The sequence below is a fragment of the Manihot esculenta genome, chromosome 11, assembly GCF_001659605.2.
Source record: "Manihot esculenta cultivar AM560-2 chromosome 11, M.esculenta_v8, whole genome shotgun sequence".
NCBI lineage: Eukaryota > Viridiplantae > Streptophyta > Magnoliopsida > Malpighiales > Euphorbiaceae > Manihot > Manihot esculenta.
This window is the reverse complement of record NC_035171.2, coordinates 29,250,012-29,322,100: the sequence shown is the minus strand read 5'-3', so window position 1 is coordinate 29,322,100 and position 72,089 is coordinate 29,250,012. Positions and strand designations below refer to the sequence as shown.

The following is a 72,089-nucleotide window of genomic DNA, read 5'->3' as shown; positions in this document are numbered from 1 at the left end:
ACTTGTCAGGATTCCGTTGGTCTGCTTCCGACTTCATAGGTTTGGGCCACTGGAGAAACTCCTTATCCTGGACAGCCATGAGCACCTCGGCTCTGGACGCATTTAGTGGAGTCGACTTCTCAGGGACCCAAGGGGGAGGCAACCTTGGCTCAAGGACCCGTGGAGGGGGAGGCCTTGGATCCCTTCTCTCCCAGGCCTGCTTGTATGGCTCGGGCCTCTTGCCGTGTTTCTTTTCATGTTTCTCCGGCCTCCTTTCTTCTGAGGCTTTTTCTTTTCCTGTCATCCTTTTGGCAAATCGGCTTGTTACTAAGGCGTCATCCTGCCTTATATACTTCTCCGCTCTCTGCATCAGCTCGGCCAGGGAGGTCGGAGGCTTCCTGCTTAAGGAACCGAAGAACTCGGCAGAGGTCGTTCCCTTTTGCATTGCCTCTACCGCCCTTCCTTCATCGAGATCAGGAATCTGCAGGGCCTCCGTATTGAAACGAGCGACATACTCTCTGAGTGATTCACCCTCTCTCTGTCTTACTGTTTCCAAGTAGCTCGTCTTCCTCTCTGCTGGCACCCCGGCTATGAATCGACTGATGAAGCGAATGGCTAGGTCTCCGAAACTTTTGATACTTCCGGCCTCAAGGCTGTTGAACCACGCCCGCGCTGGTCCCGAGAGCGTCGTTGGAAATACTTTACACATTAAGGCATCTGACAGAGTTTGCAACTCCATGAAGGTCTTATAGTTCATGACGTGCTCCCTCGGGTTACCAGTCCCATCATAGGCCGCCATTGATGGCATCATAAACTTCTTAGGGACAGTCTCTTGCTGCACCCACTTTGAGAAAGGGGAAGAAGTAGGCAAAGAGGTTTGGCTCTGGTCTTTCTTACCTAGCTCGGCTAGGAGCTGTTCTCTTAATTTCTTCAACTTTTGGTCCACCTTCTCGTCTTCTGGGCTGGATTTTTTCTCCAGGTGGTATTCCTCCTCCTCTGCTTCAGTTCCCGTCCACCCGGTTATTTCGGCGGAATAGTTATCCACCTCCTCGTTTTCTATCATCTCTCTCGCCCTCCTCGCATGGATTCGGGCCTCCGGTCCTTCCTCTTCGCCGGCTTTTCTTCCTCTTTCTTCAGTATCGCGGCTGCTGGTTTGAAGACGGTCAGGTGCAGGTCGGGGGTCATTGGTCTGAGGTTCCTCTACAACCGGGAGTGTATTTACTGGGGTGTTGAGGCCTCTCTGTTGCATTATCTGCCCCAACCAGTGGGCGGTATTCTGTAACTGGAAAGCCATGTTTTGAAGATCTTGGTTAGACAAGGTAACAGCGGGAGTATTCTCTGCCAAACTTGGCGAGGGATTAAGAGGAACAAGTGTTTGGTTGTTTAATGTCGTAGGACTAGAAAAGGAGAATTGTTGCCCCTCTTGGGCAGAGCCTAGGTCATTTGGGACGTTGAGGTTACTTTCTTGGTGATTAGCCATCGTGGATCTCAGTGGGACGGCGCCAATTGATGATCTGAGATCCAGTAGAATAGGGTTTTACAAGGGTTTTTTGTATTGAAGAATAAAGCCTTTTTTTCTCTCTAGAGGGGTATCCCTTTTATCATTTCTTTCTGCTTGCTGGTGACGTACAACGGCTCTCTTCTGATTGGGCCACGCGTTTCTGCCATACAGATATGGGCGTACGAGGATATCAGGCGCCTGCTCCATGCGTAACAACCTCTGATTCTCCCCCGTGCGTACGCTCGAGCGGATCTGCCAGGCTGTATGATGAGCCTCATTCTGGATTCTGGACTGGGCCGAGAGCTGGGCTGGACGCTGAACCCAGGAGGAGAAGGAATCCATGGGGAGATTATACGGGCTGGGCCGATCTCGATTAGGAAGAATCTGGTGGAGTCCGGCCTCAGGGGTCTGATGATCCGGGCCTGTTTTACTTGAGAGAGCATGCGGGCCTTCCTTTCATGAGCCATGGCTGTAATCTAGGTCCAGGATTGGGGGTAGGGAAATCCAGCGGTCATCAATATATATGTTAAATTTTTTTAAAAATAATTCCATTAAAAACTATGTATTACATTAAATTTAATTCATTATATATATAATGGCTGATTTAATTTAAATTAATTTAAAAAATAGATATTGCTTAATAATGGTATTTGAATTTTAAAGGATGACATTAATCTAATCAATTCAAAATTCAAAATTTTCAAATTTTTATTTTATTTTTAGCTAATAAAAATAAATATCAAAATATTAAATTATTTATCTAATAAAAAATAATAAGGATATTTGTATATATTTAGATGTTTTTCCTCCTTTATACATTTATATATTATATATATTATGGATAAAAATTAAATGATATATATAATTAAATTATATAAAGTAAATAATATAAATATTTAAAACAATTTAATAAATTTTTTGACTGAAAGAATAAAAAAATATTTTGTAAAATATAAAAATATTTTAATTAAATAAATTTCAAGTGAGGATAAATTAATGAAGTTTTTAAAAATTTAATGATTTAATGGTAACATTCCTTTTATTTATTTAAAGTTGATGAAATTATCTAAATATTCCTATATAATTTTAACCTTACAAAAATTTTATGAAATATAGTATAATTAATCGATTTATTTATTTATTTTTAAAATTTAATATATAAAATTGAATTAAAATTTTAAATTAATTTAATTTAAGCGATTATTTCAATTTAAATTGAATATTGTTTATCCTTCCACATGAAAAAATGCCTCTAAAAAATTGTCAAAAACACAAGCGAAGAGAGAATAAGGAGAGAGAGCCAAAGCGAGAGCGAGAGGGGCAGCCAGAAATCGAAACAGATGATTTGTATTTATTCAGCTATCGGGCTCTTCTCTCTTTTGGTGAACGAGTTTAATGGATTTAGTTTTATTTGATTTTCTTTATTTTTATTATTTTTTTATTTTGATTTGAGATTCTGCGGTAACTATCATCATCGATAATTTTAAACACGAGACACTAAAATTTAATTAATTGTTCATTATAACGGTCCTATAATTATTTTTTTCTGTCGACAGTTTCTCGGTGTTTCTACTTTGAATATTGATGCGCAAAGGTTCCACAGAGTTTCCATTTTGAATAATGATGTGTAAAGGTTGTTTTCAGTGTGTTGGTGTCGGCGTCGGTTGTGTAGAACATCTGTTTGATGTTCGGTGTTAAGGGTATTGGGTTTCATTGATTTGTTGGACCTTTTTCGTTTGTGAAATATGGACTTTATTTTAAATCATCTGTCTTTTCTTTATAAACTATATTACTCTGAATTTATTAGATTTTTAATATAATCTCTTTTATATGATAAAAAAAATATTATTTTTATTTCGATTACTTTTAAAGTTCATTCACTGCTTGAATTTAAAAAAAAAAAAATTCTATATCATAATTTTTTTAACAATAAAATCAGAACTTCAAAATTTATAATAATTTTAACTAATTAAGTTAAAAAAATTAATAATATATTATAATATAATTTTTAAATTTAATATATTATAATACAATTTTTCTATAAATATTTTTAATAGCATTTAAAAATTATTATTATTTACTAACACTATAATATTATAGTCTAATATTATAAATATTAATTTAATATATTATTATTTACTAACGCCATAATATTACCGATATTAATTTGATATAAATTAAAAATTATAAAAGAAAAAATTGATAAAACTGGGAGAGTATTCCAAGCACACCACCGTGCCGAATCTCTTCTACCTTTGCCATGATTCCAAGAAGTTGATCAGAATCTCCCATGAATAAGCATATGTAGCTGAAGTCATACCAGGAAGACACTAGGTGATGACAACTATAGGATAGAAGTCATCACAAGGAAATCATAAAATGCAAAGGAAAGCAAAAAGAAATAGTTTACTAATACATCTCGGAAAAATTTACGTTGACGAGTCGCACTGACTAAAACAAGCCATGAATGACTTGCCTTCTCACCCTCAAAGGCTTCAATACCCCAGCATAATCGAAGTTTCTGTTGATTATGCTGGTAATTGAATCATGTGATTAAATCACATGGTTTTGATGGGGAACATCCCCATCATCAGGAAGAACACCACTACCGCGGCGGTAATGCCTATTGCTCCAGTGATCTTCTTCGCAGCAAATGGCTTTTCGCCTCTAAGCAAGAAGCTAGTAAGAGGAAAAGAAAAGCCGTAGCATTAGCAGCCACTATGATATACAGTGGATGATGCGTGAGTGAGACAGATGAAGAAGACGCCTTGGAAGAGTAAGCAATGAAAGAAACAGCAGACTGACCACTGAGACTCATGAAAATATCTCGTAGCTTTGAAATGTTTGAGGTTTGAATATTAATAGGAGCAATATTTTGTTCAGATGCTTCATGTCTATAACAATATGAACCTCCTTAGGTATCACCCAGTTGAGTGAGTTTACTTCCATTTCTTCATCGCTAAGATCCAAGTCTTGGAGAACACTTTCTGAGATATTGATCTTGCTATCTTCTTTAATGGGCAGGAACCGGAACCGTTTACTCTCGCCATCAGAGCAGCTGCTCAAGGATCTGATAAGCTCTGCAGAGGGGAGAGTTTCATTGCAGTCTTCACGGAATTGTTTGAAAACCCTCTTGGTCGCATCCCTCTTCCTTTCGATTTCAAACGTTGAGTTTGGGGTTCGTATCTTGGAGGGCTGAGGGTACAGGAGAGCTTGTTATGCTCTTATTTGGAAAAATATATAAATATTGATGAATACAAAAAATTGTGGAATCCATAATTCTACAGGATACCATTGGAAATGCCTTAATGTAATAGTATTCGGTGTTTGCAAGGATAGAACTAACCAAATTATGTGTTATTATAAATTAAAGAAGAAAGGACCAAGTAAGAGAACAAAGAAGACAAGAGAATTAGTTTCGATTAATCCAAGACTCACGGCATGATAAGTTTTACCAAGAGAGATATCTTGATGATTGATTAATCCAAGCTAACAGAGAAAGCCCGAATCAAACTTATTCATATTTTTAATACAACAAAATTAGGTGAAGAGTTTTGTGTTAAAAAGCGGGTACATGTACATATGAACATGACAGGGCCTGTGAGGAACCTGTTTAGAATTTCACTGAGAATCACTTCTTCAGTATGAAGGCTCACTAAGGCTGTCTTCTTCAGTAAGATATTCTTCAATTTCTTTCTCAATGCGTGGGATATGTGCTGTCTTGGACCACTCGTCACTTTCCTCTATGTGCAGTTGCTTAATTAATTCAGGGCACCTTCCAATCACTAGCTTTTCAAGCCTGCTTAGGTAACGGATGCTATCTGGCAATGATTTCAACATTGGACACCCATCAATGGTCAACTCCTTGAGAGAAGACAGCTTGTCCATAACATCTGGGACTTCAACCAATTCTCTACATTCTGCTATCTCTAACTTCTGGAGGGAAGTGAGATATCTAAGGCCTGTTGGTAGAGATTTCAATGCATCACAGTACAGAATTCTCAAGTGCTCTAGAGAAGACAAAGGTTTCATGTCATCAACCAACTGAGCAAGCAGATCATCACAGTCGTATATTGTCATCTTCCGCAAGGATGTTAAGTTTCCTGCAGGTATAGATAGTGGCTTTCGAAATTCATTGATCACGAGTGTGGACAGTGATGCTAGTTGGTCCAGTGACAGCAACAGCTCTTCATTGCAGTTCCATAATGCCAGATTTTTCAGGTTTGGAAGTTCTGGCAGTCTGCTCAAATTACTGCATCCCTTGATTGTTAGATATTCGAGGCAGGTGAATTCTTCTATTTGTTTGCAGGATGATGATTCTTCTGTTTCGATCATACTTGACTGCTCATCTGATTTGAGATTCCACCACTCCTTTAAGTATGGCATATCATAAAGCTCAAGTTGTCTCAAAGATGGAAATGCTTTGATGGTTCCATCTCCATAAAACTCATTATCTATTTTCTCCACTTTCAGCATTCCTTTTATGTAGAGGTACTTGAGGTTGGGTAGCTGCCCAAATGGAGGAAGTTTCTTACAGCTGCAGTTGACTAAAGAAACTTCTGCAACATTTTGGAGGAGTGAATTAATCAACCATGATGGATATGATGTGCCTTTGTAATCTATTATATGCAGAACTTTCAGCTCCTGGGGTGGCATTAGCTTTTCCAATACTTGGAAAGACATTTCAGCACTTGCAACAGCATCATGACTCCATGATAACTTCAAAGTGCGAAGATTTTGCTTATTAAGTAATTTTGCGTTTTCAGCATCAGTCGGGTTGTCCACGAACTCAAGATTCTTAATCTCCAATTTGCCTCTGAGATCTAGCTCGCTGAGCTCACTTATAGAACCACAACCATCAATATCGCTCAAAATGAACAATGGCAATTTTTGAAGAAGCCTTAATTTCCCAATCCTTGCTGGCATATGGGACAATGAACAACATGACTGAATGTCCAAATGTCTGAGTTTAATTAACTCAGATATGGAATTTGGTAACTCCTGGAGATTGTAGCATTCAATGAGCTCCAGTGTATTCAAGCTCTGAAGTTTGCTGATGGAGTTGGGTAACGTTTCAATACGAGTGCATGAGAGGTTGAGGTAGCGCAAATGTGTGAGGTTTCCAACGGATCTAGACAACTTCTGAATTTGACTTCCACTCAAGTCTAGGGCTCGTAAGGACCTTAACTTCAAGAAGAGTCCAGGTATCTTCTCAAGATTGTTAGAGAACAAAAGCAATGTTCGGAGTTTCTTGGCCTTTTGCAATGATTCCAAAGTTGTTGGTAGCTGATAAGAATCATAAACCAAAGATGAATGACGAACTTCTTCAGGGACATTCTGCAACGTGTTACCTTCCATAATCGAACACCCAATACTTGCAACAAATCGTGCAAGATCATGAATCAGATAATGCATCTGGCACTTCACTATCTCCCCATATTCATCTCTCCATATTTCCACAAAGAAAGACCGACGAAACAGTTCCATGAAGTAATCATTTCCAATGTCCTCCAGGCTTCTACTTCCTTCAATTGATTGAATGAAGCCTTCAGCAACCCATAATTGGATCAGTTGCTCCTTGCCAATTGTAACACCTTGGGGAAATATTGAACAGTATGCAAAACATTGCTTCAAATGCGATGGTAGATGATTATAGCTCAGTCTCAAGGCTGGTAAAACTGAAGATTCAAATTCCCGCAAATTCCATATATCATCATCCTTGATCTGTAACCATTCACTTTCTTCTCCTTTAAATCGCATCAAACCAGCAAGAGTCTTAATAGCAAGAGGCAATCCTTTGCATCTGGCAACAAGCCTCTTGCCAATTTCGACAAGCCTGCTATTGATGTTCTCTTCACCTTTGGAGCTAAAGGCCACGTTCTTGAAAAGTAACCAGACATCATCATCCGACAGAAGTTTCAGGCGGTAGGGGTCGACAGTTCCCATTAAAGCCGCAACATTTGCACTTCTTGTAGTCACTAAAACAGCGGATCCACGAGCTCCCACGCTGAACCACCTTTGCAACACATTCCACTTCTCTTGATCTTCATTCCAAACATCATCTAAAACAATAAAAAATCTTCTGCCATTCAATTCCTCTCTAACAATGGAATCTACAGTTTCCTCTGTATTCATAAGGAAACGTGATGCTTCTGTTTTTGTTTCTACAAGAGCTTTCCCAATCATTCTCACGTCAAAATTCTGGCTAACACAGACCCAATACCTTCTCTCAAACAAATAATGGATCCTTTCATCATTGAATATCAACTGAGCAAGAGTCGTCTTTCCTAGACCGCCCATACCCACTATGGGAATAATCTTAAATTCTACATCAGAGTCACCCAGTAATAGATCCAGCAAAATCTGTTTGTCCTCCTTTCTACCAAAAATTTCTGATTCAGATATAAATGAGCGAGTTTCTCGATGGGGTACCTTGATACTGGCACTGCTCTCGAATGATTGGAAACCATCCCAGTTAACTAGAGGGACAGCCTTCTGAAACTGGATCCTTCTCTTCAATAGTGCATCAAGTCGTCCTTCAATTTCCTTCATCTTGCGTTGACAATTGAAACGGAGAAGCCACTGGAAGGGAGAAAAGAGGCTATGAATTTTGGAGCTTGAAAGACTGTTGATGAATTCATCGAGAACATCGTCGGCTTCATAGGCAGCATCTTTGACCTCAGTGAGCCAGCGTCGAAGGGCTGCATCGTCCTCCGATCTATTCTCTGCATCGAGAACCAAAGTTTGGATTTCTGCTAAAGTCAAATGCAAATTTTTGACGAGCGAGCTGTTGTCGATAAGAGAAATTAGCCTGTCAGAGAGCATCCACAAGAGAGGAGAGGCGACCATGTCCGCCATAAGAAAGCTTGTTGAATTTTTTCCTCTCTGCGGGGTCAAGGCTTCCAAGGTGCGGATACAGTCTTCAACCAACCTCGTAACCCATCTTTAAGAAGTACATGGAAATCGGAAAATGAAATGGAAAATTCTGTCCGAAGCTATGCATTGTTCAATAATAATTTTATTATTAATATTTTAAGTAAAAATTTACTATTTAATTTTTATATAATGAAAAGCTTATTTTAATCGAATAATTAATTTTAAAAAATATATTAAATATTTTTAATATTTTAAAATATTTATTAATTACTTTTTTATTAAAATTTTTAATAAAAGATTAGAGTACATGATTCAAACATGAGTCTTTTAATTCAAGATTTTTTTAAAAAAAATTAAAAGGTAAAACACTTGATATTTAAAATTAATAAAAATATTAATCAATAAAATTTTTAAAATATTAAAAAATTTTAATATAATTTTCAAAATAAAAGAATAACCAATAAATTTTCAATAAATGAAAACTAAATAATAAATTTTATTTATTTTAATTCTCAATCAATGCATTTATTAGGGAAAAAAATCAATTTATTTACATTTGAATTATAAAAATCTGAAACACATTATAGTATACTTTTTTTATTTAATTAATAAATTATAGTTATTAATATAAATTTTAAAATTAAAATCAAATATGTTTTATATAAAAAGAGTAAAACAAATAAATAAATATTTAAAATTTTTATAGTTATTAACTTTTTTTATTAATATTTAAAATTAAGTTCATTCTTGAATTTAATTATGAAATAATTAAATCAAACATTATAAAATCATCAAATTTTCATTCTTAAAATTAAATAAAGTTAATAAGTTTATATATAATAGATAAATTTCATTATTCATTATGCATAATTAAAATTTAATTATTTCATAATCTTTAAATATAAATAATTTCAATAATCTCAAATTTAATAAATTTTCTACAGCAATGTAATCCTTTTTAATTATCTAGTATTTTAATACATTATTTTACCAAATATTTTTTAAAGTTTTAACTTTGTGTTATATATATATATATATATATATATGTTGAATTTTTTAAAAAATAATTCCATTAAAAACTATGTATTACATTAAATTTAATTCATTATATATATATTGGCTGATTTAATTTAAATTAATTTAAAAAATAGATATTGCTTAATAATGGTATTTGAATTTTAAAGGATGACATTAATCTAATCAATTCAAAATTTTCAAATTTTTATTTTATTTTTAGCTAATAAAAATAAATATCAAAATATTAAATTATTTATCTAATAAAAAATAATAAGGATATTTGTATATATTTAGATGTTTTTCCTCCTTTATACATTTATATATTATATATATTATGGATAAAAATTAAATGATATATATAATTAAATTATATAGAGTAAATAATATAAATATTTAAAACAATTTAATAAATTTTTTGACTGAAAGAATAAAACAATATTTTGTAAAATATAAAAATATTTTAATTAAATAAATTTCAAGTGAGGATAAATTAATGAAGTTTTTAAAAATTTAATGATTTAAAGGTAACATTCTTTTTGAAATTACCTAAATATTTCTATATAATTTTAACCTCACAAAAATTTTATAAGATATAGTATAATTAGTCGATTTATTTATTTATTTTTAAAATTTAATATATAAAATTGATTTAAATTTTTAAATTAATTTAGTTTAAACGATTATTTCAATTTAAATTGAATATTGTTTATCCTTCCACATGAAAAAATGCCTCCAAAAAATTATCAAAAACACAAGCGAAGAGAGAATAAGGAGAGAGAGCCAAAGCGAGAGCGAGAGGGGCAGCTAAATCGAAACAGATGATTTGTATTTATTCAGCTATCGGGCACTTCTCTTTTTGGGTGAACGAGTTTAATGGATTTAGTTTTATTTGATTTTCTTTATTTTTATTATTTTTTTATTTTGATTTGAGATGCTGCTGTAACTATCATCATCGATAATTTTAAACACGAGACACTAAAATTTAATTAATTGTTCATTATAACGGTCCTATAATTATATTTTCTCTGTCGATTGTTTTTGTGGGTCTGATCTTATTTTCATTTTTGCATGCAAGGGTTGATAGTGCAAGATTGACTTCATCGTGCTTGTTTTCCGGTTATTGCGCAGTTTCTCGGTGTTTCTACTTTGAATATTGATGCGCAAAGGTTCCACAGAGTTTCCATTTTGAATATTGATGTGTAAAGGTTGTTTTCAGTGTGTTGGTGTCGGCGTCGGTTGTGTAGAACATCTATTTGATGTTCGGTGTTAAGGGTATTGGGTTTTATTGATTTGTTGGACCTTTTTCGTTTGTGAAATGTGGACTTTATTTTAAACCATCTGTTAAACTATATTACTCTGAATTTATTAGATTTTTTAATGCAATCTCTTTTATATGATAAAAAAAAATATTATTTTTATTTCGATTACTTTTAAAGTTCATTCACTGCTTGAATTTAAAAAAAAAAAAAATTCTATATCATAATTTTTTTAACAATAAAATCAGAACTTCAAAATTTATAATAATTTTAACTAATTAAGTTAAAAAAATTAATAATATATTATAATATAATTTTTAAATTTAATATATTATAATACAATTTTTCTATAAATATTTTTAATAGCATTTAAAAATTATTATTATTTACTAACACTATAATATTATAGTCTAATATTATAAATATTAATTTAATATATTATTATTTACTAACGCCATAATATTACCGATATTAATTTGATATAAATTAAAAATTATAAAAGAAAAAATTGATAAAACTGGGAGAGTATTCCAAGCCCACCACCGTGCCGAATCTCTTCTACCTTTGCCATGATTCCAAGGGAAGACACTAGGTGGTGACAACTATAGGATAGAAGTCATCACAAGGAAATCATAAAAGGAATGGCTTTCTTGAATTGGCGAATAGTACCCCCAAGCTTGGAAGAAAGGAGCAGGAACATGAGGAAAGCTAGAGAGGAGAAAGAAAGCTGAAGAGAAAAGAAAGGGGAGGGGGAGAGATATGTAGGCATCAAAAAATGTGAACAAATATTATACAGGATAATAAGCAATATATTCATAGCTTACTCCCTTAGGTTTCATTGAAGATACTTTGACTGTCTAGTGCATATGCTGATAGCTTTGACATGTCTACATTGGAAGCTTGGCTGATGAGAAAAGGGCCCTGTTTGAATAGAGTTTTAACATGGAGGCTTTGGGTGATTGTCCATGCAATTTCATTGAAGCCTTCTTCCCCACGACACTGAAAATGTACTCGTGCAAAACAGACGCACAGGTCTGTCTCCATGCTATCAACCTGAGAATGGAGAGCCTAGTCTCTATGGCTTTAGAGAATTACAGTGCCTCCAAATTTCATAATTAATTCATTACATTAATCTCCCTTATATATAATCAACTTCAACCCACTTGATGGAATAGCTGCATTGTATCCTTTGTTAGAAGGGGAAAATTTTATTCCTCAATAACAGCTGCATAAAAGAAGTGGGTCTTTCATATATTGTAAAACCCATCCGAGCCCAGTCCCAACAAATTCTTTTGTTTTTTTTTTTCGGGCTCCGACAGCAGTTCAAATGAGAGGTTATGATTCCAATACCATGGCCCAAAGCCCATTGACAATCCCAGCAGAATTTTGAGTATGAGACTTCCTGATAAACATTTATTTGAATAAAAAAAACAAAAAACATGAACAGACCACAGCTGAGCACATTATGAGATATTAATACTGTTTTGCTGAAGACAAGGACGTTATACAATAGAAAGTTTCTATGGATGTTGTTTCAGCGGCGTTTAAGCCATAATGCCTCTCTATTAGTGGAAGGATGAGACATCCGAGATCTCTATAATGAACAAGCCATTGAAAAATTTTACATTTTACTCAACAGTTATACCAAATATGCGATTGTCAACTTCAAGATCAAGGGGGAGGCATGTAGAACAATATCTTCCCTTCAATGGGAATGCTTTAAAATGTGTATTATAAGAAGCTATCATAGACCAGAAAATAAGCTCACACCCTTTCAAATGGAAAGGGTTATAAGCCCTTAAACTAATTTTGTAAATCTCGCAAACAATTTCCACACCAAGCAATAAACACCAATAATAAGTTGTGTTCTACTTCTATATTAAGATGGCAGCATCTGCCCGCGCAAACATCTGAAAATGAAGTTCTCTTGGCAACAAGAGACTCTTAGCACGCTCAATTCCCACTTGGTAGCATTTTCTACCAACGAAGCACCGCCTACCTCCAAAATCAGCACTAGTTTTAGATCACTTCAAAGGTCAGAGAATCACAAGTTCAGCCTTAGGCGGTAAACTTGTTTCTAGATGCTTAGCTCGAGCTCTTGCTGCTAACATTTTCTCCAGATTTTTACATTCTACTTCATATTTCATTGAAGCTACACGAGGGTCAATAATCAATTTCTCAAGCGACACAGCCCTTTTAAGTAAATGCTCTGCAAGTTTCCAATTAATTGCTGAACCAAGAAAACCACCCAGTTCAATCATCTTCAGGTAGTGGTGTGGCTTCGCTTTCTGCACCTTCATCTTTCTTCCTATGCCCAAACCCGTTAGCCAACGGGTTAATACTACAATCTGTCCAAGAAAAGTCTTAATATCAGCAATGACCACCAACAAAAGGCTACTTCTAAAAGAGTTCAGAGTTTTTTTTTTTTTTCCCAAGTTTTCTATGAAAACTTTGCTTCAACCACCAAAAAATGACATCATAGGAAACCAAACAAAATTATTTTCACGCAACATTTATTCATCAATTATAACTCAGCAAAATCAATATTCAGTATAAAACAATGGGTATTACCACTTTAAAAATAAAGAAGAAAGAAGGCATACTAACAAATCGAGAATGAAAGTTGTGCTTTTCAGTTTCTTTTCGTATGAAGGCCAATGTGAGAACTGAACAATGCAAAGCTATCATCATGATTCTACTGGTAGTATTGAAGTTAGAATAGACGGGATGCAGAACTTAGGATTCCTTACAATAGCTTTTTGATTAATCCGAATTGGGAACTACATTAGCATTTAACTAGTCACCAGGAGTTTGTTGATTGAACCCAAATCATATATAGAAACATAAATACATAAATAAAGAACTAGAAAATGCAATTACACAAGACTCGGCTGAAGTTATGGTAAAAAAAATGCAATATAGGAGGCTTAAACTACCCGTGTCAAGCATCTCAAAACAGTGCTAGTATAGAATCCATCAGTCTAAAAGTACAAAATATGTGATTAGAATTGTCACCTTCATCTTTAATCCATGCAAAAAGGGACACATCATCAGGAATGAAGTGCAGCAAAGAAGGTCGTAAGCATCATAAGCATCAATCACCAGGTCCAAGTGCTTGAGATCACTGAACATTGGAAATTTGGGGTAACTTCTAATTATCTAGCAATTGAATACAAAACCAAAGAAGAAACATCAATAAAGACAGAGTATATCTTCATAAAAATATGCTTGTGTGCATGAGGGGGCGGGAGATAAATCAGACTGAATAATTTCACATGCATACCTTGATTGACCTTAAGTCCATTTTAAATGTTTGTAATCGAGAGAGAGAGTCTGAGAACACGGTCATATATTTGAGGAAATAGAAAGCACAATTATCGCCGATAGAGGCCTCAACAAGTCGAGGAGCATCATTAACAATTATGTATGCACATGGTCCATAATACTTAAATGACACAAGATCTTTTGCAGAAATTTCCACAGATTTCACATTGCACTTTCTCTTATATAAAGTTTTATAGGAGATCATCTTAATACTAGTATGGTAATTGTTATTATAGGCAAACTCTACTAATTATAGGTGTTGCCTCCAAGAACCACCAAAATCTAGCACACACATCTTTAACATGTTCTTTATAGTTTGGATGGTCTTTTCTGACTGTCCATCAATCTTTGACTGGAAAGCTGTACTAAAATCTAACCTTGTGTCTAAAGCATTCTGCAAACTCTGTTAAAATCTAGAGGTAAACTAGAGTCCCTTATTTGACACAATAGAAATTGGAGTCCTATACAACCTGATGATTTTTCTATGTATCTTTGTATCGATCTATCCACAGAGTAATCATTCCTGACAGGAATAAAGTGAGCAGATTTTATTAATTTGTCCACTATTACCCATATAGAGTTGTGTCTATTGGATGTCACTGGTAACTCTACTACAAAATCCATTGCCACATTTTCTCATTTCCATTCTAAAATTAATTGTCGGTTAAGCAGTCCAGATGGCTTCTGATGTTCCAACTTCACCTTCTGACACACCTCATAGGCAGCCACAAATTGAGCCACTTCTCTCTTAATAGAAGACCATTAATATACTTTCTTTAAATCTTGATACATCTTGGTGGCTCTACGGTGGATATTGTACCTAATATTACGAGCCTCTCTCATAATATCTCTCTTTAAGCCTATGTCATATTGTAACAGCCCGGAAACCAAACTGCTACCGGCACTAGGATCCAGATCGACTTAAGGTCGCCGGGACCCGTAGTAAGCCTGCTATACTGTCTGTGTACCTGTGAAATCCCATACATGATCAAACATTTTCTGTCAAACCATTTAAAACTTATCCTTACTCCAGGGCTTAACTTGTGCATGCACTATTTCTGTTCTCTTAACTCATAATGTTAAGCCTGGTTTTCTCATATACAGTAACAATCAAAGAAACATACATAAACTGATCATGTGGCTATAACAAGGGATTACTCTAACTGATCAAGCATAAGTCTATACATTTTAGTACACAACTATAATCTCTTTACATGTACATGTTCATACTAGCTATTACATAACTCTTCGTCTTCCCTACCCTGCTGCACTCCCTCTGAACTCTGAACCTGCAAACCTGGGGGATAGGGGAGAGGGATGAGCTATACAAGCCCAATGAGCAGAACTATAAACCATAGGTTGAAAACATGCTCTCATGGAATGCACTACATCACATCATCTCAGGGATAGACATGACCACCAAAAATCCCACTCAAAGGATGCCTGGCCTAGTCAGGTCTGACAACCTCAATCTGCCTGGCCCGGCCAGGTCTTACAACTCTGCCTGCCTGGCCCAGCCAGGTCTTACTATCTCTGCTGCCTGACCTAGTCAGGTCTTACCTACAGATGGCTGCCTGGCCCGGCCAGGTCTTATAACAGAGCTTGGGCTATTGGAGTCGCCTTGGTCTATCCACAGCCTCATACACATCGTATTATGCAATGCGTCATCTTCGTGAAACTAATGCAAGCATCCTACTATAATCTTATGATGCATGAAATATGCTCAAAACAGTTTAGTTCTGAAAAGAGAAGTTCCACTCACCTCTGGCTGACTCTGTACTAACTCTGCAGGTTCTGAAGCAGTGCTCACTGCTGATCTCTGGGGTTCCTCTGGTCCGTTCCTACACAGATGGACTCAAATGAGGGACTAAACTAACTCAAGAACATCTCTACGAAACTCCCCAAAAACCCTCTAAACGATCCCCAAACAATCACATAAAACATGCAAAAGAAAGCTGGACATGGCACTTTCGACGGCAGGTTCGGCGGCCGAAACCCCTCTCCAGAGACGAAACTCATGCATGTTCGGCGGCACCTTCGGCGGCCGAAGGTCTCGTCCAGAGACGAAACTCACACACTTTCGGCGGCCGAACTCCCTCTTTCGGCGGCCGAAAGTCCCTTTCTAAACCGAAAGCCTAGCTTTCGGGGGCAAGCTTTGGCAGCCGAAACTGCCTTCACAAGGGGTTCGGCGGCCGAATCTTCCTTCGGCGGCCGAACCTAGTTTTGCCCGTTGGGCAGAACCCTACTCTGTTTCATGCAAACTTTCCCCCAAACTTATCCAACATGCATATCAACTACTCCCAACTAGCACATACCATGAACATGCCTAAAAGGGCCTAAAACTCACTTATAACCCCAAGAAACATATCAAACAACACTTAAACATGCTGAAACACAAACTCAGGCAAAACCTCAACCAAAACCCTATTCATGCATACTACCCATACAACGCCCATAAAACCTTCAAACATCAGTAAAAGAGGTTCTGGATCTTGACTTACCTCTTCCAAACAAGAGATCAAGTGATCCGAACGTGGAGATATGGAGAAATCTCCTCACAACTCTCCAAACTTCAAAACTTGGTTTCTTTTGCTCAAAACTCTCAAAACCTTCAAAAACACATGAAAACTCTTCAAAACCTTACAAGATTTGAGCAAGATCATGAAAGTCAACTAGGGAGGGTGTTGGACTCACCTTTGGCTGAAGATGGAAGCAAAATATCATCCTTCCACCGACTTGGCGCCCTTTTATAGGTGGCTGGCCAGACCACCTTCGGCGGCCAAACGTGAATCCGAAACCATGCAAGGTTCGGCGGCCGAAAGGCACCTTCGGCGGCCGAACTTGCTATTTTCTCCCTTAACTCTTTTCTTGTAAAAACTCATTTTCCTTTATCTTTTAAACCTTAAAACAATTCAAAATACATTAGCAAACATACAGTTCACCCTTCTCGAGAGTTTCGACACCCGAGCTTCCATCGGACTACAGAAATTCCGATGCCGGACTCGAGCCGGGTATTATATTCTCCCCCCTTAAGAACATTCGTCCCCAAATGTTCCTCAAATTAAACACATAAACACATAGAGACGGGGAAAAAACTAACCTTAAAACAGATATGGATATTGCTGGAGCATCGACTCCCGTGTCTCCCAGGTGCACTCTTCTAGGTTATGGTGGTTCCATAGGACTTTCACCATCGAAATTTCCTTGTTTCTCAACTTTTGAATCTGGGTGTCAATGAGCCGCACTGGCTGTTCCACATAAGTGAGATCCCCAAGGATCTCTACATCAGGTTCACTGAGCACCTTACTCGGATCCGACACAAACTTTCTCAACATAGAAACATGAAATACCGGGTGAATTCGTTCCATCGATGCAGGTAAATCCAGCTTATACGACACAGGCTCGATCTTCTGCAAGATCTCAAAGGGACCTATGTACCATGGAGCTAATTTACCCTTCTTTCCAAAGCGAACCACTCCCTTCATTGGAGACACCTTCAGCAAAACCATATCCCCCTCCTGAAACTCTAACTGCTTCCTACGGACATCTGTATAGCTTTTCTGCCTGCTGACAGCTGTTCTGATTCTCTCTCTGATGATAGGCACTAACCTGCTGGTAATCTCGACTAAATCTGGCCCTGCAAGAGCCTTCTCTCTGACCTCTTCCCAGCAAACAGGTGTGCGGCACTTCCTTCCATACAGAGCTTCATACGGAGCCATCCCTAGGCTAGCATGATGGCTGTTATTGTAGGCAAACTTCACCAGAGGTAGATGCTGCCTCCAAGAACCGCCAAAGTCTAACACACACATCCTTAGCATATCTTCTATGGTCTGGATGGTCCTCTCAGACTGATCGTCTGTCTGTGGATAGAAAGCAGTGCTGAAATCCAATCTTGTACCCATAGCAGCTTGCAGACTCCGCCAAAACCTGGAGGTGAACTGAGGTCCTCTATCTGACACGATCGACACTGGAACTCCATGCAGCTTGACTATCTCGTCTACATAGACCTACGCCAACTTGTCCACAGAATAGTTGCTCCTGACTGGAATGAAGTGAGCAAATTTCGTCAGTCTGTCCACAATCACCCATATGGAGTCTAGCCTGTTGGACGTTGCCGGTAACCCCACTACAAAATCCATAGCTATGTTCTCCCATTTCCATTCTGGAATCGGCAGTGGGTTAAGCATTCCAGCCGGCTTCTGGTGCTCTAGCTTCACCCTTTGACATGTTTCGCAGGCTGACACATACTGTGCTACTTCTCTCTTCATCGCTGGCCACCAATACACTCTTCTCAGATCTTGATACATCTTGGTGGCTCCCGGGTGAACGCTATACCTTGCACTATGAGCTTCCCTCATAATGTCTTCCTTCAAACTGCTATCATCTGGTACACATAATCTCTTACCGTGATGAAGAATCCCCTCACTGTCAAATCTGAACTCTGCACTGTTGCCAGACTGAACAGTCCTGGCAATCTTCACTAACTCAGGGTCTTCGTGCTGTTTCAGAGCCACTTGCTCTAGAAACACAGGTGTAACTCTCATCTGTGCAATCAAAGCACCTGTACCAGATAATTGCAACTGTAGCCCTTCATCCATGAGTCTGTAAAAGTCCTTCACCACCGGTCTTCTCTCTACTGAAATGTGGGATAAACTGCCAAGTGACTTCCGGCTTAAGGCATCAGCTACCACATTAGCCTTACCCGGATGATACTGGATCTTGCAATCATAATCACTGAGCAATTCTACCCACCGTCTCTGCCTCAAGTTTAACTCTCTCTGACTCAAGATGTGTTGCAGGCTCTTATGATCCGTATAGATCTCTGCCTCCACATCTTAAGTGCAAAGATAACAGCTGCCATCTCAAGATCGTGTGTCGGGTAGTTCAGCTCGTGCTTCTTCAGCTGTCTAGAAGCATAAGCTATCACTTTGTCATTCTGCATTAACACACAACCTAATCCCACTCAGGATGCATCACAGAACACTGTGAACTCTTCATCACTGATCGGCAGAGCTAACACCGGTGCTGAAGTCAACCGTCTCTTCAACTCTTCAAAACTCTCATCACATTCCTCTGACCATACGAACTTCTGATTCTTTCTGGTCAGTCTGGTCATCGGAGCAGCTATTTTCGAAAAGTCCTGCACGAACCGCCGATAGTAGCCTGCCAAACCCAGAAAACTCTTGATCTCTGTCACTGTAGTGGGTGTAGGCCAATTGGCTACTGCCTCAACCTTCTTGGGATCTATTGCTATCCCTTCCTCTGATACTACATGTCCTAAAAAGGCAATGCTCCTTAGCCAGAACTCGCATTTGGAGAACTTGGCATACAAGCCATGCTCTCTCAAGGTTTGCAAAACTATCCTCAGATGCTGGGCATGCTCCGCTGCATTCCTGGAGTACACCAAGATATCATCTATAAAGACGATCACAAAACGATCCAAGTACTCCCTGAAAACCCTGTTCATGAGATCCATGAACGCTGCAGGGGCATTAGTTAACCCGAACGGCATTACTAGGAACTCATAATGCCCATATCTGGTCCTGAAAGCTGTCTCCTCACAACTCTCCAAACTTCAAAACTTGGTTTCTTTTGCTCAAAACTCTCAAAACCTTCAAAAACACATGAAAACTCTTCAAAACCTTATAAGATTTGAGCAAGATCATAAAAGTCAACTATGGAGGGTGTTGGACTCACCTCTGGCTGAAGATGGAAGCAAAATATCATCCTTCCACCGACTTGGCGCCCTTTTATAGGTGGCTGGCCAGACCACCTTCGGCGGCCAAACGTGAATCCGAAACCATGCAAGGTTCGGCGGCCGAAAGGCACCTTCGGCGGCCGAACTTGCCATTTTCTCCCTTAACTCTTTTCTTGCAAAAACTCATTTTCCTTTATCTTTCAAACCATAAAACAATTCAAAATACATTAGCAAACATACAGTTCACCCTTCTCGAGAGTTTCGACACCCGAGCTTCCACCGGACTACAGGAATTCCGATGCCGGACTCGAGCCGGGTATTACACATATGGTACACGCAATCTGTTTTCATACCAGAAAATTTCTCTATTGTCAAATCTAAAATCATCATTCTTACCTTGCTGAACTGCTCCTCCTATTTTCACCAACACTAGGTCTTTGTGCTATTTCTGTACCACTTGTTCCAGAAATACAAGTATCATTTTCATTTGCGCCACTAAGGCTGTACTAGACAACTCTAGCTTTAAGCCTTCATTAACAAGCCTGTAAAACTCTTTCACCACTAGTCTCCTTTCTGCTAAGATATAGAATAAACTGCCAAGTGATTTCCGGCTAAGAGTATCTGCCATTACATTTGCTTTACCTGGATGATACTGAATTTTGCAATCATAATTACTAAGCAGTTCTACCCATCTCCTCTGCCTTAAGTTCAACTCTATCTGACTCAAGATGTATTGCAAACTTTTATAATCTATAAAGATCACGCATTTCACCCTATATAGGTAGTGCCTCCACATCTTGAGTGCAATGATCATAGCTGCCATTTCTAGATTATGTGTAATATAATTCAACTTGTGCTTCTTCAAATATTTAGATACATAAGCTATTACTTTATCATTCTGCATTAACACACAACCTAGTCCCACTCGGGATGCATCACAGAATACTGTGAATTCCTCATTACTCATAGATAGAGCCAACAATGGTGCTAACGTGAACCTTCTCTTTAACTCTTGGAAACTCTCCTCACACCAGCCTGACCAAACAAACTTCTAATTCTTATGGGTCAACCTGGTCATAGGAGCAGCTATTTTAGAGAAATCTTAAACGAATCTCCTGTAGTAACCTGTCAAACCCAAAAAGTTTTTTATCTCTGTTACCGTAGTGGGTCTAGACCAGTTAGCTACTGCTTCTACTTTCTTAGGGTCTACTTTGATTCCTTTTTCTGACAGTACATGCCCTAAGAAAGAGACACTCCTAAACTAGAACTCACATTTAAAGAACTTGGCCTACAACTCGTGTTCTCTCAAGATCTGCAACACTCTCCTCAAATGATGGGCATGCTCTTTGTATTTTTAGAATAGAATACACTAAGATATCGTCAATAAAGACAATAACAAAATGATCTAGAAACTAAAAACTTTGTTCATGAGATCCATGAATGATGCATGGGCATTGGTCAGCCTGAACGAGATTACTAAGAACTCATAATAACCATATATGGTCTTAAAAACTACCTTAGGTTTGTCTTCTTCTCTGATTCTCAACTGATAATACCCGAATCTCAAATCTATCTTGAAGAAACAACTAGCTCCTATTAGCTAGTCAAACAGATCATCGATCCTGGGTAAAGGATATTTGTTCTTAGTAGTAACTTTATTCAGTTGTTTATAGTCGATGCAAAGTCTTAAGGATCCATCCTTTTTTTTCACAAACAACACTAGAGCACCCCAAGGTGAGGTACTAGGTCGGATGAAACCCTTATCTATCAACTTTTGCAACTATTTCTTTAGCTTTTTCAACTTTGCAGGCGCCATCCTATAGGGAGGAATAAAGATGGGTTTGGTTCCTAGCAACGCTTCAATTTCAAACTCTATTTTCCTATCAGGTGGTAAACCTAGCAGATCGTCTAGGAAAATATCGAGAAACTCTCTAACCACTAGCACTGAAGTTAGTTCTCTAACATGAGCAAGAAACCCTTGATAACCCCTCTTAAGAACCTATGATCCTGTAAGGCAGATATCAAACCCCTATGATTCTGTAAGGCAGATATCAAACCTCTAGGCATACCTAACTTGTCCCTTCAAAAGACAACTTCTGATCCTTCTTGTTCTCTTAACCTAACTATCTTGTCTTTACAGTTCAAGGTAGGACTGTAATACCCGGCTCGAGTCCGGCATCATAATTCCTGTCGTCCGGTGGAATCCAGGATGTCGGCATTCGGTAGACGGGTAGGCTTTATGTTTTTCTAAAATCATGAAGTATGTTTTTATGGTTTCAAGTTAAATGGAACTAAGCTTTTGAAAGAAAAGAACCAAGGCAGAAAAGCCAGGTTTGGCCGCCGAAGGTGACATTCGGCCGCCAAACATGCATGGCTTTCGGTTTCACGATAGGCCGCCGAAGGTGGTCTGGCCAGCCACCTATAAAAGGCCTTCAGTCGGTTGAACGGATAAGTACTGCCGTTTCTTTCACTTTCTGAGGTGAGACCCTGTCCTTTTTGAGTTTTCTTCATGTTTTTATTACATCATGCAAATGTTTGATTGATTTTTATGGTATTTTGAAGGTTTTGAGATAAAAACACAAAGTTTTAAAGTTTGGAGAGTTTGAAGGAGAGTTGCTCCAAAACTCCACGTTAGGATCGTTCATCTTCTTGGTTTCAAGAGGTAAGGGAAGATCCTGAACTTGTTTTCATGATTTATGGAAGATTTTTGAGGTTTTGGGGTAGAGTTGCATGATTAGGATAAAAGAGAGGTTTTTGGTGTTTTGTTGGTAAAAGCATGTTTATGTGGTATATGTTTTGTGTTGTTGGGGTTTTTAGGTAGTTTCTGACCCCTTTGAGCATATACTTGGGTGTATGCAAGTTGAGGAATTGAGATGTTTGAGTTTGGGAGAGTTTGGTACCTTTTGGCGTGAGGCAGAGCAAGGTTCTGCCTTGTTGATGAACCCAGCTTCGGCCGCCGAAGAATGGTTCGGCCGCCGAAGAATGGTTCGGCCGCCGAATGTGCTGAGGAGGTGGCTTCGGTTGCCTAAGCTTGCCCCCAAGCCTTTGGACTTTCGGCTCTGGAGGGGAGTTTCGGCCGCCGAAGGTGCCACCGAAGGTTAGAGACTTTCGTCTCTGGAGTGCCTTTCAGCCTCCGAACCTTGCCCCCGAAAGGGTTCGGCTGCCGAAAGTTGAGATTCGGCCGCCGAAGGTGCATGAGTTTCGTCTCTGGAGAGGACTTTCGGCCGCCGAACCTGCCGCCGAAAGTGTCCTGTCCAGCCTTCTTTTGCATGCTTTGCATGGATGTTTGAGTGAGTTTAAGGGGATTCTTGGGGAGTTTAATAGTGTTGGTCATAAGCTAGTTTTGGTCCCTCATTTGAGTTTATCTGTGCCTACACAGACCAGAGGAACCAGAGAGAGCAGCAGTGAGTACTGCTCCAGAGTTTACAGAGCCTGCAGAGTCAGTCCAGACAGCCAAAGGTGAGTGGAACTAAACTTACTACTCGTTTTTAATTGAGACATTGAATGCTTTTAGCATCAGTCATGCATCATGAGTATGCAGTAGGTTGTTTGCATTAGCATCCATGAATATGTTGCATTGCATAGTTATTTGTTGATGTGGGTGAATGCTGAATGATCCAATAGTTCTAGACAGGAAGTCCAGGACCCCAATCTACGGCCTGGCAAGTATAGAAAGTCCAGGACCCCATTCTACGGCCTGGCAGGTATAGTAAAGACCAGGTGCCCAGTCTACGCCCTGGCAAATGGTAAGTACAGGTGTTATATACACATATACATATACAGTACAGGAAGACCAGGACCCCAGTCTACGGCCTGGCACGGAACAGTTACTGGGATTATGTGGTGACAGGTTTATCCTTGATGTGAATTGTCTGTGATATGATGCATTCCATAAGATCATGTTTTAATGACCTGTTTTACTGTTCTACTCACTGGGCTATAGAGCTCATCCCACTCCCTTAACCCCAGTCTTGCAGGTTCAGTGTACAGTGTACAGGGAAAGTCCAGCAGAGTATGGAAAGAGTAAAGAGATTTGTAATAGACTATTGTGGACATGTAATATTAAAGAGATATAACAGTTGTGTAAAGTTAGAGTTGTGCTTGACTTAGTTATATTTGTGTTGTAAATCTTTTGTACACATGGTCTGTTTATATAACTGTTTTACAGAATATGTGAAAAACCAGGCTTAACAGGTATGAGTTAACCCATCTAGAGCAAGCTCTAGTCAGGGGTACAGAGTACAGAGTACATAGTATAGAGTACAGAGATAGTGCATGCACAGGTTAAGCCGTGGTACAGAAAAGAGTTTTTATTTTCACAGAAAATGTATGATCATGTATGAGATTTATAGGTATACAGAGAGTATAGCAGGCTTGCTACGGGTTCTGGCGGCCTTAAGCCGACCTGAATCCTAGTGCCGGTGACGGTCCATTTTGGGGTCGTTACAGATTGGTATAAGTGCTCTAGGTTCACACGATCGGACCTATAGAGAGAGTGTCGGGCTCATAGAGGTTAGAGGAAGTCAAGCACAATAGGGAATCATGTCCACTAGGATAGGATGTTGAGTCCTGTCTATTGATGCTATAAGATGCCATGATATGCATGTGCAATAGTGATATCTGCTGTGTATATACTGAGTTGCTATGTTATGTGTTGTTTTCCAGAGTTAAGATGCGAGGAACTCGTCGATCAGCTCGATTGACTGGAGTCCCACCAGATAGTGAGAGAACAGCTGCTCGTCCTCCTGCATTGCCAAGGGCAAGGTCTCAGAGATCTAGCAGGGAAGGTACGTCAATAGACCCTAGAAGGTTTGTAGACGAGAGCAGAAGAGGTACAGTTAGAGGAGGAAGATCAGAGGAAGTGAGGGAGGCTATGGAGATTGACCAGTCTATAGATGACAGCATGAGTGTAGGCAGATCTGAAGAAGGTCTGGGAGAGTCGCAGGGAGGCGCCCAGGCCTCAGGTTTTGACTATTCATCCTTTCCTCAGGACCCAGGGTATCCGATGGGAGGTATGTCGGAATACTCTAGTTTTGCCCCATATCCTACATACATGCCATATATGCCTTATATGCCTTATCCTCACTATTACCCACCATATCCTATGTATCCACCTTCCCCTACCCATTCAAGTGCAGCACACCCAGAGCTAAATGAACCAGTACCTTCACCACCACAACCAGAACCAGTAGCTCCTGTTATCCCTAGACATCAACCTAGCTCATCTGGAGGTAAGGTGCAAATGACAGAGTATTTGAAATTGGATGCGCCTAAATTCAATCCGGGAGATGATCCATTTGAATACCTCAGATCAGTTAGGATGATAACCAGTGAATTGGGAGCAGATGATAGCAGAGCCATAGAAATGGCGGGGTTTACACTTAAGTGTAAGAAAGCTTGAGAATGGTTCAAGAATTATATAGAGCCCAGGATTGACAGCATGTCGTGGGGAGAGTTCGCCAATGAGTTTGCAGGGTGGGCTTTTCCTGATAGCTCTCGGTAGATGAAAGTAATAGAATTTGAGCAGTTGAGACAGACATACGAGATGAGTGTTGACGAGTTTACAGATAAGTTCCTGGATTTGCTTCAGTATGTGGGTCAAGCCTATGATACTGATCAGAAGAAGGCAAGGAGATATACTATGAGATTGCATCCCAGGTATTCTTCCTTGATCCTTCCAGCAGAAAAGGAGAGTTTTCACTCTATAGTGGACGCAGTCAGGAAAATGGAAGCAAGTGCCAATATTCAGAGACAGTCGAGGGCATAGGCTTCGGGGTCGAGGGCACAGGCTTCGGGGTCGAAGGCCCCCAGTGTAGCAATGTTAGGTAGCAAAAGATGGGAAAAGGCAAAAGGAACAAAGAGTAAGTTCTGGAATAAACTCAAGTCTGGTCTGGGAATAGGTAGTGGTGCAAGCTCTGGCGCAAGCAGTTCAGTATGTAGAAGATGTGGGAGACCACACAAGGGAGCTTGTCAGTTGGGATCTTCAGCCTGTTATAGGTGTGGACAGGAAGGGCATTTTGCTCGGGATTGTCCTCAGGTGACATTTGCACCATCCCAGCAGATGAGTTCAGGCAGTATAGTATAGCCAGCAGCTCCAGCCGTACCTCAGAGTAGTGGCAGAGGTAGAGGGAGAGGGGTAGCCTCTACTTCAGCAGCAGGTTCCCGAGGTGGAAATCCGATAGCCCCAGCACGGATTTTCACTGTGACACAGGAGGAGGCTAACACGTCGAACACAGTGGTGTCAGGTAATCTCATCATAGGGTATTCTGATGTGTATGCTTTGATGGACCCCGGTGCTTCTCATTCCTTTATTGCGTCGAGAGCCATAGAGAGATTGGGTTTGATCATTTCTGAGTTAGCGTATCCTCTCTGGGTCAGTGGACCCAAGTGTGACCCATCAGTGGCAGTGTCATTCTGTCGTTTCAGTCTAGTGTTCATAGAGGGTAGATGCCTTCCAGCTGACCTTGTGGTTCTAGACTTGACAGATTTTGATGTCATTCTAAGGATGGATTGGTTATCTGCGTATGGTACAACCTTGGACTGCAGAGAGAAGGTAGTGAGTCTCAGAGACCAGGATGGGTCAGAGTGTGTCTTCAGAGGAGACAGGAGAGGTACACCCAGAGGTTTGATTTCAGCCCTTCAGGCTCGTCGTTTGCTTAGGAGGGGTTGTCAGGGGTTTCTAGCTCATGTGAGAGAGCTAGACAGTCAGGTTAAGGAACCAGCCACAGTACCAGTAGTTTGAGAATTCCCAGATGTGTTCCCAGACGACTTACCAGGACTACCACCTGATAGGGAGATAGAGTTTGAAATTGAAGTGCTGCCTGATACCAGACCTATCTCTATTCCTCCCTACAGGATGGCACCAGCAGAATTACAAGAGTTGAAAAAGCAGTTGCAGGATTTGGTAGATAAGGGTTTCATCCGCCCTAGTACCTCACCTTGGGGTGCTCCAGTGCTCTTTGTCAGAAAGAAAGATGGATCCCTCAGACTTTGTATCGACTACAGACAGTTGAACAAGGTCACTACCAAGAATAGGTATCCGTTATCTCGGATTGATGATCTATTCGACCAGCTAGCTGGAGCGGGTTGTTTCTCTAAAATAGATCTGAGATCCGGGTATCATCAGTTGAGAGTCAGAGAGGCAGATGTGCCAAAGATAGCTTTCAAGACCAGATATGGTCATTATGAGTTCTTAGTGATGCCGTTCGGGTTGACTAACGCCCCTGCAGCATTCATGGATCTCATGAATAGAGTTTTCAGCGAGTTTCTGGATCACTTTGTCATTGTTTTCATCGATGATATCTTAGTGTATTCCAGAGATGCAGAGGAGCATGCCCAGCATCTGAGGATAATTCTGCAGACACTGAGAGAGCATGGTTTGTATGCTAAGTTCTCTAAGTGTGAGTTTTGGTTGAGGAGCATTTCCTTCTTGGGACACGTGGTATCAGCAGAAGGGATTAAGGTAGACCCCAAGAAGATAGAGGCTGAAGCTAACTGGCCCAGACCCACTACAGTGACTGAGATTAAAAGCTTTTTGGGACTGGCAGGTTACTACAGGAGGTTCGTTCAGGACTTCTCGAAGATAGCTGCTCCTATGACCAAACTGACTCAGAAAAACCAGAAGTTTGTCTGGTCAGACCAGTGCGAAGAGAGCTTTGAGGAGCTCAAGCGGAGATTGACATCAGCACCAGTGCTAGCTCTGCCTGTTAGTAATGAGGATTTCACAATGTTCTGTGATGCGTCTCGAGTGGGATTGGGTTGTGTTTTGATGCAGAGTAATAGGGTGATTGCTTATGCTTCTAGACAGTTGAAGAAGCACGAGTTGAATTACCCCACCCATGACCTAGAGATGGCAGCAGTTATCTTTGCACTCAAGATGTGGAGGCATTATCTCTACGAGGTTAAATGCGAGATCTTCACTGATCACAAGAGTTTACAGTACATCTTGAGCTAGAGAGAGCTAAATTTGAGGCAGAGAAGATGGGTAGAATTGCTCAGTGATTATGATTGTATGATCCAGTATCATCCAGGTAAGGCAAATGTTGTGGCAGATGCCCTAAGCCGAAAGTCACTAGGCAGTTTATCCCATATAGCAGCAGAGCGAAGACCAATAGTGATGGAGCTTTATAAGCTCATTGAGGAAGGGTTACAGCTAGAGTTGTCTGGTACGAGTGCGTTGATAGCACAGATGAGAGTGACACCTGTGTTTCTGGAGCAGATAGCTCAGAAACAGCACGAGGACCCAGAGCTGATGAAACTTGCCAGGACGGTGAAGTCAGGCAACAGTACAGAATTCAGATTTGACAGCAAAGGGATCCTTCGCTATGGGAGTCGACTTTGTGTACCAGCTAGTAGCAGTCTGAAAGAAGACATTATGAGGGAAGCTCATAATGCAAGGTATAGTGTTCACTCAGGAGCCACCAAGATGTATCAGGATCTGAAGAGGGTATATTGGTGGCCAGCCATGAAGAAAGAAGTGGCGCAGTTCGTGACAGCCTGTGAGGTTTGTCAGAGGGTGAAACTGAAACATCAGAAGCCGGCTGGAATGCTTAACCCACTGCCGATTCCAGAATGAAAATGGGAGAATATAGCTATGGATTTTGTAGTGGGCTTACCGGCAGCGTCCAACAGGATAGACTCTATATGGGTGATTGTGGACAGACTCACGAAATCTGCTCATTTCATTCCACTTAGGAGTAACTATTCTGTGGATAAGTTAGCACGGGTATATCTGGATGAGATAGTGAGATTACATGGTGTTCCAGTGTCTATAGTGTCGGACAGAGGACCTCAGTTCACCTCTAGATTTTGGCGAAGTCTGCAGAGTGCGATGGGCACGAGGTTGGATTTTAGCACTGCTTTCCATCCGCAGACTGATGGACAGTCAGAGAGGACCATCCAGACCATTGAAGATATGCTCAGAATGTGTGTGTTAGACTTTGGCGGTTCTTGGATTGAAGATATGCTTAGAATGTGTGTGTTAGACTTTGGCGGTTCTTGGAGGCAGCATCTACCTCTGGTGGAATTTGCCTACAATAACAGTCATCATGCTAGCATCGAGATGGCTCCTTATGAAGCGTTGTATGGGAGAAAGTGCAGATCACCTGTTTGCTGGGAAGAGGTAGGAGAGAAGACTCTTGCAGGGCCAGAGTTAGTAGAGATTACCAGTAGAACAGTACTTATGATCAGAGAAAGGATTAGAACAGCTCAGAGTAGACAGAAAAGCTATGCAGACGTGTGCAGAAAGCAGATAGAGTTTCAGGAGGGTAGTATGGTATTGCTGAAAGTGTCTCCAATGAAAGGAGTGGTTCGTTTTGGGAAGAAAGGTAAATTAGCTCCACGGTACATTGGACCCTTTGAGATTTTGCAGAGGATCGGAAATGTGTCGTATAAGCTGGATTTACCTACTTCTCTGGAGAGAATTCACCCGGTATTTCATGTTTCTATACTACGGCAGTTTGTGTCAGATCCGAATCAGGTCCTGAGTGAGCCTGATGTGGAGGTCCTTGGAGATCTCACCTATATAGAGCAGCCAGTGCGGATTCTGGACACACATATCAGGCAGTTAAGGAACAAGGAGATTCCAATGGTGAAAGTCCTGTGGAACCACCATAATCTTGAGGACTGCACGTGGGAGACGCGAGAGGCTATGCTCTAGCAGTATCCATATCTGTTTTGAGGTTAGTTTCCTCCTTATGTGTGATTGATTGTTTTAGGGACCATTCGAGGACGCATGGTCTTAAGGGGGGGAGAATGTAATACCCGTCTCGAGTCCGACATCGGAATTCCTGTCATCCGGTGGAATCCAGGATGTCGGCATTCGGTAGACGGGTAGGCTTTATGTTTTTCTAAAATCATGAAGTATGTTTTTATGGTTTCAAGTTAAATGGAACTAAGCTTTTGAAAGAAAAGAACCAAGGCAGAAAAGCCAGGTTTGGCCGCCAAAGGTGACATTCGGCCGCCGAACATGCATGGCTTTCAGTTTCACGATAGGCCGCCGAAGGTGGTCTGGCCAGCTACCTATAAAAGGCCCTCAGTCGGTTGAACGGATAAGTACTGCCGTTTCTTTCACTTTCTGAGGTGAGACCCTGTCCTTTTTGAGTTTTCTTCATGTTTTTATTACATCATGCAAAGGTTTGATTGATTTTTATGGTATTTTAAAGGTTTTGAGATAAAAACACAAAGTTTTGAAGTTTGGAGAGTTTGAAGGAGAGTTGCTCCAAAACTCCACGTTAGGATCGTTCATCTTCTTGGTTTCAAGAGGTAAGGGAAGATCCTGAACTTGTTTTCATGATTTATGGAAGATTTTTTAGGTTTTGGGGTAGAGTTGCATGATTAGGGTAAAAGAGAGGCTTTTGGTGTTTTGTTGGTAAAAGCATGTTTATGTGGTATATGTTTTGTGTTGTTGGGGTTTTTAGGTAGTTTCTGACCCCTTTGAGCATATACTTGGGTGTATGCAAGTTGAGGAATTGAGATGTTTGAGTTTGGGAGAGTTTGGTACCTTTTGGCGTGAGGCAGAGCAAGGTTCTGCCTTGTTGATGAACCCAGCTTCGGCCGCCGAAGAATGGTTCGGCCGCCGAATGTGCTGAGGAGGTGGCTTCGGTTGCCTAAGCTTGCCCCCGAGCCTTTGGACTTTCGGCTCTGGAGGGGAGTTTCGACAACCAAAGGTGCCACCAAAGGTTAGAGACTTTCGTCTCTGGAGTGCCTTTCAGCCTCCGAACCTTGCCCCCGAAAGGGTTCGGCTGCCGAAAGTTGAGATTCGGCCGCCGAAGGTGCATGAGTTTCGTCTCTGGAGAGGACTTTCGGCCGCTGAACCTGCCGCTGAAAGTGTCCTGTCCAGCCTTCTTTTGCATGCTTTGCATGGATGTTTGAGTGAGTTTAAGGGGATTCTTGGGGAGTTTAATAGTGTTGGTCATAAGCTAGTTTTGGTCCCTCATTTGAGTTTATTTGTGCCTACACAGACCAGAGGAACCAGAGAGAGCAGCAGTGAGTACTGCTCCAGAGTTTACAGAGCCTGCAGAGTCAATCCATACAGCCAAAAGTGAGTGGAACTAAACTTACTACTCATTTTTAATTGAGACATTGAATGCTTTTAGCATCAGTCATGCATCATAAGTATGCAGTAGGTTGTTTGCATTAACATCCACGAATATGTTGCATTGCATAGTTATTTGTTGATGTGGGTGAATGCTGAATGATCCAATAGTTCTAGACAGGAAGTCCAGGACCCCAATCTACGGCCTGGCAAGTATAGAAAGTCCAGGACCCCATTCTACGGCCTGGCAGGTATAGTAAAGACCAGGTGCCCAGTCTACGCTCTGGCAAATGGTAAGTACAAGTGTTATATACACATATACATATACAATACAGGAAGACCAGGACCCCAGTCTACGGCCTGGCACGGAACAGTTACTGGGACTATGTGGTGACAGGTTTATCCTTGATGTGAATTGTCTGTGATATGATGCATTCCATAAGATCATATTTTAATGACCTGTTTTACTGTTCTACTCACTGGGCTATAGAGCTCATCCCACTCCCTTAACCCCAGTCTTGCAGGTTCAGTGTACAGTGTTCAAGGAAAGTCCAGCAGAGTACGGAAAGAGTAAAGAGATTTGTAATAGACTATTGTGGACATGTAATATTAAAGAGATGTAACAGTTATGTAAAGTTAGAGTTGTGCTTGACTTAGTTATATTTGTGTTGTAAATCTTTTGTACACATGGTTTGTTTATATAACTGTTTTACAGAGTATGTGAAAAACCAGGCTTAACAGGTATGAGTTAACCCATCTAGAGCAAGCTCTAGTCAGGGGTACAGAATACAGAGTACAGAGTATAGAGTACAGAGTACAGAGTACAGAGATAGTGCATGCACAGGTTAAGCCGTAGTACAGAAAAGAGTTTTTATTTTCACATAAAATGTATGATCATATATGAGATTTACAGGTATACAGGGAGTATAGCAGGCTTGCTACGGGTTCTGACGGCCTTAAGCCGACCTGAATCCTAGCGCCGGTGACGGTCCATTTTGGGGTCGTTACAAGGACCATGAGTAGAGAGCCAATCCATCCCTAGAATGATATCAAAATCAGTCAAATCTAGAATCACAAGGTCGATTGGAAGACACCTGTCCTTAACTATAACTGGACTGAATCGACAGACTGACTCTATCATAGACGGATCATATTCTGTCATCAGTTGGCAGGTCATCATTCATATTCTTATATACCCTTCCCTTTCAAGTTGGAGTTGAGAGAGATACCAGAGACAACTTGAACAATTTCATTTATAAGTTGGTTTGATCAATTTATAAGTTAAGACTAACACTAATTAAATAAGATATGTTTTGAAGTTTTAAAAATAAATGAGAGTATTATAATTTATAAATTTAACATTTATAAGTATCAAAATAAAAAGTTGATCACCCCAATTTTAATATATATATTGCACTCATTTAATTTTAAAATTTCATAACATATACCTTATTTGATATTAATTTTTTATAATTTTATAATAAATATATTTATAAATTAATTTGCCATCAAATATATCAAATGCTTATCAACTACCTATAACCATTTTAATCAAATTATAAATTTTAAATAAAATATAAGTGCTAAATACTTATTGATTAATTTTATAAGTTAAGTGAAATAATTTCTTAAATATTATTTATAAAATATGTAATGATAAAATAATAAAAATGAAGGGTATATTAAAAAACTCAATAAAATTAATTTTAATTCCAACATTGACTAAACTCCAGTGAATTAAAAAGAAATTTATCCATTTATTTACTATTTTATGAAGTCATGGGAGGCAGGTAGGTTATTGACAGATCTAATTCATGTTGGTTTTAGCTGTATCATATGATTGGTGGTTTGGAATGCACGTACGAGGAGCTATCCAAATGGAATAATAAATTATAAAACAGCATCTCCATCAGAATATTCTTTTCCAATATTACACGTAATACTTAAATTTGTCGAATATTTTAAATTTACAATATCAAATTGAAAAAAAATAATTAAAAATTGAATAAAAAATAAAAGAATTATTAGAATGTAATTAAGATTCTATTGGATATGCCAAAATATTAATCTATTTGACTTTGCCCACATGCAAGTCATCGACGCGTATATATATTAAAATTTTTTATTTGAAAATTTCAATCCTAACCTTACTTGATAAAAATAATTTAAATAAAATATTTATTTAAAAAATAATTAATAAATAAAATATTATGACATTTTTTTCTTAACTTTTGATCTTCATTAATTCTAACATTTGGCGTAACGTTAACAACATTTAGTTCAAACACGGTAAATTAAGAATTCATGTAAGGATTTGATCTTTGTTCTACCTTTTGCGTAACGTTAACAACATTTAATTCAAACAAAAATGTTTATTAAGTTAATCGACCCTTAATATTTTTATCAATTAAATGTCAAATCGGTATCTTCAAAACAGAGGGTGTTCGCATATCAATACATTTCCTTTAAAATAAAAATTGTAAATATAAATACAATGTCATAATTTTCAATTTGAAGTTAATAACCTTAGAAACATAAAAAATAAATAGCAAAATTAATATAAATAGGATGTACAATCGGTCGGTTCAGTTTTAAATTGAACTGAATAAATAATCGATTTTAATTAGAAATTAAATTAAATCGAATCGATTTTATTCGATTTGGTTTGATCGATTTAAATTTTTATTAATTTTTTTATTTTTTATATTTTATTTTTTATATTTTAAAATTTAATTAAAATATTTTAATCTTAATATGATTTAATATCTTTATATTATTGAAAATAATATATTATTATCACTAATCAATTTAGTTTAATTTTTTAATATTTTTAATTAAAATCGAATCGAATTGAAATAATTGAAATTTTTAAAATTAAAAATCAAATCAAATCGAAATAAATAAAAAATTGAATCAAAATTTTAAATTAATTTAATTTGATCGAATTTTTTAGTTTGAACCGAATACTGTTTATTCTTAAATATAAATATTAATTATAAAATAAACTTAATGCTAGTAAATTTATTTCGAAAATAAATGCATACAATTGAAATTTGGGGGAGCCTAATTTTAAGGTTCCTTTCTCCAAATAAATAAATAAATGTATATATATAGAAACGGAAGTTTACATCAATTGAATTCGAACGTTAGAACTTTTTAAAAGAGAAATCTCCAAGTGAAAACTCCTCTTCATGCAATGCCAATATTAGCAGGGAAGATGACTAAATCAAATAATATGTTAGAATAAATTAAAAAAAATAAATAAAATATATTAATTTATTCGTTTTATATTTAATAAATAATTATTTCCTATCAACGATTTTACTTTGAAAGTACATATAACGTATATAATTATGGACTAATGTATATTTTACACTTATAGTCATCCCATTTGTCTTTTTGTTAACGAATTGTTTACTAAAGCGTTTAAATTTTTAATTTGTTTCTCGCTATAATTTAAATTTCTAAAAAGAAAAGAGGAAAAAGAAAATTTAAACACGTTTTTACCATTATATTTAAATTTATTTTTACCAAGTCAACATTTTTTATGACTATTGAATTAGATCTTAGGCTAAAATTATTTTAACGTTTATAAATTCAATGAGGAAATAAAAATAACTATAAAATTGAGGGTAAAAAAACTTAAAAAAAAAATCAGAGGACAAAATGTACATTCAACTCATTATTAATGAAATTTGCATAATACACCTAATGAACAATTTTCTTAATCAAAATATTCTCCAAATATATAATTTACGTGTTGAATCTTTAATTTATTCAACACGTTGAATACATAATTCTCCATTGATTTTTGCATAAAATATCAATTAGTACTCTTATTATTTTTTTTTATGGCAATTGATATTGCTAGATTAAATTAATGACGTGGTTGAAATGGGATTATGTTGTAATTAGTTAAAACTTATAAGAGAAAAAATGTGAGGTGGTGGTAGGTGCACATGACAGCCATTTCAATTAAGTCAATAACTCTTCGTATAGAGAAAATATAATAAATTGCTAAAAGTATTAATATTAAAAAATAACATATATTGATCTATGTGATTTTCTCATTTTTATATTACAAGAGATAAATTTGAATATAGTATTTTTATGATAATTCGGCGTTAATATAGTGATCTGCTTGTTGCGAAACATCATTAATCAATAGGTGGAAATCTCGCAATTATAGACACAATATATATAATAACAGTAATGTATATGATAATAATAATTTCATGTCAAAATTCGCCTCATTGAAAGAAGAATGAGTCTTTTGATAATGATTCGAATATTAAAATATTTGAATCTTCTCTTTTCCGTGTTGGCATGCATTTTTTTATGTGTATGATCATTGCCAATGTCTTTATCTAGCAGCAGCAACTCACAACTTATTTTGTGTAGCATCAGTTATTATAAACTCACAACTTATTTTGTGTAGCATCAGTTATTATAAAAATATAGCTACTTATACGTAAATATAAATTACATGTAGTCTGAATTTTTATTATGTTTTTATAAAATTTAGAATTTAATAGTTATATTTAATAAGATTTTATGAGTTAAATAATTAAACAATAAATATATAACAACCGAAAAAGTTAATATTAGAGTATTAACTGATTCTTTTAAATGATAAATAATATATTTGGTTTTTCATCCAAATTGTATAGCAATCCTTGCATTAACTTATTACATAAATAATTATAGTAATAAATAAATTTATTAATAAATATAAAAATGAAAAACTTATAAAAATTACTAATAAATTAACAATCAATTAGTTTGATCATTAAGAATAAAAGAGAAGGGAAAAGAAGGAAAAATGAGATAAAATTGAAATAAAATAATAATAAATAAATTTATATTACGGTAAAAATTTATTAGCTAATTTTTTAATTTAAAGTTAAACTTTTTATTTATAAAAATACATTAAAATATTTTTAAATTTTAAAAGTTTACTAATTAATTATTTTATTAATTTTTACTGTTAAATATTATAAAAATTTTAAAATATTAAATAATTAATTAGTAAACTTTTAAATACTATAAAAATTTTAAAATATTCTCAATGTAAATAAATTAAGTAGTATTTTTTTTATAAAATTAAGAGATTAATTAATAATTTTTTCTCAAATCACATAATAAATATTTATCTGTTAAAACTGTCTAAAAAAATAATTAGTGTATTTTTTATAAGATTAAAATATTTTAATATATTTTTTAAAATTAAAAAACTAATTACTGAATTTTGGAAATTAAATAAATTTTACCTAAAAATTATGCAATATTAAAAAAAAGAACAAATATATGACAGTTCAAGGACTGATGAGAAAACTGGTAACTTGTCAAGGACTGATTTGAAATTTCACTATTTGCTCGTTGGAGTATATAATAGGTCAGGGTCGCAGAAGCCCATAGCCATTGATTAGCTATCTCAAAGTTGACTGATTCCGTTGGACGGCGTCGAGCGGATCCAGCACCCGATCTGCACATAACGGGAGACTCCGGTAAGTCTCCGATCTCTTATCACTATCTTCAATATTTGATGATGAGGTGCGCGCTTTCTCTGTGATACATGTTGCGTTGAGAACAAGCACGGATTAACAGAATACCCTGCGAAAAGAGATTGAAAGTTTATAAATTTAGAAACCATCTGGCTTCTAGGGGAATATATTTGAGTTCTCTCTCGCCCTCTCTTTCTTCTTCTTCTTCTTATTTTTATTTTACCTTTTTTTTTTTTTAATTTGCTGGTTAGGAATATATACACAAACACACACATTTGGCTCTACTATTGGCAATGAGTGATGAAAACCGAATATTGATTTCATATTCCTATTTTTGAATTACGAAGTTTACAAAAATTCAATCCAATAATTTTTTTTGTCACTTTTAATTTTTGAAATGGAAGAATTTAATTTTTTTTAATTACAAAAGCATTTATTTCAAAAATTTAGAAATAATACATAATTATATAAAAATTTATTTAACTAATTTTTTATAAATTATTTATTACAAACAAAATTTGAGGAAAATCTCAATCCACATTTAGAACATATATAATTGTAAATTTTGGAGATGATAATAGTTAAAATAACTTAACCTTATTCGACAACAATATTTATTAGTATTGTGTAATTTTTAAGTTAAGCTAAAATATTAATTTTTAATCTTATTCGATAACAATATTTAGTAGTATTGTGTAATTTTTAAGTTAAATTAAAATATTAATTTTTTTTGAATAAAAACGTAAATTTCATTAAGATCTAAGAACAATCAATTCAAGAGGTGAGAAAAAAACCTCAACAGGTTCGGAATATCATGACTAACTCGAGTAAGCGCATGAGTTACGCCATTAATAGACCTATGAACAAAATTAATAGAAATAGAAATTATCTCCGAGATAAGAGACTTACAATAAAAAAATAAGACTACTAAACGATAACAAATCCTGATAATTGGAATCAGCTATAACTCGAACTAAAAGTTGAGTATCTGACTCTATAATAACCGATGACTAACTACCATCCTTGAGTCAGCTTAAAACTTCCCTAAAAATCATAGTCTCAGTCGTAAAAACATCAAAATTACCAAGAATTCATTGTTGATGTGCTGTGATAAACTCACCATTTCATTCCTTTAAAACACAACCCATTCTCATAGCTTGATGTAGAAATAATGCAGTATCAACATTTAGCTTAAAACTTCCAATAGGTGGCTTTTTCCATTGGACGAAAACCGGAGCATTAACAACTAACTTTCTGCAACTTCTAGCCGCCTCTTAATTTTGAAGAAGAGACTCTGCACGCCTAATCACAACATGAGGTGGACACCTTTTCTGCTTCCATACCATAGCGTTTCTATTCTCTCATAAAATCTAAATTACCATATCCACCATGTGTAAAGTAGAAACAGAAACTGAATTGTATACCCGAACAAACCAATCACTAAACGACTGTATGTGGGAAAGGGCTAACCAGATTCAGTCATCATCCAACAATCACGGGCAAAAGGACAAGTAACCAGAGCATGACTAGAACAAACATGACAAGACTCACTGACTTGGACATTCTTACGAATTAAATTAACCAAGCATGGAATAGCATTAAGACAAGTTCGCCATACCAGATTCAAAACCTTCGGTGGAGCCCGAATATGTCAGAGTTTCTTCCACATTTATCTAACCACAACTAAGCAACTTAAGTGAGTAGTTTGTATCAAAAATCTATAAGCACTTCAAACCAAATAGAATCCACGTTTCTCAAATTTTCATACTCAATTATCTGCTTGCCTAGTGATACTCAAAGGGATAGAAAATATATTATGAGTATCAACCTGATTAAATATAGATATAATCAAATCTCTTTCCAGCATCCCTTTGAATGAGATCAGAAACTAAAAACACATCACAATCTATCTGTTGAGGAGTTGAAACCTTACCATTCAAATTTAATGGCATCCATAGATCCTCCCAAATCGAAATGTTTCTACCATTTCCAACTCTTTTGAGAGAACCTGACGCAATCAACTTCTTACTCTCCCACAAACTTCTCCACAAGTAGCTTGGATTACTCCCATTCTCCGAATCTAAAAAAGAGCCAAACGAAAAATACTTGACCTTGAGAGTTCTTGCCACCAATGAATTATCTTTAGTGAAAATTGCTCATACGTGCATCCCTAACATAAATAAATTGAACTCATGCAATTTCTTAAATTTCTTAAATATTAATTTTTACTATTTATTATTTAGTGACTATTATTATATAGTAGTATTTAATGATTGAACCAGTATTTATTGAAAATTTACCCTTCTTAATATTTAGTATTTGGCACCTAATAATATTATTTTTTTGACATTTATACCCTTCTTAATAGTATTTGGCAAAATTTACCCTTGTAGATTATAGATATCAGAATCTAAATCCACCCTTTTTTTTAACACTAATTTAAATCTTATTTTATTATTCAAATTTATCTAGTTCCGATTTTCTTTCACTGAAATTTAATTACAGAAATTTGTAAACAAGTTGAATCTGTAAAATAATAAGGCTATTTTAGTAGGAAGCAACAAAGGTTTAATGCACTGGTGAATATTTCATTGCTTCTTTTGATTACCAAAAATTAAAAAATAAAACAATAACTTTATCACGTAATTAATTATTACATACAAAAATTGCATGTTAATATTACTATTTATTTTGATATTTTTCATTTAAGCCTATTGGATAGTTACATTTATTCCCAGTTATAATTTAACTTTTCAATTTTATATAATAATATTATTAATTATATTTTTATAATCAGACATAAAAAAATAAAATAAATACTTATAAATTTAATTTTTATAATAAGTATATATATATATATATATATATATATATATATATATATATATTTAAGAGATTTTAAGTTCTACTCCTCCAATATTCAATTTCCGATTAAAAAAAATAAAAAGATAGAATAATTACATTACATAATTTATTTTGATATATGATTAGTTACATTATATTTCATTATGGCACACTAAATATAGCCTAATAGTAAAAAAAGTTAATTACGATATTAATAATAGCAATAACTAATTTAATATAAAATTTAATTTAATAAAACAATTTAATTATTTTTAACTCCATATAATTTAAGTAAATCAATTTTTTATTATTATTATTTACAATCAAAACATTAATAAAATAAGTAAATTTATTAAAATGTTAAATTATAATAAAATATAATGAGTTTGTGTAGCTTAATGTAATAAATTTAATTAATTAATTATAGTATTTGTAAATTCTGGTACTTTTTATGATAAAGGTATACCATACATTAAATATCATAGTTTTTTACTTAATTATATAGTATGAAATTTTATATTGATTTGGAAATAACTATAGACACTCCTCATCTTAAATTAATTTTTGAGTAAATTAGACCTGTTTTATTTGGTTTTATTTGTAATATATATATATATATATATATATATATATATATATATATATATATAGCAATTCATTTTTCTAAATTTATCCATTTTAATGGTATTTTATACTCTTCATATCAATTCAATTAGTATAATTCCACTAATATAGTGTTAACTATTTGGTTCAATTCTATGATTATAATTATGTGAAATTTAATTAAATTTCATCTATGATTCATTTTAAATAAATTTTACTATTTAGTTTGATAGAGCTTAAATTATAAAATTCAATTAAATTTTATATAATTTCTGATTAATTTCATTTCAGAATTGCAATTCATTTGCTCTCGATTCCTAAATTACTTTTAAAAGTCATATGAATGTGTATATATATTTATATAGTGTTGGAAAAAAAATTTTCACAATAAGTATATAATAATTAGCCACCAATAATTATTATAATTAAAAAATATAATTATTTATTAAAATAATTTTTAATCATTTATTTTGTAATCATTAATATTTTTTAATAATTTATTAATTTTTAATTATTTATTTAATTAATTAATAAAATAAATAATAATTGAAAAAAAAAATTTGCTGGGGACATTTTAGTCCACAAAAAATTATTATGTAAGTTTTGTGGAATAATGAAATTTGAAGTTGATTTTAGTTATAATTAATTTTATGTTTTCAAACTAAATACATAAAATATAGAATACAATTAAATTTCACAAAATTTTAGAAATTTAAATTAAAATCACACGTAGTGTAAAGATATAATGTAGTAATGGTAGAGGGAGAAAAAGTAGAAAAAGACATGACTAGATAAGAAGAAACAAGTGAGGTAATGATGAGTTAAATAGATAGATAATCATGAGAGTGAATTTGTAAGTTAAATGATGACATATGGATAGAGTGATAGTTAACAGAAATAGGAGTAGATATTCAAATTCGCGGAATTCGCGGCTCGTATTCTTATTTATAAATGGATAATTACCTTATAATAAATCTGAGAAGTTTTGATTTCTACTCTTTCATCCTTATTTAAAAAAAAAAACTATAAATATATTAAATTATAATCATTCACTTTATCAATTATTAAAGTCCAACACCTTTGTTTTTATTTCTTAATTTCTATGCAATAAAAATGTTGTTAATCTCAAGCTGAAAGTTATGTTTTATTTATTTATTTTTATTAATCAGCTTTATTGGAATCTTGATTTTGAAGTTGAACGATTTATTTCATTTAGTCTTTGAGAGTTACAATCTATTAATTTTTATATCCACATAATTCTTGTATATTTATATTTATATTACATAATCATTATACACTCTATTTTTTTATTATATCTCTTTTAAATATATTAAATTTTATTAAATATTAAAAAATATTTTAAAATATTTTTTAAAAAATAAAATAAAATAAAACATGATTATAATAATTAATTTATATATAATTATAATTTAAAAAAAAAAAGAAAGTGAATAATAATTTTATAATGATGATAAAAAGATAAATAAAAATTATAAAATGAAAAGAGTGTAATTTATAATATATTTTTTATTTTAGTTAGTTATATTTATTTAACATATATTAATTTTTAATTGTTAATTTTAGTTTCATAACAAAATAGTCTTATATACACAAGGTTATGTGTATTTTGCATCAATGGAATTGGCGCAATTTCTTTATCTTTCTCATTATACTTGCAGTATCAGAGAGAAAGTCGATAAAACATCTTGCAGGTAAAGGTTCATTTAAAAACTTGGCAAGTAAGATTAGTCATATAAAATTATTGTGATATGAAAATAATTATTAAATATATGTATTCTTTTTTTTTAAGCAAAACTATCAATTGTATTAATAAAATTTTATCAAATAAAGAGAAATATCATTCGAAACAGAGAGACGATCATGCCTAATAAATTCTTTAGCCAAAATATGAACAGCTAGAGTGGCATGACGACAAACCCATCTAACATAAATATCAGTTCTAGAGTCTAATAAAGATTTACAATCATTCAAAATTAAATCCAGTTCAGAAATATTTAAATGTGGAGAGTGAAAAAATTGAATCACTTGCAAACAATCCATAAGAATGCAGTCATTAAAAGACAAAAATTCCGTCGCAAATAGCAAACAGTGATGGAGAGCTAAAACTTTTATTTCCATCAAAAATAAAATGTTCGGCTTGTAACTAGTAACCAAATCCTTCAATATATTAACTGTCCGAGAATTGCCGAGTCCTCGGCAGTTTCAACACAGGACGATCATTGCTTTCGGCTATTATGACCTTTGACAGGATGGGCCGCTTCACTATTACCTGTCAAATTAACATTCGCAGGAGTGTAGTTAGAGGCATCCTGTTGAGAGGAAGGAAAACCTGTAGTATCATCATCTTGTTGAGAGGAACGAAAATCAATATTGTTAAAAAATCGAAATAGATATCTTTTGTAACAACCCGAAAACCTGACCGCTACCGACGCTAGAATTCAGATCGACTTAAAGTCAAGTCGGCAGAACCCGTAGCAAGCCTACTATACATCCTGTATACTTGATAAAATCTCATACGTAATCATACATTATCACAAAAGCTTAAACATTTCCTGAAACCAAGCTCAATCTGTACATGTATCATATTGAAACATAAAGCCCATACTAGAGTCCTCATCAAATGCTCTAGTATGTTTAACATTACATGTCTCAAGTTTGGTTCAAACATAACTCATAATTAAAACTTTTATAAAAGGATCATGTCAACGGGGATTACAAAGGTAAAGAAAACTAGGGTCAATCACAATTCTAATCCATTAAAATCTACATGTCCACACTATACTATTACAAAAACTATACCAGCCACTAAGCCGACTCCCCGTACTATCTCTGATCTTACAAACCTGGGGTTAGGGGAAAGGGATAAACTATAAGAGCCTAGTGAGCAGAACATAAAAACAGTTTAATAAACATATGCTCATATGGAATGCTTCACAGCACAAATAATTCACAACAAGATGAACTTGTCATCAGTAATCTTCTACATAATTCAATGTGCCCAGCCCTCAACGGAGCTCCTCAGGACTTTCGCTTAAATATAACATATCCATAAATGCCAGGAGCGTAGAATGGGCAGCCCTGGTCTTCCGTATCCGTCATAACATAACCTGCTCGAGAACTAGTGGGTCATCCATTATCCATCCACAACAACAGTAAATTATGCAATGCATCATATTCGTGAATTCTAATGCAAATAACCTATTACATAACATGGCATTCGTGATGCATGAACATGCTCAAAAAGTTTAGTTGCTTTGAAAAAGTAGTTTAGTTCTACTCACCTCTGGCTGACGCTTGCCTAACACTGTAACGGTTGATTCACTGTTGGCCTCTACGGTCTCCCAGGTCCAATCCTACACAGATGGACTCCAATGAGGGACCAAACATAGCTATTATATGACTCCAAACAACTCCCCAAAAACCCCATAAAATATTTCAAAACATACATATAAAACAAGCAAAGGATGGTTGGGCAGGGGACTTTCGGCGGCAGGTTCGGCGGCCGAAAGTCCTCCACAAATCCGAAAATCAGGCACTTTCGGGGGCAAGTTCGGCGGCCAAAACTCCATCACAAATCCGAATGTCACTAACCTTCGGGGGCAAATTCGGCGGCCTAACCCCTTCACAGATCCGAAAGTCCATCCTTTCGGGGGCAGGTTAGGCGGCCAAAGGCTGCCTCCACAGGCAGGTTCGGCCGCCGAACCTTCCTTCGGCGGCTGAACCTGGATTCTCCAGAATGACAGAACTCGATTCTGCCTTATGCACTCAGCCACCAAAACTCTCCAAATCCTCACATCCAACTCCTCAAAACATGCACACTCACTTATCAAGCATAAAGAGACATAAAAATTAGCATAAACCCCAACCAACAACAATAAAAACTCATAAGAGCAGACATTCATCATCAAAACTAACACAAACCCTAACACTTAGATCTATCCATTTCATGCATTTTTAATCTTTAACCCTTTTTAAAACTTACTTAAAACATAGGAAAAGACAAGGATCTACATTTACCTATTGAAGATCTAAGGTAGATGTGACCCAAGCTTGGAGTTGAGGAGAAACGGCCTCCGGAGGTCTCCAAACTTTAAAATCTTGGATTCAAGCTTAAAATTTCAAAAATAAGAGAAAACTCATGAATATTTTGAATGATTTGAAGGAAAAATAATCAAATCAACAATGGGAGGGCAAGAACTCACCTTTGCCCGAAAATGGAGAGAGAAACTCTCCCATTTTCGGACTGGAAGCCTCTTATAGATGGCTGGCCAGACCACCTTCGGGGGTCGAAAGGAGAGCTCCCGCTGCAGCTCCATATTCGGCGGCCGAACCTGGATTTTCCCTCAAACTCTTTTCTTCCATTTTTTTTTAAAAACAAATCTTCAAATTCATTTTAAGAAAACCTTTTTTTTTTTTTTTACCCTTCTAAGGGATTCCAACATCGAGATTCTGAATTTCAATGGAGATTCCGTTGGAATGTTGGAATTTCGACGCCAGAACTTAGCTGAGTATTACATCTTTTTGCCTCTAATTCTATAATAGATACCCCTCTAAAGGATGCCATAAATCTGTCAAAGAGATCTGCACATTCTAAAAATTGATTGGATTGTATGTGAGAAATATCCCCACCATACAGAAATCATAAATGACGATCAGTATATCTCTGGAACTCTTAATAGGGACAATAACATCTTCTTCTTCATCGATAGTCAATTGACGCAGATCGTCTTTTATGGGAAATGAAAAGAAGAGTTAGGTTTAAAAAAGAGGAAAAAACGAGAGTATCGAATCACAGATGGACCACAAAGAGAAACTTTTAATCACTATAAAATTAATTAAATATATATATGTATTCTATAAATTAGTATTTATATAAAAAAGTAGAAAAAAAATAATCTATGAAAAAATATAGAATTTTTTTTAAGACAAAACAACTAAGTAATAAGAATTATTTAATTATATATTAACTTTATTATTACATATTTAATATATATATTTTTAATACAAAATAAGTATATTAACCTATTAAAAAATAACAGACTTTGTATGCATTAAAATAACTCGTGTCGCCAGCTCCTTGTTATACCCTTTCTTGCGGTCATTGAGTTTGACATATAACCTTGCATGTCTTGTGAACAACATCAGATTGTAAGTATATTTGATTAAATCTGAGTGTAGTTATATTTATTTGTTATATTTAATTATAAACAAGCATTTCACATCAAAATCAAACTAGTGGCCTCCTAGTGCAAATAAAAAATACAATTTCTAATTAAAAATTTCCTCTCAAACCTACGTACTAAATAACATTTTAGTAATCAAGGCATTACATAAATATTACTAAGTTATTTTTTATATTATAATAATTTATTTATTTTTATGTTTTATTGACATCTTATTTTTTTATTATTGTATTAAATTTTTAATTTATATTTATTCTTAAATTTATTTTTATTATTTTTTATAATCCATTTTATTTTAAGTAAATATCAATTGTTCTTGTTTTTGAATGACTTGTAAAAATGTATCAACTATCAACTTTGTTAAAGAGATAGTAATATTTTATGTTCGTGACACTCATTAATATATATTTTATTAACTTTATAAAAACTAATTAAATATATTTGGTATACCAAATTAGGTTCGCGTTATAACTGATCTCAATTACCAGGATTTCATTTGGTAATTTTATTTTTTATTCTAAATTTTTTGTTTCATTACCAGGATTTCATTTGGTAATTTTAATTTTTATTGTAAATTTTTTATTTCAGAAATAATTTCTATTTTAATTAATTTTATTCATAGATCTATAATAGTGTAACTCATACGCTTATTTAAACTAGTAATAATATTTCAGGCCTTATTGAAATTTTTTTCTCATCTTCTAATTATATTTTTGTGTAATCATTCTTGAATTTTAATGAATTTTAAGTTTTTATTAAAAGAAAATAATATTTGTTGTGATAGGCCTGATGGTATGACTGAATGTCTGATTAATTTTTATTTTTTTAATCATTAAATAAAAATATCTTTATATTTTATTAAATTAAATTATTTAATTTTTTATCAAATATATTGTTAATTAATTTTTTTTTAATTTAGTTTTAAAAAAATCTTATCTAACACTAAAGTGTATAAAATTCCGATTGACCAATATATTTATATATATTTTTATTTTACATAGAATTTCCCCTATTTTATATCATTTGAACTTGAAATCTATGTGCTTGCTTACATGATCAATATTTCACAGGAAGCATGGCGTTGATCGAGATTTTGTCTGGACTTGTTCGACTTCTCTGGCAAAGAGGACATATCAAGCACCAGGAACATGATATCGAGCAACTTAAGCTAAAAAGAAAGTTTTTGGACTATATGAGGGATGCTTTAAAAGAAGAGATAATGAAAGAACTGGTTCGTGGAAAGATGCCAAGCAGAGAATACCACACATGGCTCCACAGGGGTGAAAGGATCGAACATCAAATCAATGATATGCTGGATGCTCAACTCAAGGTTTCTGTCATTGATACTCTCACTCCAGAACACTCAAAGTATTTGGTGAGTTCGCTGGAAAATGAGATCATCAAATGCTTGGAAAGATCTCCATTTGATCATGGGCCAATCAGTGATAAACCACATAAAATGATGAAGAAATCTACTAAAAGGTTGGAAAGAAAGCTGTATCGATCTTTTAAGAAGGGACAGATTGTTAAGTCACCAGCAGGAGCTGAGAAAAAGGCTACAGGAAAAGTTAAGTTGGCAAAATCTGGAAGTGGAATATCAAAACCTAAGAAGGGACAGATTCATCTGGTTCAGAAAGTGGAGGGTGATAAGGCAACTGCAGAAGCTCATATGCAGAAGGAAAAATATGAGAAAACTGACATTCCAGCTTCATCATCTAGTCCCAGTATAGAAGCAACGAAGGCTGATTTGATTTCCAGCATGAAGGGCAACATGTCAACTGCAGAAGCAGAGCCAAAGGAGGTGATACATGAGCCAGCGACCAATCCAGATTCACCATCTAGTACCATGGCAGCTCCAGAAGTAGAGCCAGAGGTGGAAGATGACAGAACGATCGTGCCAACTTCGCCATCTATTTCCAATATGGAAGCTACACAGGCAGATTTGATCCTCGAAGCAAAGGGTAGCATGGCAGCTGCAGAATTAGAGCCAATGGAGGTGGAAGATGAGATAATGATCGTGCCAACTTCACAATCTATTCCCAGTATTGAAGCCGCAAAGGCAACTTTGTCTTCTAGTGCCAGTAAAGAAGTAACGAAGTCTGAGATGGTGCCTTCCTCGATAGAAAAGCTCGATAATTTCCCTGCTGCTGGTGATGGAGAAATCAGAGTCTGTGAGGAAGAAGAACGCCCATTGTCTCCAAAATCAAGATTAAACACAAAGAAGTCAATCCAACACATGGTGCAGAAACTAAATAGATTGATTGCTGAAACAAATACCAAAATAATTGGTTTATATGGGCAAGGTGGGATTGGTAAGACCAGCATACTCAAGGCTTTTATAGATCATTCAGAAGTCAGATACATGTTTGATGCTATAATTTATGTGACTGTCTCAAGATGCTGGAGCATAAAGAAGATACAAAATGTAGTTATGAGCCAGTTAGCAATTAACCAGGCAGACTATCAAACAGATAGTGAAAGGGCTAAGAAATTGTTTCGAGCTCTAGAAAAGAAGAAGTTCTTGCTTATTCTCGATGATGTTTGGGAGAATATTGATTTACATGCAGCTGGTATTCCTACTTCTAGTCTAGGAAAAAGTTGCAGATTGATGTTGGCAACAAGATCACTTGAAGTTTGCCATGACATGGCAGCCAAAGAGATTGAAGTTGGGTGTCTCTCCAAGGAAGAAGCTTGGGAGTTGTTCTGTGAACAAGCGGGTCAAATTGTTGTTTCTCCAAACATCCAGCCCTATGCTCAAGAAATAGCGAATGAGTGTGGCAGATTGCCACTACATATTATAATTACAGCACGAGCTTTGACCGGAGAAAATAATGTTTCAGTGTGGAAACATGCATTGAAGGATTTTCTATTGGCTAAAACTGGAAATTCTGACATTGATCCTCAAATCCAACTGCTGAAATTCAGTTATGAAAGGTTGAAGATTCATGTCCTAAAGAGTGAAACATTAATGTCATGTGACATACAGAATTGCTTCCTATACTGTGCACTAATTCCAGAAGATTATGAAGTCTATACATCTACCCTGGTAGATTACTGGATTGAGGAGGGTTTGCTTGTTGGGAACGCAGATGATGCACGCAAGAAGGGACATGATATAGTTCAAGCTCTAATAGATGCAGCACTACTGGAAAGCATTAAGCATCGCACTTGCATAAAAATGCATGACAGTATCAGGGATCTAGCCTCAGGTATCTTATCAGCAAAGGTAGAAAGTTGCAACTTTCTTGGGAGAACTTCTCCTAGACTTTCACAGTTGCCAACCCAGGGAAGTAATTCATTATCATCACTTGAAAGTGTAGAAAGATACAATATATGGAGACCTGTAGATCACCATGAATACTTGTTCAGAGCTGGAGGAAGATTAGCAGAACCTCCACCAGAGAAGGAGTGGGAACCAGCCAAGGTGATGTTTCTAATGGATAATGAATTGTCCAGCCTACCTGCTAGACCAAATTGCCCCAATCTTTTGACATTGTTACTCCAAAGAAATTTCCGCCTGAGAGTTTTACCTGACTCTTTCTTTGATCTCATGCCTCTTCTCAAGGTGCTGAACATGTCTAAAACCAGGATCACTTCCTTGCCTAAGTCAATCTCACAGCTTGATAACTTAAAAGAACTTTACCTGAGAGATTGTGAGCGTCTAATGAAGCTACCTTCAGAAGTTGGGAAACTTAAACATCTTCAGTTGCTTGATCTGCATGGCACTGTTCTGTATGAATTGACTGATGCAATTGGAGGATTAAAATCTCTGAGGGACTTGGAAGTTTCTTTTTATGGACCTGTTGACCATAGAGAGTATTCCAAACTGTCAACTGAACTCATTCCAGATGGAACCATATCAAAGCTCACTTCTTTAACCAATCTCAGCATTGTTGTGTTCCCAGGAGATCATCGGTGGCACGACACAACACAATCTGTCATAAAGGATGTGTGCGACCTAAAGAATTTAACTTCCTTAAGATTCTACTTTCCCAAGGTACAACAACTTCAACTCTTTCTTCAAAGGAGTCATTCATGGAAGCATAATCTATTAGAGAAATTCAACTTCATTGTTGGTCATGACATCAAACGCATGTTATCAAGGGTTCCTCATAATGTAGAGTTGGATTACAATCAACAGGATAGGTGTCTGAGGCTTGTGAATTACAAGACAATACCTGAAGATGCTATTATGGAAGTACTAGCTCGAACAACAACTTTCTATCTTGATCATCACCTCAAGATCCGCAGTCTATCGCAGTTGGGAATTAAGAACATAATCAGATTGGAATTTTGCATAGTTAGGGAATGTCCTGAGATTGAATACATTGTGGATGGTGAAGAACTTGCATTGCCATTTTTAGAACACCTGAGCCTCTATTATCTGCAGAAATTGCAGGGAATTTGGAAGGAACAATTGCCCTTGGGAAGTTTTGCTAGTCTAAAATGTTTGTGCATTCACACATGTTGGCAGTTGAAGTTTGTTTTCACAAGCTCTACGAGTAAGCACTTCCGCAATTTAGAAAAGTTGGTTGTGGAAGACTGCAAAGCCATCAAGGACATCATATCTGTAGAGAGCGACATCAAGCTTGATTATGTTATGCTTCCAAAGTTGAAAATTATGGAACTCAGATATTTGCCTAATTTGGTCAGCATTTGGAAAGGGCCTTGGCCATCTTTGGAGCACATTAGTTTTTACCATTGTCCAAAGCTGAAGAATCTACACATGGATTCTGTCACTGAGTTCAGATCATCCATCAAGAAGATTGAAGCAGAGAAACAATGGTGGAATAAATTAGAATTGGGAGACAGTTCTTTGCGTGATGAACTTCAACTCCAGACTTGTTTCTTCACTTTACCAGAAGAAGATCTGTAGTGAGCTGCAGGAGCACATACATTACACAAGCACATGTACAAAGAAAAGAAACTTGGCTACAGTATCTGTACATTTTTTGGATTTCATCTATAGGGTGTAGTGCACTTCATACCAGTGCAGACAAAGTTTCTTGGCTATGTTGGTATGTCAGTTATGTTACTTGGATGCTTTTGCTTGTATAAAAATAAATGGAATTGACTTCAGATAAGTACAGCAGGAGTCCAGGATAACATGTGGCTTGATTCACCAAATTCATGTTAGGTCGCTAAAATCAGTATGCTCTAATTTTTAGAGATTGTTTAATGCTCCAGGAACATGTGCTCTCTATCACAATACATCAGACTCGCTCTCCTTGATTTGAGGAATACTTGAAATTTTATATATGTAAGGAGCACTAAGACCCTGTTCGTTTAGTACTCCTAGAGTATGTAATTTATAAAATTTCCCTTTATCAGTACAAACTTCTGTAACGGACTGCACTAGAGGTTACTGGATTTGACTTGATTTCAGTTCGGTCACAAAAGGATAATTTATGCCAATTTTATCAGTAAATGCTTATTTCATCATTTCATCGTATTTAAGTAATTTCTAATGGTTGATGACCAGCGATGTACGTTATTACCATAATTCTTTGGTGAATTATCTCACAAGAAATCCAATGTGGAAGATGGGAGATGACCAGGGTCTAAAACAATCAAAAACTACTTTAACTCGGTCCTTAAATTACCGGTTCAAGTCAAACATGATTATAATAAAAGCTCATTTCATATTAGTGAACGACTCTCACCATTTGCAGGTCTCACTACACTGGCATTTTTCACCCTTTTCGTAACAATTTAGAGTACCACTGATAAATTGTTATAGTCGAAAGAAAACTTTAGATAGATTTAATCTATCATGTTATTCATTATTTTATTCAACTGTAATTCAAAGAAAATTTGCCTCAAGAAAATAATTCAAAGATAATTAATAAACACAATACTTGAAAAGTCATTTGATTTTTATTGTTACATGTTACAAACTGAAGAGAAATAAAATACTTTGCAAAGATAGATGATTTTCTGCATAATAAGAGATATCTAACCTCAAATAAAATTTTACCATGAAATATGGTTCATCCATTCTGCAGCACTAGGCTATGCAGGTACGCCTTCAGCCCTTCAATATCCACCACAGTTATATAGTAAGACTTGTATTCTTAACCATTCAAAGATGGAAATGAAATTAAAATCACGAAGCTCCCCTTTCCCGGGTACTGACTGATAAGATTTGCATAAAATTTTGAACAAATTCATCTGTGGGATTGTGAATCTGCTGTCATGTGTCGGATGCTCATATATAACTCTGCTTTTTCCAGTTCTTTTTTAGCACAAGTCATGATAAAACATCTACAATGAGAGCAAAAGGCAAAAATAAAAAAAATTGTTAGATGATGGCATTTTCCAAATTGGAATGCAGCAAAAGAAACATATCATGTCTAACACAGGCAAGTGAAATGTTTCCAACGGCATATTTGAAGGTAATATTACTTTAGATGTATGCAATAGATATAAAATTCCATGCAAAGTTCAAGATTTATGCATCTATGAATGAAGTATTAAATCCATTTATTTCACATGGCGTGGATTCCACAATGATATGAGAGGACAAAATTGACAACTCATCCTACTCAATAATCCCCATCTAGTCTCTACATTATGGTAGAAAAAAAATCAAATAGGAAACAGAAATTGGGTGAGAATGTAAATTGATATTGAGATGTAAATTGGAATTTGTGAGAGACAGCTGCTTGCGTCGTGAAATATCCTTACCATTTTTCTCATAGACACATAATTCACAACAAGTTTATCATTTTGCATCATATCAACGATATATATATCAGAGAAAAAAGTGGGCAAAGAAACCAATGATTTTGATGAGGCAGGGTACTGAAGGAAAATCTGTTCCAGAACCTATCCTTTCAACATTTTCTACTGAAAAAAAAAAAATTCAATGTAAAACTGCTGCAAGTTGCAATATTAATATGCAAGTGTGCAACATGTTTATCATGTAAAACACATAGCTAGATGGTTATTGCAATGGAATCTAATACTCAGTAATGTAATGCAAGGTAGAAAACCATTGGTAAGTTGGAAATCATATTCAATAACCATATACCATAGCTAATATCGAAATATACTTTATGTTCAATCTATCACAAGCAAGAGAGTACAAAACCATACCAGAGCCTCTTCTTTACTTGTCAGGGGATTTCTTCAACGATCTCAAGTCTTGAAATGAATTGGCAGCATGGTTGATATTGATTTTTGATATCAGATTCAAGATTCAACTGATTCCACCAGGATTCATGGCATCTGATCAGTCTTAGATTCTCAGTGTTGTTCAGGCTTAAAGGTAAACTTCGTAGCATCCCACACTGATCAATCTCCATTGCTCGCAAGGAAGGCCACTTCAATGTGACATTTTGACAAATATTTTGCAACATTGATAGATTGACCAGCTGCAAGCTTTTCAGCTTGGGGAGCAAAAGAGTTGGGTTGTTCCCATCCTGCTCACTAACTCCAATTATATGTGTTGTTGTTGAACAATTCTCCACTCGTAAATGCTCCAATAGAGTAATTTGCTGAATCATCTTGATTGATAGAATTACAACCAACGCTTGACAATTGCTTATTATAAGAGTAGTTAAACTAGCAAAATTTTCCTTCCCCATCGAGCCATCGCAGATACTAGTTAACTTCCCTAAATTGATTAAATGCAGTTGTTTTAACTCCTTTAGTGCAGCAGCACTTTGATTGTTGCCGCTAATGACGGTCTTCATTTGACTGCAGTCCTGAATTGCGCATACCTTCAACCCTGCCATGTTATTGATGCCAAATCCAGATAAATCTTCAATGGCTTTATGGCCAATCAATTCAAAGGTGCAGGCTTGTTTTAGAACCTCTGAAATTGTGCAAAAAGCTCCATCATCATCTGAAGGTTCATTGTAAGCAAAAAATTTTAAATATCGTTCAGCTTTATGTTCATTCGTGTCTATTTCACGATGCTTCCAGGAAGAACCAACTGTAATTTTAAAGGATCTGAAAGTTTTTTCTCCCCATTGACCATTTTTCTCATTCCATGACTTACTTTCCCTGATGAAGGCATCGAGGCACTTTACACTTGGAAAGTAGATATGAAGGGTGGTTAAAAACTTCAAACTGGCCACCTCCATGGCAATTTCCTGCGCAACATTATTCCACTGGTCTTGAGAATCTTCATCAACAAGAATAGCCAATTCTTCCAGAAAAGAGAGCCTTGCAATTAAATTCCTTGGTTGGACATCAAAATTCTGGTGATTACCAGCATTTCTGATAAATGAAACTCTCAAACACCTGAGACCAGTCATATTTCCTATTTCATCAGGCCAATGAGAAATTCCAGTTTGACAAATGTCGAGGATTTCTACATACTTGAGTTCTTTTATTTTGGCAGGTAGTTCAACCAAGTCATTACAATTGTTGAGATATAGCGCTTTCAGGTTAATTAACTTGGAGATAGAAGATGGAAGTGTCTTGATACCAGTATAACCCAAGTCCAGAACTTGAAGCTTACTCTTGAGAACAAAAATAAGATCCATAATCTGTTCCAAACTTTCATTCCTCTGGAGAAACAAGGTGGTGACGGTATGGAAACTTACCTTTGTAAGTGAAGTTCTCAAGTCATTGCACCTGAGTGAAATCCATTTTGGATCCTTACACATACCCACACCATTGCCCGGTATAACCAGTGAGGAGAGCCCTTCATCTGTCTTTAAAGCCCAGTTTCTGAATAAATTGGGAATACTAACATATTTCACTTTCGTACACCTCTTCAGTAAACATGCGTTTATAAGACACTTCATTGTAGCATGTCCTTCATGGCGTGCCCTCCTAAATACTTGCTCATTATTACTCCCTCCAGAAGCAGGAATAAATTGTTCAGCCCTCCAGCACTCTATCAAATGATCTTCATAGATCTCATGATCTAGGGGATACAACGCCCCATACAAGAAGCATTTTTTCCTGTAATCACTTAATTTATCATACACAAGTTTGAAGACATTATATGATTCGCTGAAGGGTCCCAAATCATCATCATATGTGGATGACTGCAACTTCGACAAACAATCTGACCATACCTGGTCATTTCCTTCACTTTTCAAATATGTAGCTACAGCATTTATCAATAGTGGTATCCCTCCACACTCTTTCACAATCAATTCAGCATCGTGTTTATTGCGCTGATAGTCTGCTGCTCCACCTACAATTTGTCGGAACAACACCAATGCGTCTCTTTCAGACATTGGTTCTAGTTCCCAGGACTCCTCCATATTCATCTTGTCACAAACGGCTTTGTATCTTGCAGCCACCACCACTTGCCCACCATCATGGTTGTCATAAATTCCCAATTCCTTGAGATCAATTTCCTGGGAAACTTGATCAAGCATCAGCAAATACTTCTTGTTGTGCAGAGCATTAGATATTGTAAGTGCAACTCGGTGTGAAGTTCTGACTTCCCCCACACTCAGTTTCAAGTTCAACTGCTCTAAAATGCTTTGTCGTATCTTTTCCTCTGTATCCTTCTCTTCAACTTTTACAAAAATGACATGTTGAAACAAGCCAGTTTCGTGAGCTTTAGCATTCAGGCTCTCCATAATAGTAGATTTGCCCCTCCCTGCAAATGCCCATATCCCAATTTTCTTCACATTGTCCCGATTAAGAGATTCCAAGATCCTAGCCACGTTGTTCTTAACCCATGACAGTTCATCCTTCCTTCTAAAGGACTGGCTCGCAGAAGATGGTGGTTCTCTGTCAACCATTGCCTTATCAGAAGTCATTTGGTCCTTGAAAGAATCGATCTCTTGGGCCTTGAGCTCCATATCTCTGCTGAGTTCTGCTTGCGACGAAAAACCACACGTTATATAATGGAATCTACGGGATTTTCTGTACTTAGCCTTGAGAATCTTAACATCTTCTTCCAACTCTCGCACGCCTTCATCCAAAGTTTTCCATTCATGAGTTGTCGTCTTCGTGATGGTGTGGTCACATATTTCTTTCTTAATATCTTTTTGCCTAGCAAGGAGAAGCCGATATGCTCTTTCGAGTCTCGTCGCAATCTCGTCTAGTTTTCTGGCACGACGCCGTTCGTGCTTTATAAAGGGGAATATCTTCAGTCCGCAATTTGTTATTGATGTGATAGTGCCGCCGCCACACAACAGAACCTCAATTATGCCCATCCTGCAAATCAATAACAGCAAATTTTGGATGTCACAGAATAAAATTGGCAATTTAAAATGATTGAAATTTAATCAATTAAAAAAATGATAGACGTTAATGGTAAAAGGCTTTTAGCCCTTAAAATATTGACCGTACTTAAAAACTTTTTCAGATGGAACTTTATTTAACCTCATACAAGGAAGGAAAATTTATTATTATTATTATTATTTTATTAATCAATGTGATTTAATAAAAATAATTAATTAGTCTTTTCTTTTTATAAACATAATTAATTAGTCTTTTATTTTTATAAACATATTGAATAATCTTTATCTTTTTTATTTTTAATTATTTAGTTTCTTATTAATTATATAAACTAAATACTTATTATTATGCAATAATTAAATAATAATTATTTTGAAATTTCAAGAAATTAAATAATTGTATTTTTTATATTACTAGACTAAATAAGTGTATTTTAAAATTATAAATACCAATTAAAAGTAAAGATATTTAGTTATTTTATGTATTACTAATATATTAAGTGATGAAATATCTAAATATTTAACCATTTGAAATTGAAAATTATTATAGTTAATAATTTTTTTAAAAAATAACTATTAAGTGTTTTTTTTAAATAGATAGATTAAATAATTAATTTACTAAAATATAAAAACTAAATAGTTACTACTTATATCTCATTTAAGTTTTATTCACTCAAATTAATAAAACTAATCAATAGCTTTAATTTTTAAAAAACTTTATAATAATTTATATAAAATATCCTTTAAATAGTCATACTTTTTTCACATGTTATTATTAAATAACTTAAAAATTAGTAAGAGTATATATAGAATATAAAAATTAATATTATGTTGAAATTCTCAAAATAACAGATAATTTAAGACTAAAAGGTTCTATAAAACGATACTAATTATGATACAAGAGGTAATAATTTTTTTAAAATAAAGCAAATCAATCTTTTTTATTCTAAAATTTATCAAATATTCTCTTTTAAAGACATATAAACCCTTTAATAATTTTTAAAATGCGATAAATAAACGCTTTAGTTTTTAAAGATATATAAATATAAAGATGCTAGAGTATAACTTGTTTCTTATTCAATCCGGTCAAAACCTTGAACAAAAACTTTATAGTATATAAGTTATTATGTGTATCTAAGTTACAATGTTATGATATAATATTTGGTATTATTTAGACCAAATAAATAAGTTGTTCTTCATTAAATATTTCAAAAGTCTTCTTCGTAGATTCAGTATTATCATTATAATTAAGTTTATTGATTTAAAAAAATAACAATTTTATGATTTTTTATATTTATAATTAAATTTTTAATTTTAAATTAAAAAATTATAGTTGTAGTAATTTTTAAATTAATTTTAATCAAATTTAAATTAATTTACACGATAGACTATATGTCATTATTTTTATTACATAAGCAACTTGATTAATTGGAATTAAACCTTAATAACATTCTAAACTCTTAATTTTACAAAAATTTTTAAATTATATAATTAAAATACTTAATTCTATTGTATTTAAATAAAAATTTTAATTGAAAATTTTAGATAATTAGTGATTTTTAAGATTTTAATCAAAATTTAATTTAAATTAATCAAGCTATTTATATAGTAAAAATAATGACACATCATCATGTGAGCTAATTTAAATATGATTAAAATTAATTTAAAAAATTGTTACAATTACAATAAATTTAAAAATTAAAACTTTTTAATCTAAAATTTAAAAATTTAGACTATAAATATGAAAACTCATACTTTATAATTATCATAATTAATTTAATATAATTTAATAAAATGTAATTTTGATTATTCTATTAAAAGATGTACAGATAATTTGTTGAGAGATGTATAGACAATTTAAACTCATAAATGTTACCGGATAATATTAGTTACATAAGTGGAATATGAAAAATATATACGAATTAAAAAACAAGGGTTTATTGACATTTTTTTAAATTTTTTTAAAATGAAAATTGAGAAATAAAATATGAAATTTTTCAGATTTATTCCGATACATTTGCTACTAGATTTAACCTGTTGGTAAATACTATTGACATATTTTTAAAATTTAAAAAAATTTATTAACCTATGTATGGAATTTGAAGGGTTTACATATTTTTAAAGTGCATATTTAACTTTTTTTTTTAAATTTAAAGAATTTATTTGATATATTTGAATAGTTAAGGTTTTATTTAGAAGATACTCGTTTTATTCTATAATTTTTATTAATTTTTTTAATTATTTTAAAATTATTATTTATTTTTATTTTTTAAAAATTTATAATAATATATAAATTTACTATATAATTTATTTTATTTTATTTTATTTTTAAAATATTTTTTAATATTTAATAAAATTTAATATATTTAATATGAGTATAATTTAAAAAAATAAAAAAAAATATATTTCTTAATATATGTGAAAAAATAAAAGAAATAATAATTGTGGGATGAGTATTAATCGGCTTATGTAACTATCGGACCATAATTTAAGAGCTACATATGCTTTTTTCCAATATTAATTTATACATGAACTTTCAAAATCTTGTTAAACCTAAATTGATGTTTTGGTTAAATAAGGCCATAAACTTTGTATTAAATCAAGTTGAGCTAATTTTGGGGGAAAATTACAATGTTTTGAAAATAAAGTAATTTCTTTAATTATTTAAAATAAAATAATTCTATGAGTTTTTTTTTTAAACATAATTCTATGAGTTTTTACATTCATATAAGTACTTAAAATTAGAATTGGAATAAAAAATGAACAAAAAATTGAGCTTCAAATTCTCTTTTGTAATGTCGTTAAATATAATCTGATATAAATTTCTCTAATTTTTTAAAATATAAAATTTTAATTGAAAATTAATTAAATTTTCTTAGAATTTTATATTTATTTTAAAAAATAATTAGTTTAAATAAATTAAAAATTTTGCTTAATTTAAGCAGTAAGACTTTTTTGAAGATTTTAAAATCTTCAAAACATCTTACCTCCCTTAAAAACATTTGTTTCAAATAAATTCGTTACTCTAAAATTCATATTTAATCTCTATATCTTCATCCCAAACATAGTAAAATGACGAAAGGTTTTTGAGCAAAATAAGAATACTCTCAAAAAGACTTCGAAATGTTTAGAAAATACACTTCAAAAATTTTTTAAAAATATTTTTTAGTCCTTTATTTTAACAAAATTAACAGCTTAATCTTTTTATTTTAGAAAGTCTTGTTTTTGTTTTATTTACTCTTTAATTTGGACATTGGAGATGTCCATTTGAATTTCATTCAATCTTTATTATTTGAAAAATACAACTGTATATTCAAGTGCAAAGATAAATTCTCTCTTGAGAATTCATTAACTAGGAGAAAAACTTGATTTCAACTAGAGGGATGGACAAAAGACTAGACAGAACAAAGATATATGGACTAGTTAATTTATTTTCAAAATAGGAGGACCAAATAATTAATTTTATTAAAGTAGAAGGATTAAACAGTAATTTTTTATTACAGACCTTGACCTAGTCATTACCTAGCACTTCCGAGTAAAGAGCAAGTACATTTTTCGTTCTAAAAAAAAGAAAAGAAAAGAAAAATACACTTTTCAATTAGTGTGTTTTCTTTTCAATATTACATTAATTTAAATTATATTGTATTAATATAAAAGATTCCTAAATATTAAGATGTGACTTCAAAAATAAGAAATTGAGTTTTATTGATTAATGACTTAGGTAATTAATTGTATTAATAATTTATCCTATTAATAGTTTAACTTATTTATTAAATTATATAATTCTTTTGTCTTTGATCGGGCACCCCACTGTGCTTTTCCTTAGTTTATGGCTGTTTTTTCAACAGTATCTCATAAAAAATCCAACGTAAATTCTCTATGTTGCAGCATAATAGATTTTATCACTATACACGGTACTTGTTAATTTATAATATTTATATCATAAAAGTATAAAAAAATATATTATCATGTTTTAATTGTTTCCTGCTTCAAAAGGTCCATAAAATATAATTAAAAAAAGTCTTTCAATCTACTATCTTAATGTGTTGAAAGAAAAAGCTTTATCTAAAGAAAAATACGACCTCCTAAATGTATGCATTAGATTAAAATTCTCTTTTTTTATCTTCATAAACTTTCCCCTAAAATTCGTGTTAAACATAAAACGTTAATTTTTTTTTTTTTTTTATCATGTTTCCAAGTAAAAGTGGTTGAATTTATAATAACGGAACTTGCGTAAGGCAATAAATTTTAGAAGTGGTTGAAAGATGAACTTTTGTTTTAACCTCTTATTTTTTTTAAAATATAATTTTATCACAGGCACCCTTTAAAATATTAACAATTTCAGCGAATAATGTGTGAATATTTTTATTAAGATGCAATTTTTATTAAAAATATAATAGTTCCTCCATCCATAATTTTTTTCCACATATTAAAAAAATAACTTCTTTTATTAATTTTTCAATTATATCTCTCTTAAAAATATTAAATTTTATTAAATATTAAATAATATTTTAATAATAAATGAGAATAAATTTTTAAAATAAAATTAAATTAAATACGATTACAATAATTAATTTATATATTAACTATATATATATATAAAATAAATAATAATTTTGAAATAATAAAAATTATGAGAGAATGTAAATATATTTTTATTGTTTTAATCAAAATATATATATATAATTATTTTGTTTTCGAGCAGATGCAAAAGTTCATTCATGAATCAGACTTAGATTTTTCAATTTTCTTAAAAGTTTAAATATACTTTAATCATCAATATGTCAAAATATTAAAATTGGTAAATGTAATTGATAAAATAAATAAATCCTTAAATATTAATAAAATTATAAAATTAAACTTGTATATTAAACCCCAGTCTTTATTTATTAGTAATAGTAATTATTATTATATGAAACCATTTAAATTTATATATTTTATATCTAATTAATTAATAATATAAATTAATTTTTATATAAATTGAGTATATATTAACTCATACCGTAAATATATAATATTTCATGTAATTTCATTATATATTTATATTACAAATTTATATAAATATGATATATAAAATTTTTTTTAGTCATATATTTTTATGTAAAAAAACATAATTTATTATAAATATTAATTAATAAACTCAAATTATTTTAAATTTAATTAAAATTAAATTGCATTGAATAATGAAATAATAATGAAATATTGAAATTGTTTTCCTTAAAAAAGTTACCTATCAGTTACCATCCCTACTCTATGACATGGTCTGAGGCCCAAAGGATTTATATTTAGTTCTTAAGCGGTGTGTATATCTATATCTGAAAAAAAAAAAAAAGTAGAAAAAGAAAAAGGAAAAGAACATGGAAGCTCAAACCATTTTGAAACATACCTGAATATGAATAGGAACTTTCTTTCCCGTCAGGCGAAGCGATCGTGATCCTAATCGATCGGTATGAAACAGGAGTAATTTCTTCCTGCGAAACCAATACATGATCACGAGGATACATAGCAGCCAAGAAACATAGAGAATTGAAAATCACAACAACAAGGCTCGTTAATTTCGATAAATAAACAAATTTTTTGTAAAAGGCTGAAATGCAACTTAAAATAAAAAAGAAATGGCCTTTTAATAATTTTTGTAAAAAAAGTGATTCAGTGGGAAAGAAAAAAAAAGTTAAAAACAAAATCTCACAGGCGTCTTTTCGGTTTTTGAACAGCATACAGCAAAGTCGTTGAGTCAACGCCTGGGCTACACCAAGTCAAAGCACAACGAAATTTCCTGTGATCTCGAGAATTAAAAGACTTCAAATGCACATCACCTGTTTGATTATTACCTTAAACAAAATTTGAATACAAACTTCCGATCAGAATATAGGAGGATATAACATATTGTTCAGCAACTATATGAAAGAAGATCATTTTCTACTCAACCAAGCAAACCTGCATATATGTACCTGCAAAAAGCAAGTTGAAAAAGGAAAATTACAGAAGTTTTCCCCCAGCCATCAACCAGAGAGAGAGAGAGAGAGAGAGAGAGAGGGATAGATGATTCTTCGTACGTGACTGCTAAAGCAACCGGCGAGGAACTGCGACTCCGAGTCACTGACGACTCCAGGCCAAATGGAAGTCGGCTCGGTGAGCTTTCTTATATATATTATTAATTGGAATCTTTAAGCAAAGTGTTTTAATTAAACAGAAACCTGTTGCTCCCTGGCTTCTGATAAATGGATTTGTAATGCGCAACTCGTCTGCACATGCCGAATGTCTGGCTGCTTGTGGGCCTCAACGTTGAAGAAATAGCTTAGAACTTCCATTTTAGAAAAAAAATAATAAAAAAAGAAAATTGTAAACAATGAGAACTACCGGTGCCAGGTGTCACCTCTGAAGATTATTCTAATAAATAGATTTGAGCCCAACGATGTTTAACGCGTTGGAGACTTGGACGCTCTCCTCGGCTCAACCGGCAGAAGGGACGAGAAACAAAGCGAATGCGCAGCAAGTAAACGAAAAGTTTATTATGAATAAATAACTATTTACAAATATAAATATATTACTTCAATTCGTGTAGGTTGAATATATATTTATACATTTATATTAATTTAAATAAATTTATTAAAAATTTAAATTAAAATTCTAACATATTTTATTTCTAAATTTATAAAAATCATTATAATTAAATATAAATTAATTATATTATCAATAATTTATTAAAAAAATAAAAATAAATTACACCTATTATTAATTATATTCTAAATTTTATTAATTATGTTATAAATCTTTATAAATTAATAAATTTTTATACGAGTATATAATAATATTGTTTTATGAAAATTTAAACCATAAAATTTTAATACTAATAAGTCGAATTATCGAATTATTTTTTTTATTTTTTATAAATCAATGTGATTAATTCATATTTAAATTTTCATAAATTTAAATATTTAATAAATTATAATTTTAATTGAGATGTTTAATTAGTCAACACAAAATATATTTAACCGATATATGTCTTAAAAAATGTCATAGAATTTTGTTTTTTTTTATTAACCACATGATCTTCCACATACACAAATAGTTGAAAATTACTGAACAAATCCCTAGTTTGAGCTTAGAGTGTGGAATAATAGTTAAATAATTTTTTAGTTTTTTAATTTAAACAAGCCTTTTAACTATAAAAATAAATTAAATAAATTTAATATACCCTTAAAAGATATAAACATTTAGAAGTGCTTTAATTAAATTATAATGATATTTAAATAAAGAATTGTTTAAATTTAAAATTTATTTTAATTAATATAATTAATTTATGAAAATTATAAAATAAACAACGTGATTCAATAAGGAAAACTTTAGTGAAAATTGCGAATTTAACTTTATGGTTTACAATTTTTTATAATTGAATTTTAAAAATAACTAATTAAATTTTATATTTTAGACTTTTTAATAATTACACTCTATTATTTATTTAGTGATTAATAAACTAACAGAAATACGTGTATATACTATATAATATAATATAATTATTAAAAAAAATTATACTTTTTAAATTATTATAATTCGAGGAATTTAAGGTAAAGAATATCAATTTCGTAGAATTCTACATATAATTATCTCATATGTGATTTTTTTTTAAATTATATTATTATTACTACTACTTTCGTTTCAAAATATTTGTAATTTCAAATTTATTCATCTAGAAATTAATAGTTTTAATTTAAAAAAATTATAATATTTATTTAAAATATCTTTGAATAATGTTTTTTTCATATTAATATTAAACAACTTAAAAACTATTAAGAATATCTATTGAAAATAAAAATGAATGTTATTTTGAAATTCTCAATATGATAGATAATATAAGATAAAAAAATTATTTAAAATAACAGTAATTATTATTATTATTATTATTATTATTATATCGCCTTGTCATTATGCCTATGTGTCGTTGATTCAGGGGTGCTTGCCTTAATTTATAAAAATTAGTTTATAAGTAGGGATGGCAACGGGTAGGGTACCCGCGAAATTGGGAGTACCCAAATCCGAACCCGATTATATATAAAATTCTCAAATCCGTCCCAAATTCGTTTAGTATTTTAATTTTACTACCCGTACCCGTTCTAAATCCGTTTAGCAATACCCGCACACTATCCGAACCCGATCGAACCCGATTTTTATAATTCAATTCAATGATAAAAAATTAAAAATTTACATATTATAACCCAAATAACAAGCTCTCCATTTTTATAATTCAATTCAATGATAAAAAATTAAAGATTTACATATTATAACCCAAATAACAAGCTTGAATTAGGAAATTTAAATATACTAAAAGTAAATAAATATATTACAAATTTATCATAACACAACCATTCATCAATTATCTATCCAACATAAAATTTTAAACAAATGAAGTGTTCCAAAAGTTCATTAAACTACATTGATTGAATATAAAATATATTCAATTGGTCATTTCAATCTCCAACATCAAATTGTGCTTGAAAGTTTCAAAAAAACAAATACAGAAAAATTAGAATACCACAATTGCAAAATAATACACATTATCATAAAAAATAATAAAATAAAAAAGAATAAAAATCAAACTTACATATTAAGATTGTGAAATGCATGATTTAATTCACATCATTCTCAGCATCCCATAAACAAGATATACTCTCATTTGAACAACCAGCTACATAGTAATATAGAAAAAATTATTAACATTTATTAGCTTTACATTAAAATAAAATAAAATAAAAATAAAAATAAGAATTTATTATTGTAATTACCTTCAATTTCTGACCATAACCAATTTTGTGAGCACATCAATACTTCCAAAGTATCTTCATGGAGTCTACTTCTATGAATACTAACAACTCTACCTCCAGTACTAAAAGCAAACTCAGATGCAACTGAAGACACATGTACAGCCAAAAAATCTCTAGCAATCATTTGTAATGTAGGATATTTTATCCCATTTGTCTTCCACCAATTAAGAATATCAAATTCTTGCATCCATGGCAAAACTGGCTCTTCAAGATAATGATCTAATTCAGATTTCACATAAACACTAGTGGAAGAAGAGTTAAGAAATGCAACTAGATTACTGAAGTATTTCTTCAAAGAACCTTGATTTTCTGAAATTGAAATAGGTGGAACTGAAGATAAATTTTGAGATTTTGGCTTGAAAGCTCGAGATTGGTAATCATTAAGTAAGTTGTAACAAGTAACCTTAACTTGCTCAATCTCATTCGATGTATTATCACCATAAATCATTGGAAAATAGTATTCCACCACTTTTATCTTGTACCGTGGATCCAATATGACAGCAACAGCCAAAACAATGTGAACCACACTCCAATATTTTTCAAATTTTTCAAACATTCTAGCAGACATTGACTTTATAACATCATCATCAGAACTCATCCATTCCACTATTGAATTTCGCAATTGGCAAATCGAAATGAAAAAGCAATTAGAAGTTGGATATTTCTTCCCAGAAAATATTTCAGTGATGCTATGAAAAGTTTCTAATTTTTCCGCAACTCTTTTTGTCATTTCCCAATCATCATAAGTAAGCACATCCTTGTAACTTTTTTCCCTAATTTTCAATCTAGTAAAAACATCTTTGTACTCAATTGCAGTTTGAAGCATATGATATGTTGAGTTCCATCTTGTTTTACAATCTAAACTCAACTTTTTTGTACAAGTAATCTTCAATTGTCTAGCCATTTCTTCAAATTTTTCTACTCGTTGAGGAGAAGCTACCCAAAATACTACACTATCCCTAATCCTTGAAAGTGAACTCTCAATAGTGGCCAACCCATCCTTAACAACAAGATTTAAAATATGTGCACAACACCTCATATGCAATACAACCCCATCACATAAAAGATCACCAAACAATTTATCAACAACAATAGAAACCATACCATCATTAGTAGAGCAATTCTCTACAGTGATTGTAGAAATTTTGGTCTCTATATTCCACTTGCTAAAAGCCTCCATTAGATTTTTGGCAAGCTCTTCCTTAGTATGAGGTGTTGGGACACACAAATCTATATAATAAAAATAAGAAAAAATTAATAATCTATCAAGTTAAATCTTATTGAAAACAAATCTTCATAACAACAAAGATAGAGAGATAAGAAATTTACCGCAAAATTCGATTTTGTAGCACCCAAAAGTCATCAATATAATGTGCTGTGATAGACATGTAGCCTTTCTTTTGATTTGATGTCCACATATCAGTAGTGATTGCTATTCGACTCTTGAGTTTCTCTAAAGATTTGTATAATTTATTAAACTCAACATCATAGATATCCAAAATATCTTTCTTAATGGTATTTTGAGAAACCATTTTGAAGAGTGGTTGAAGGCTGGCAACAAACTTTCTAAATCCCACATGTTCAGTAATGGAAAGTGGATACTCATGTAATATAATGGCACATGCTAACTCCCTTCTTGATTTTTCTTGATCAAATGTAAAGTTTCCAAAATGCACTTTTCCATCATTTCTTATATCTATAGAAATCTGCTTTTGTTTCTCTAGACATTTGACTATGTCTTGATTGCCTTTCTTTGCACATTTCTCTATATGATTGTGCAAAGACTTAGTCCCATTTTTGCTATTAGCTTTGAGGCTTGTCTTACAATAACTACAAATTGCCCAATCATTCCCACTATGATGGACTTTTTCAAAATGATCCCAAACAGTTGATGTCAACTTCCTTTTCTTTCCCAAATTGCTAATTGGAGGAAGACTTATAGTTGGATTTGAAGCGGCTGGCAATGAATGAGAGGGATTGTGTAATACCCGGCTCGAGTCCGGCATCGGAATTCTACTTTCCGATGGAGTTTCTGATGTCGGAGGTCTCTAGTAGGGTTTAATTTCTGTTTTTCTCACATGTTTTGATATGTTCATTAAGTTTTAAGTATAAGGAAATGAGTTTTTGAGTGAAATGAACCAAGGCAGAAAAGCCAGGTTCGGCCGCCGAAGTTGAGGTTCGGCCGCCGAACATGCATGGCTTTCGGTTTCACGATAGGCCGCCGAAGGTGGTCTGGCCAGCCACCTATAAATGGCCCTCAGTCGGTTGAAGCGGTAAGAACACCGTTTCTTTTGTCTTCTGAGGTGAGATCCTGCCCTTTGTGAGTCTTCTTTCATGTTTTCATGAAATCATGCAAAGATTTGATTAGTTTTTATGATCTTTTGAAGGTTTTTAACTAAAAACTCAAAGTTGTGAAGTTTGGAGAGTTTGAAGGAAAGTTGCTCCAAAACTCCACGTGAGGATCATTCATCTACTTGTTTTCACAAGGTAAGTGAAGATCCTGAGCTTGTTTGTATGTTTTCTGAAGGTTTTATAGGGTTTATAGAGAGAGATGCATGAATAGGGTTTTGTGTGAGGTTTTGATGATTTTTTGCATAGAGCTTGTTTTTCTGTTGTTTGTGTTGTGTGTTTGGGGTTTTTAGGTAGTTTTTGACCCCTTTGAGCATATACATGAGTGTATGCAAGTTGAGAAAGTGTGGTGTGAAGCTGGAGAGGAGTTTGATGCATTTGGCGAGAGGCAGGGCAAGTTTCTGCCCTGCTGATGAACTCAGGTTCGGCAGCCGAAGGTACATTCGGCCGCCGAACCCCTGAAGAGGTGTGAGGAGGTGGCTTCGGCTGCCCAAGCTTGCCCCCGAGCTTTTGGACTTTCGGCTCTGGAGGGAAGTTCGGCTGCCGAAGGTGCCATCGAAGGTTAGAGACTTTCGTCTCTGGAGTGCCTTTTGGCCTCCGAAACTTGCCCCCGAAAGGGTTCGGCAGCCGAAAGTGGAAGTTCGGCCGCCGAAGGTGCTTGAGTTTCGTCTCTGGAGAGGACTTTCGGCCGCCGAACCTGCTGCCGAAAGTGTTCTGTCCAGCTTTTCTTTTGCATGCTTTACATGAGTGTTAGAGTGAGTTTAAGGGGATTCTTGGGGAGTTTAATAGAAGTGGTCATAAGCTAGTTTGGTCCCTCATTTCAGTCTATCTGTATAGGTACAGACCAGAGGAACCAGAGAGAGCAGCAGTGAGTTCTGGTCCAGAGTTTTCAGAGCCTGCAGAGTCAGTCCAGTTAGCCAGAGGTGAGTGGAACTAAACTTAATTCTTTTACTTGCACAATGGAATGTTTTAACATATCTCATGCATCATGAATATGCAATAGGTTGATTGCATTAGTATCCACGAATATGTTGCATTGCATCGTTATTTGGTGATGTGAGTGAATGCTGAATGATCCAATAGTCTCAGACAGGAAGTCCAGGAGCCTTTGACTACGCCCTGGCAGGTATAGAGAAGTCCAGGAGCCTTTGACTACGCCCTGGCAGGTATATAGTAAAGTCCAGGAGCCTTTGACTACGCCCTGGCAATGGTAAGTACAGAGGTGTTATATACACATATATCTATATGACAGGAAGACCAGGTGCTCGATTCTACGCCCTGGCACAGAGTTACTGGGACTATGTGGTGACAGGTTTACTCTTGATGTGGCTTGTTTGTGCTATGGTGCATTCCATGAGATCATATTTTACTGAAATGTTTTACTATTCTACTCACTGGGCTATAGAGCTCATCCCACTCCCTTAACCCCAATTTTGCAGGTTCAGTGTACAGTGTACATGGACAGTCCAGCAGAGTACAGGAAGAGTAAAGAGATTTGTAATAGCTTAGAATGGACATGTATTATTAAAGAGATGTACTAGTTGTGTATACAGTTAGACATGTGCTTGACCTAGTGATGTATGGTTTATACATGATCTGTATATGTATATATGTTTTGCTGTATGTGAAAAAAAATCAGGCTTAACAGGTATTAGTTAACCCAGCTAGAGTAAGCTCTAGTCAGGGGTACAGAGTACAGAGTACAGAGTACAGAGTACAGAGTACAGAGTACAGAGTACAGAGTACAGAGTACAGAGTACAGAGATAGTGCATGCACAGGTTAAGCCTTGGTTCAGAAAAGAGTTTTTATTTTCACAGAAAATGTATGATCATGTATGAGTTGTACAGGTACACAGAGAATATAGCAGGCTTGCTACGGGTTCTGGCGGCCTTAAGCCGACCTGAATCCTAGCGCCGGTGACGGTCCATTTTGGGGTCGTTACAGATTGATTGGTGTAGATGGCTCCAATTGAGAATTGGTGGAACTATTAGCTGGCTGAGTGGTTGAAGAAGGTTGAGAAATAGTAGTAGCTTTACAACTCGCTACATCTTCGGAACTATTAAATGTTGACAGTTTAAATATTCTAAATATGAAGAACAATAACATGTATTAGCAAACAATACATAACCATAAGAACAAATATAGTAACTTAATCAACAAATAAATTTATTTAAGTCAATACATAACCACAAACTAAAATAACTACTCAAGTTCACCTAGTTAATAATCAGATTAAGTGGGGATGAACTATGGCCTTCTCTAGAAGTGTGCATTAATTTTAGGGAAAAGGGATTTCCATTTCTGAGCCAACTTGTAAAACCATTCTTCTCAGCAGTAGGGTCAACCAGATTCAATGGTTTATGAGAATGACGCAATCTGATATTAGTGGAGTCACCACCTGATGGAACGATCAAGGGTGCCCCATCCCCAACAAGCCCATCAAAACTTATTGTTTTTACAGTATCTGATTGTAATTTCAGCCAATTTTCCTTTTCCAAAACCATTTTAAGTGCCTGAAAAAAGAAAAGAGTATTTTTTCTTTCATGTTTCTAGCATAATTCCAGTATGTGTTACTTTACTACTAAACTAGCAGTTCCGAAAATAGATAGCTACTGACTACAACAAGCATGTCAGCCAGAACCCCCAGTTTGCAGTATAATATTCAAAACAATATTGACAAATGCCAAGCATCCAAAAAAAACACAAGAGAAGATGACAACAGCAAAAAGAAAGCTTAGGAAAACCCCTGACAAAAGATGCTCAAAAAATCAATCCATGAGACTAAATATATCAATGTGCCAAAAGATGTAAAGTTTATCTGCATAACATTTAAACTGGAAAATACATTAACCTGGTAAGTGAAGAGTTGTCTCCGACTGGGAAGTGGGAGATGTCGCCACACTGGAGAGAGAGAAGGAGATATCGCTGACCGGAGAGAGAGAAGATTTATCGTCAACTGGGGAGAGAAATGAGACGTTGCCGGTGCCGACTGAGCTGCCGGCACTCGTTAAGTGAAGTGGGGGAGAGATGCGTTGACTGGGAAGTGGGAGATATCGTCGACTGGAGAGAGAGAAGGAGATATCGCTGACTGGGGAGAGGAAGCAGATGTCGCCGGTACCGACTGGGCTGCCGGCAGTCGTCAGTGAAGTGGGGGAGAGGCGTCGATTGGAAATTATGGGAAGGGAAGGGGGGAGAGAGGCGCCGACAGAGAGAGAAGCTCGAGTAAAATGAAAAAATGAATTAGGGATAAGGAATTAGGGTTAGTATAGCTAAACGGGTTCGGGTAACGGGTATCCGATCACCTAATCCCGAACCCTATCCGAATCCGAGACGGGTAAAATTTTTCAAACCCGAATCCGTCCAAATTCGTTTTGTAAATATCCAAATCCGTCCTAATAGGGTTTGGGCGGATCGGGTACCCGTGAAAACCCGTCCGCCTGCCATCCCTATTTATAAGTATCAAATATTTATAAGTCAATTTTCTTATATGTTATTAAGAATATATATTTATAAATGATAGATAAAAATTGATGTGTTTGGTTAAGAGTAATTTATAATTGTATTCATTATGAAAATGACTAAAAAGAAATAAGTTTTTTTTTTGTAATTTTAATTTTTTAATAAAAATATTATAATAATTTAATTGATCAAAATTTATAAGCAATGGCGTATAAACACTAAAATAAAGAGTCAAGGACCAGGTCTTTATTTTTTTATGTATTTATAAACTTATTATATTATTTTAAATAAATGATTCATTTAAATTTAGAGCTTATAAGCCGGTCAAAAAACTTATAAACTAGGCAAACACCTTCTTATTGTTTATTTGTATTTTAGGTCAAACACCCTAATTTGTATTATTTAATTGTAGTAACTTAACATATCTCTAATTTTGTTTTGAATCGAGGATTTGAAAATTGAGAGAGTAGAACTTAATACCTTTTAAATTTATTTAAATACACTTATCACCAGATTAAATCTGTAAGTGTATATCTCTAACTTTTTATTTTGATACTTGTATGTTGCTTTTATAAATTAGTTTATTAATTAAATTATTATAATATTTTTATTAAAAATTTAAAATTATAATATGTATACTCAATCAATAAAAAAATAATTTATACCTTTTTATTCATTTTTATAATAAATATGTTTATCAATTATTTTTAACTAAACACATCAATTTTGTACCAACTTAAAATTTAAAAATATTATATAAATTTAAATAAATTTATAAGCACTTCATAATTATAAACTAAATTTCATAAATAAAGCTAAATATTCTTAATATCATGTCCCTACCACCTTCACAGGTGAGCAGTATTCGATTCAAACAAAAAAATCGATCGAACCGAATTAATTTAAAAATTCGATTCGATCTTTTATTTAATTCAATTTGATTCGATTTTTAATTTCAAAAATTTCGATTATTTCAGTTCGGTTCGGTTTTGATTAAAAAAAAATCAAACAAACCGAACCGAACATATTAATGATAATAATATATTATTTTCAATAATATAGAGAAATCAAATCATATCAAAATTAAAATATTTTAATTAAATTTTAAAATATTAAAAATAAAGTGTAAAAAATAAAAAATTTATTAAAAATCGAAATCGATCAAACCAAATCGAACCGAATCAGACGGTTCGATTCAATTTTCATAAATACTAAAATTTTTATTTTTGGTTTATTCGGTTCGGTTCAATTTTGAACCGAACCGACCGAATGTTGACCCCTCCACCAGCTTTATATTTTCCGTTAACACAGGTTTTGATTTAAATAAATGGTGTAGACAAATTAAAAATAAAATTAGAGAATGATGTTTATGCTCTGTTTAGATTAAAGGAAAATAAAGGTGATATTGCTTTGCATCTTTATTGGGATATTGACTCTTTCATCATTGAATGATGGCATATCTAAGAAAAGTATTTTTTTTTTTAAATGAAGAAAAATATTAAGAAAACCATATGAAGGTCAAAAAATAAATAAATAAATAATATATTTAATAACAAACCCACATCCAATTATTTAAATCGGATCAAAGACAAAAATATGATAATCCGTAAAATGTCTAAACATTCGTAAATTATAATAAAAATTACAAATATTCAGAATCCAGTTAATTAGAGGGGTTCAAACAATAACTCCGAGTTTACATTCAGTTCAAACCATACAGGTAACAAGCCTTGAACACTTAGATTGAATCTCAAAGAATGGGGAATCAAACAAATACTAGGACACCAAATTCCGCTGAATTTGATGTCCACACTAACAAAAAATTCTTAGTTCATCTCTAATAAGACAATTCATGATAGAGATTAATTTCATATTTTAATTTTATAAGAATTTAATTCAATTAAATTCTTTTCTTATAATTTTTTTTTAAAATAGTAGAATTTAAAATTTTTTAATATTAAAATTTTTCATTATGTATAAAAATATAATCATAAATGATTTTAAAAAAATTCAATTGAATCCTTTTTTTATAAAATCATTTATACCAAACAAAAAAGAAAAAAAATTTAACTAATACCGGCTATATAAAAATCGCTTCCACCAAATATTTTTACAATAAATTACTTACAATCAACCCTCCAATGTTTTTTTATCTTGCAAATCCAAATTCAATTTTCAAAGAAGATAAGGACAACATCTATAAATAAAAATTATTATGCATGTCTCTTACTTCACTATTAAAAACTATCCAAACAAGGGCTTAAGAGATGTTGACGATTATCATGCTTTTAATTATAGCTATTTGTATTAAAGTATTTCATAAAAAAATAATTTATTTGTATATTATTGATAGGAAGGATTTAGGAAGTTTAACAAATATATTTACTTTTTTAAGGAATCGTCAAGGTCAAGGTCTTTATTTATATGTATTTTTCATAATAACCTAAATGCTATATTTCT

At 34.0% G+C, this 72,089-nt stretch overlaps 4 protein-coding genes across 4 annotated transcripts; 1 reads left to right on the top strand and 3 right to left on the bottom strand.

Moving 5' to 3' along the window:
• Positions 1 to 4,872: 4,872 nt before the first annotated feature.
• LOC110626950 (putative disease resistance protein RGA3) lies at positions 4,873 to 8,439 on the bottom strand. Its single transcript, XM_021773148.2, has one exon. It carries the CDS (start codon positions 8,336 to 8,338, stop codon positions 5,120 to 5,122), a length of 3,219 nt encoding a protein of 1,072 aa, XP_021628840.1. The 5' UTR covers positions 8,339 to 8,439; the 3' UTR covers positions 4,873 to 5,119.
• Positions 8,440 to 12,378: 3,939 nt separating this feature from the next.
• Positions 12,379 to 14,158, bottom strand: LOC110625692. Its single transcript, XM_021771327.2, has 3 exons — positions 13,913 to 14,158; positions 13,645 to 13,788; positions 12,379 to 12,977 (listed from the first exon to the last, which is right to left on the bottom strand). The coding sequence occupies exons 1-3, from the start codon at positions 14,156 to 14,158 to the stop codon at positions 12,666 to 12,668; spliced, it is 702 nt and encodes a 233-aa protein (XP_021627019.2). The 3' UTR covers positions 12,379 to 12,665.
• Positions 14,159 to 41,302: 27,144 nt separating this feature from the next.
• On the top strand, positions 41,303 to 50,174 carry LOC110626958 (disease resistance protein At4g27190). The gene is made up of 2 exons (XM_021773158.2): positions 41,303 to 41,349; positions 45,912 to 50,174. Exon 2 carries the CDS (start codon positions 45,917 to 45,919, stop codon positions 49,715 to 49,717), a length of 3,801 nt encoding a protein of 1,266 aa, XP_021628850.1. The 5' UTR covers positions 41,303 to 41,349; positions 45,912 to 45,916; the 3' UTR covers positions 49,718 to 50,174.
• Positions 50,175 to 50,701: 527 nt separating this feature from the next.
• On the bottom strand, positions 50,702 to 54,708 carry LOC110626230 (disease resistance protein At4g27190). The gene is made up of 2 exons (XM_021772014.1): positions 51,940 to 54,708; positions 50,702 to 51,105 (listed from the first exon to the last, which is right to left on the bottom strand). Exon 1 carries the CDS (start codon positions 54,615 to 54,617, stop codon positions 51,960 to 51,962), a length of 2,658 nt encoding a protein of 885 aa, XP_021627706.1. The 5' UTR covers positions 54,618 to 54,708; the 3' UTR covers positions 50,702 to 51,105; positions 51,940 to 51,959.
• Positions 54,709 to 72,089: the final 17,381 nt, after the last annotated feature.

Coding starts and splice junctions, on each gene's coding strand:
- LOC110625692 (XM_021771327.2), bottom strand. CDS start 14,158: ATGATCTCCTATAAAACTTTATATAAGAGAAAGTGCAATGTGAAATCT. Junction 13,789..13,912: donor TGGACTTAAGGTCAATCAAG/GTATGCATGTGA, acceptor TTCAATTGCTAG/ATAATTAGAAGTTACCCCAA. Junction 12,978..13,644: donor TGCATGGATTAAAGATGAAG/GTGACAATTCTA, acceptor TTTCTTGGACAG/ATTGTAGTATTAACCCGTTG.
- LOC110626958 (XM_021773158.2), top strand. CDS start 45,917: ATGGCGTTGATCGAGATTTTGTCTGGACTTGTTCGACTTCTCTGGCAA.
- LOC110626950 (XM_021773148.2), bottom strand. CDS start 8,338: ATGGCGGACATGGTCGCCTCTCCTCTCTTGTGGATGCTCTCTGACAGG.
- LOC110626230 (XM_021772014.1), bottom strand. CDS start 54,617: ATGGAGCTCAAGGCCCAAGAGATCGATTCTTTCAAGGACCAAATGACT.